The following is a 72,089-nucleotide window of genomic DNA, read 5'->3' as shown; positions in this document are numbered from 1 at the left end:
AGATTGAAAGGGTGAACCAAGTACCACAAGGTTTATAAGAAGCGACAGACAGTTAACGGGAGATCACTCCGCAATACAGCCAGAAAACTTCGAGAGCACATTGAGTACAGGCTTTCAAATCCAGAAGAGAAAACTGACTATGCCAAGTGACAACAGGACAACACCCCAACAGATCACACATACACTAGATATTTGTAACCGCCAGTTTTGTATATAATTTGTCACTGCTGTTGTTGCTTATGAAAGAAATTAAAAGATGATAACATAAATTGAGCAAAATCTGAAACAATCTGTTATTTATTATTTTTAATGAGGGGAAACCAACCTGCTCAGTCTTAAATGCAGCACGCACCTTGCATACTGCCCATGGCCGAGACAGCGCCCTACGTTGCAGCAGCGCTGCCTGTTATTGTTAACACAATGCGGTTCCAAGCTTATGTGGTCCACATTTACACAGCGTGTGTTGTGGCACACGTGTGAACAATCAAGTTTGGGATCTGAATGTGACAGCCCCTGTCTGGCCATATAAACAAGTCTACTGATGTGTTTCTTCTTCCATCGATTTGTGACGGGGTCTTTGTAGGAGGCAAGGCCATATCGACCATCCCTCGTCAATGGTCCAGTCCACACTCGACAGGCTCTGTTTTCACTATAAACACTGAAAACTTTCAATTTTTGCAGCAATTTCTGCTCTGAACGTCTCCATTTTCAAGCGTAGGAATACTAGAACGTTGCATGTTGTTCATTTCAGGATGCTTATACACATGCTAACCCTACACTGAACAGCATTGTACCGATTTTTCATCAAAATTTCAGATTTCAGATTTCTTTATTCACCATATCTATATATACATATGCATAAATCTTGCTTATCGCTTTAACTTATGGTAACTACAAATATATAGGATATATTAGGAAACACAATTTCGGCTGTTCGTGTCTGCTCTGTAATTTTCTTATCAAAGCACGGGGATCACCCGAACAGACACTCACAAAACCATGCTATAAATATTACTCGAGACACACGAATATTAGAATGCGATAAGGCTAATACAAGATTAAAGAAACATATGGCGGGAGTAAAGCTCCAAGGAGCTTGATCTATCCCGATAGAAATATACAAATACATGCTATATATGGCGGACAGAGAAAGTGAATAACATCATTAACAAAGCCGACACACAATGAAACAATACCCTAGGCACAACGTTTATTTGTTATTTGCTGCAGGAGATGTTGTTTTAGTTTAGCTTTAAATAGTGAAATAGACTCGATACAACGTAGTTTATCTGGTAGCATGTTCCATTCCCTAGGCCCCGCTGTTTTGAGCAAACGAAAAGATAAATTAGAACGATATAGTGGTCTGTAAAAATCTAGAGCATGACGTCTGGTATTTCGCTGCGTTACTAAATTTAGTTTCAGTAGATGATTATGTAGACTTCTGGGGATTCTAAAAGGCTGATAAAAAAATCTGTGGGAAAGGAGTAATATCGAGTAAGTGTTCAAGAGAGACAATGGTAATATTTGGAGACTAGCAAATATTGGTGCTGTGTGTGTCAGGCGGTCTGATAGGCTTATCGTTCGAATGGCGCGTTTTTGTAATATGACAATAGGTTGTAGATGCGTTTTATATGTGTTACCCCAGAGTGTATTTGCATAAATTAAATAGGGGTATATGAGAGCAAAATACAAAATAAAAAGAGATTTTTTGTTGACACTATGTTTGACATGGTTCATTACTCCAATATTCCGTGAGATTTTCATGCTTATATAATTAATGTGCGATTTCCAGTTAAGTTTTTCATTAAAGAATATGCCTAGAAATTTATAACTATTTTCGTTTTCTATTTCTTCCTGGAATATCATTAACTTTGGCAACCTTTTACTCTTCTTATTGTTTGGTGATATAATCATAAATTTAGTCTTTTGTATATTCAGGGATAGCCTATTGGCACATAACCACAGACGCATCTGCTCTAATTCGCGATTCGTGACGTTGATAGTGTCAACAGGGTCATGCGAGGAGTACCTACAACTGGTGTCATCAGCAAATAAAATAAGGTCAAGCAGATTTGATGCATTGGAGATATCATTGATGTATAGTAAGAAAAGTATGGGACCTAACACAGATCCTTGGGGCACACCGCATGTAACGTTTTCGGATTTTGAAAGTTGTATTGTTATAACATACATATTGGATTCTGTTGGAAAGATAATTCTTAAACCATAAGTTAGATATGCCTCGAAATCCATAGTGGTCTAATTTGTGAATTAGAATTTCATGGTTAACCGTGTCAAATGCTTTTGAAAGATCAACAAAAGTAACTACACTGTATTTATTATTCTCTTTAGCATTCACTAGTTTCTCATACAAATATTGTACCGCAAATTCGGTAGAATGGTTGGCACGAAACCCGTACTGGTTATTATTAATAATTTCATATTCATCTAGGTGTTGTGTACATTTTGAACAACTATTTTTTCAAATATTTTGCTAATCGCTGTAAAACAGAAATCGGTCGGTAATTATCTACTATGTCCTTTTGTCCAGCTTTAAACACAGGAGATACCTTGGCCACCTTAAGAGCATCGGGAAAAATTCCAGACGAAAGTGAAAGATTTACAATCTTGGATAATGGAAAGAGATATAATCTACAACAAGCTTAAGAAGCGAAGGGCGGATGTTATCAATTTCCAGCGGCAGCAGAGGACTTCAAATCTAGGATTACTGATTTAACATCTTTTGACGATACAGTAGGAAAACGAAATTGTGCTGGATAGGATGTTTTAAAAACTCTTCGAAACTTATATTTTCATCTGGTATATTTGCATCTAGTTTTGCAGCAATATTGCTAAAAGTATTTATTAAAGGCATTGGCTATAACACTCTTTATTTTCTGTGGCTTTATCGTTTATATTGAACGTCTTTGGCAAACTATGGTCATGTTTTCTATTCATAATTTCATTGAGTACTTTCCACGTTTTCTTTGTATCATGATTAAATTTATTCAGTTTACTCTCGAAATAGTTTTTTCTTGCATATCGAATGGAGCTGTTCAGTTTATTTCTGTAAGAACGGTATTGTTTACAATGTGAGGGGTCATTGGTTTTTAGTTTAAGACGGTACAATCTGTTTTTTTCATACACGGATGTTAGAATGGCTGATGTAATCCATGGTTTTATAATTGCACGTCGTTTGTTATAGTTTATAGTGGTGACTGGAAAACATTTATCATTGATCTCAGTTAACTGTCCTGAAAATAAAAGTTAGTGCAGGACTTGCATCAATATCATCAGGCAGAAGGGCTTGCCAGTCAACACTTTGAACACAGCGGAGAAATTGCTGCTTTTCATTTGAAGGTGTATTTGCGAAAGCTGATATAAACTTTTTCCTTTTCTGCTTTTGGTAATTTAAAAATATGGAAAATTGGAAATGATCTGTTATATCAGTTAATAAAATACCGGATAGTAGATTGCTATCATGAAAATTTGTAAATATGTTGTCTATAAATGTTGCTGAGGTTGAATGAGCACGTGTAGGTTTAGTTATCAAGGGGAAAAAATAGTAGGATTTCATTGTATCAAGAAATTCTTTAGATGGTGGATGTCGGTCTGTCTTAAGTAAATCTATGTTAAAGTCACCAATAATTATGCATTTTTTCTTCTCCCTACTACATTTCTGAAGAGTATAACTAAGCAGGAGTTAAAATAGTTGATATCTTTACCTGGAGGACGATACATAATTCCAACAATATATACAGCTCCATGCAGCTGTAGCTCGACAAAGAGACATTCACAGTTTCCGGAGTCATCAATAAAACTTAGATCATCTCTTAAGGAACAAGAATTTATATTATGATCGACATACATTACAAGGCCTCCCCCTCTGCGAGAAGTACGTGATAAAGTAAAAGATCTATAACCAGGTAAATCAAAGAGTGTATCTGTTGATGGTGTTAGCCAGCTTTCAGAGAAACCAATAATAGAGAAAGTGTGATTTAATGAGTAGATGAAAGCCGATATTTCAGAGAAGTGTTTACGAAGACTTCTTGCATTAAGGTGTAGTAGTGAAAGAATTGTTATTGTCAGGGCTATATTGAATGAGAGGATCTGAGATAAAAGCGGATTGTGAATAATACTTGGATTGATGGCGAGTCAATGTCAGACCAGTGACTGATTTCATACTGGTTATCATCAGTTAAAGTATTACTGTGCTCAATGTCATTGAGGTCTATTGGGTTAAAGGACATGGATTCCAAGAGATCTAAACTTATTTGATTGTTACATGATGTTGTTAAGCTTACTGGGTCAGGTAGGGCATCTTCACAGTTAAATGGTAAAAACTCGGGATCTGCGGTGTTCGGAACTGCCACATTCAATGCTATTTGTAGAAGACATTGTTATTTTCATAAAGAAACTTTACTGACCCGCAGAGAACAGAACTTAAGAGTGGCAAGAGTTCATGTGGACCGACAGTGCTGTACATAAAATGATTTTCTACATAAATGACAAATAAATAAAATGCAAACAAAGTATGCATCATAAACATTTAGCATTATCAAAAAAAAATAAATTACAAGAGAGCTACACAGGGAAGGACTCAAAATCACCTAGCGCAGGATACAAACCTTACTGTATAAATTAAACGCCCGTAGGTCTTGTTAGTCCAAGACCTGCATTATCAAAAGGATATATACCCGCACGCATATACATATCTATCCATACAAATATATATATACACACAAATATAGCTGAGTGGTAAAGTGTATATACACACATATATAAATAGATAATTTGTTACTGTTATGTTGCATATATACTCACATACATACACATACATGTATTATTATAATCATATCTGCATCCCCATACACACACACATAAATATATAATCTGTGTACATACTAAAGACATACATATGTGTATATTTGACAACTTAAATTGGGTGTAAATTTAGAAGCAAGTATATTATTCACTTATTATTATACTATAATATTATATACAGTATATGTTAAATTACAATTTATGTAGTAGTACAAGGGGTAGGTTTATGCAGGGGAGATAATAAAAAACCCTGCTCCTGAAACATGTTGATGAACATTTGTCTATTTTATTGTGACCAACACACTAGTGTCAGTTTGTGAGCAGAGCATTAAGTGTCAATTTGTGTTCTTAAAACTTGTATATAGGTACATATTATATTAGTAAACATTTGATGCATTTTGTTGTGAACTGAATCGTCTGATTCTTTTTTTAGTAGTTTTTTTCTGCTGAATAAGTAAGCGAAGTAAGTGTTTTGTGTCAATCAGCAATAACTCCGTCATAAAGTTTGATAAACAAGTGTTCTGGGTACTTAGGTGGAGGTATAGAAGAGATACGAAGTCAGAGTCTTTAAACTGTCCGTTTATGGTACAGGGGAGACAATCGTAAACATGTAGGCCATCTTAGATCACACCAGTACCATACTTGTGATACAGTAAGTGTCAAGTCATTCCTTGTAGGTTCTCCAAGGTCCGAGGCTATTTGCAGGTCTGGTTTCAAGTACAACGTCTGTATCTATCACTCGTATGCGCGTTTGAAGGTTCTGAGTTTGTCGGATTTGATAGGCTAGGCTTGCCAGCCTTCCTCGCTCGCGTTTCATGTTGGGTGGTAGATCTGTTCGTATACTGACTGACTTTCCACGTAAGTTGGGTGTTGCCTGTAGTATCTTCTCTTTGTCTTTATAGTGTGTGAGTCTCAGTATAATAGGTGGCGGAGAGTTCACATTATGCTTGTTGTTAAAGCTGGATTTAGGCAGTCGATGTACATTTACAATCGCAACAGTTTCAGCCCAGGATTTGTCTAAGCCCACGTCGTTATGTAGCACAGACCTGATCACTTCTTCTGTGTTTTCATTCACAGTGGTTGCTGGCATTTCTACACCATAGAATAGTAAGTTGTATTTTCTATCGTGAATTTCAAGCCTTGTCAGCTTTTTTTCCAAATCACTGATATACTTATTCATCTTCATTTCCATTGCTTGGGCAGTTGACTGAATTTTTTCAATTTTGTCACGAATGGATATTTTTAAAAAATCAATAGCCCCAAGAAGCTATAAAACGGCTCAATCAATGCAAAACACATCACAGAGATACCCACCAAAAATTATCAGGCTGCTGCGAAATCTAAGCGCATAGTGACATTTTTCACATTTTGGTGACTTCGTCAGTACAGGCCTCGGACCCCCATTAATTTTCCATCAGCGACAATGTTAACGTCTAACGCTGTAGCTCAGTCCCAAACATTCCGTGGCCAATAAGCTTTGGTGCATACCTGGCCCAGCCTGTGAGAAACAAGCCATAAAAATCTTGACATAGGTTGACCGTCAAAATCTGGACCATTCCATGCCGGCATGTGGGAGGCGTGCCTAGCAACGCCAAGGGGACGTCACTCCGAAAAACGGAAGTTGTAATCGGGTTATCCATACAACTTCACTTCCTGTACTGGCATTTCCTCACCGGAAATAGTTTGTTTTTGCCGCCATGTTTTCCTTGTCATTCATTTCCTGAAGGAAGGAGTTCAGCTAAGTACTGTAAGTTGCTAACAGCATATAAGCGAAATATCATAGAAACAGTAGGATATGAAAGGCATTCATTTGCTTTCGCCAATGTGGCGAAGGGACGCCAATTTTTCTAGGCGAATGGCTAGCTCAAGCCTAGCGACTAAGTAGATAGTCCTAGTCTTATGATGAACGTTTTTCTCAGCCAAATCTGTATCACCAATATTTGCAATGTTATGCCATTGTACACGGATTCCAGGTCTGACATTTTGATTTTATGCATACATGTAGCACGGTGATATTTTATGTACATTTCTTGTATAATGAGGTTTATTTTGTTTGTTCAGATATGATGGTTGTCATTTACTTTTTCTGTATTTGTGAACCTTGTCTATAATATATACAACCATTGGTCACACACATTCAAGTTGTTGATGTAGATTTACTGTGTATTTGTTAAACAAAAGTTAAATTGTTAGTAATGGTATCTAGTAGTGTTTAAGTACATATACAGGATCATGGGGCATTTAGTACTGAATGACAAAAGGTCAATAAAATACTATGTAACGAGTCAGAGGTTGCAACATTATCTTGCTTACCTGATTAATTCTTTTGTATAGAAACGGGTAAGAGTCTAGTGTAGAAAATATCTTGCGAATATCTGCCTATTTCTCTGGATATCATAGAGGAAAACTTTGTTATTCATGATGTGTATGAACACTTGACACCATATGCTTGTTCTGTATTGTTTGAGGTGCATTCGTCAACCATGCTGACTTATCTTCCTTGGAGTGCTACTCTGAGATAAGATAGTCGCCAGATTAAGTCAGTCAATCATTGTTCCTCTACTAAAAGACACTGGTGTTCAATCAGAAAATAGTGCCATCCATCGATGCAAAGCTACATTTGTATCAAGGAAAAGCACATCTTTACGCAAAAGCCGGGTCACTGAACATTAATCACTGCGGATGAATAACCAAATATCACAATATATGCTGTCTAAACAGGCGTTCGTATATCAACCGTCAACTCATAAGGACGTTCAAGGTCCATAATCACCAGATATGCCAACGTAGTGTAACTGCGTCTACTATCTAAGCATTTACGTTAACAGCCAGAATAATAATCTAATTGGGGTAAATTGACAAGAGGTCCGATTTTCGGCTTCTTTCGTGTGCCCATTTACCAAATAGCCCTCTCTCGTTGGTGATCTGATTTTACCCTGATGCTGCAGTCTTTTCATGTGTAAGACAAGATAGCAGCCTAATACACGACTGGCGAAATTTTCAGCATCTTTATAAAAATCTATGCACACACCACTAACATTAACACCCCAATAGTGTTGGGTGCCGTGACTCTGTCATTCAGTTTCAGAATACATACAATATATGAACTCGGGAGTTACTAGACTCCTCTTCGCGAATGTTCTGTCATGGTGACACACCATTTCAGTTAACTTTTTACGTGTTTCCTCATATAGATTACACCGAAGCAGAGTATATGATTTTTTGAGTGGCTGGCTGAAGATACAGTGAACACCTTACTTGTATGTTGCTCGGGTATCAGACTTTGTTGTGGTGGGAAAAAACACATCCATGCATTTTAACAACAATTTATAAAGAGTGAATGTTTGTGAGAAATGAAAATTAATATTTGACATCAAAAAAGACTAAAGCTACAAGCAATTTAACCTTTCTCATTTTAAGGACGCTTTTTTTGCCTGAAATTTAAGGAATAGAGGTGAGAATATAAATTGTAAAAACTTTCTTGTCATTAGAGACCCCAAGTAACACATCCGCACTGAATTACCTCCCTTGCATCACTACAGCACATATCATGTAAAGTGAGATCGGTTTAAGCCTACACACACATGTACTTCTTTAAGAAATATTTAGATTTCCTGAATTTGTGAGAAAATAGGCTTAAATAGGTTAAACATTTCAAAATATTAATACACTAGTGCATTAGTGAGTATTAAAAACACACCAACAGCATCTTCCTGAGAGTGACAGAAAAAACAAAAAATATGTAAAACACTTTTAATAAGCAAGAATCTATTTAAGCCACGTTTATATGCATGAAAATGCTACATATATTTAAGCACCAGTAAGTAATGTGTAAACAAATGCACATATCTGATACGAATCAAATGGTGATTTAGCATTAACATAATAACCAACAAGCATTCAAAACACCGAGAGCAGCTTCCTGAAAATGAAAATTGAAAAAAGTGGTGGAATATGTAGACAGATCCAAAAATAACAAAAAACTACTCTGGCACTAGACCGCCTTATTTCCATGCCAACAACATGGGCCTGAATTTGAGAGAAAAATAGCCTTAGATAAAACATTTCACAAGAGTGATACACTTGTGTGTGCTAGTCCATTACAATCATCACTGATCATCCTGTTAGTGAAATCACATTGCAAACTCAGTGACAGTAGAATGAGGGTATATTCCAAAAACAGCATCAGTTGAAAGCGCAAAAAACACGCACAGCACATCCCAGAATATTGATGGTAGGTATATGGCTCGTAACAATATATTCCAAATCAGTGACACGGTGAAACAACTCACAACTTTCTTAATCATCGCCGTTATAAAAATGTGTCTGAATGAAGGGGCTCCCTTCAGATAATCACAAATGGAGAACGGTGCAAGCAGAACATTGCAGAAAGACACAGAAGAGATTTTGCATAGAAGCAACACATTCGTAAACACTTTCCAACACAAACCTATTATGTCACGGCAAATGGGAAGAGTGTCATAAGAGATTTGTTGTTACCACAAGAACCAATGATAACACCGTTGAAATACAGCGTAGTCTCTATTACATTTAAGAAGAGTCTCACAGGAGATTTGTCATTGTCATGAACGTCGCTTGGCGCGTCAGCCGTGCGATTTGACAGGAGATTTGTCCTTGTCATGAACGTTGCTTGGCGCATCAGCCTTGCGATTCTTGACCTGGAACGTCCATCTTGGCTGACGGCTGGTTTACGCATATCTGTTCTGACGTTCATATTCGCAAGTAACAGATTGATCACACTGAGCACCAAATGCAGAGTACATGTAGTCAAGTCACATTTGAGAAGTTTTTTGTTGGAGATTTATACTTGCCATGACAAGTACCAGGGCCATCAGAGTGCAAATGTACCGCAGTCACAGCACATTCAAGAAATGTTTCATTTGAGAATAGTCAGCGTTGCCACACCACCAGAGGCGCGCAAATTTAGCGTACGACCGCTGTGTAGCCATGGTATACGCCAGAGCAGAAATGGCGAAGACACGCTAGGGACATGACAAACTCTGAAACAGCAAATGTTTGAAATTATTGCAGGCAAAAGAAATTTCAGACACTCACAAATGACACACACAAAATATAGAAGCTCTCGTAAAATTAATCAATCAATTAAACCACGCACTCTTGTCAATTTTCCTAAGTCAAGTCTAACTGTTCATGTAAATGCGTAAGTAGTCGCAATTAACACGCCCCTTGGCATCATGGCTTGAGCAGAATTAGGTAAGAAAATCAGTGATGTTAATTGCAACATAGAAGACGTCACATTGCAGTGACAGTAGAGTTTGCAGGAGGTATTATTGGGATTCGTCACCAACACTTCATATTCCACAACGATAACGAATCACATTCAACATCACATGCACAGCACTTTTCACAGGAGTCACGGTTCGACACAAACATTTCATATTTCTCAGAGATAACGACGATACCACGGAATATTACAAAAACAGCATCAGTTGAAATCCCCGAAACACGCACATCACATCCCAGAATAATGATGGTAGGTAAATGGCTCGTGATAATATATTCCAAACCAGTGACACAGTGAAACAACTCACACCTTTCTTAACCCGTAGAACCCGTTATCCCGATATTTCGGGGGCAAACGCTGTACTCCTATATCCCGTTACCCCGATAAACATGGACAGAATCCGTCGGGAGCCAATCAGGAGCCTTGTTACTGAAAGGCTTGGGGCTCACATTGCAAATGGCGGCTTGAAGTGAGTGGTTTTAGTGACAACAGTTTGATAGTTTTCATCGCCGTTATGGAAGTGTGTCTGAATGAAGGGGCACTCTTTAGAGAATCTAGTTGATTCTGTTAGAGTGAACAGAATGGGACTCCTTAATCTAACTTGTCTCCTTTAACTGATTCCCTAATTGGGAGGTGGCATATTTAGTAATTTCGCAAGGTGGCGTTAGTGTGAAGCAGCATCTCACTTACAGGCCAATAATCTCTGCCCCCGTGATTGCTAGGATAGTGTATGGTTAAAGGAATGCTGATGTGATATGCGTGTGTTAATCGTGAGAAGCGGGTGAAAGCTTTGTGAGCATACATTTGCCTGTGGTACAGATGTGTCTGATTGCATAACACCAAATCAACCTCCTGAACAGGTTTTGACTGTCAAAGTTTGTCAGGATAGAAGGTGTTAAAGAATTAACTGCAGATTGACCACTTCACTCTCTTTTCTTTCATATTAATTTAAATTAAAACAGAATTAACAAAGTGGTGATTAGAATTTTTTATATCTGGAAGTTTTTTTACTCAAGGTTTAACGGCACTGCCTTCCGTCAGTGTACACGAATCTCTGCACGTTGCCAATCAGGGATTGTAAGCCAGGTTGCCAATCAGCAGCCAAAACAGAAATGGAGATGCCGGATGGGTTCACAAACTCCTACCCCATTTTTGTCTATTGGATTAATAATTCAATTATCTTTGCCACTGTTTCTGTCAGACATCATCTCACAGACTTTTTTATGGTTGGTGACATTTATTTTGTCCTTTCTCTTTGTTTCTCTTTGTGAAGTACAACAACAACAGCGCATGCACCAGCCCGTGACATTTCTGCACGCGGTTTATCTAATAAGCAACACTTATCTTGTTTAGGTAATCAATATGTAATGCACACATGGTACACTAACTACCCATCATCTCCCCCCCCACCCAACACACACACACACCACCACCACACCACCACCACCAAAGCTGCTCAGTTGAGCAAAACAGAGCCGATCCTGTCAAAAACTTTGGCTTCTAATTTTTTCTTTCTGATTTCAGCAAATCACAGGTATGGATAAAACGTGGCCGACAGTCATTTTGCTCGGCTTGGTCATGATTTGTAAGTATATCTATTTTTTGTCTCAAAGATGGCTTCTCGAATGAATTGTTTATTAAATCCATCGTCTGACAGGTGACCTAAAGACTTACATAGACTGCATACATTTTCTTATGTAAAAGCATAGGTATGGTTTTTAGACTCAGGCAAATTGTCGAAGGATTATAATTCACCAGTTACTTGTGTTACTCTCATTATAGTATATCGCCCAGTGAATAGGTAGTGTGAAAAGAGACCCGTAAAACACTGATCACAGTCATCAGCGATATATTTTGTTTATTCCCAACAGTGAACAGAAAAGAAATTCCTTGAAGATGCATCGTGATCCTGGTACTGCGCGCTGCTATATAAGTTCCATCATTCTTTATATTTAAACTGTTATGTTTTCAAGTACTTTTGCAAGTTTCGCCAAATTTACAGTACTTATGCATCTTCTTTCAGTTGCAGAATGTTCGGAGTCTTCTAAGAAATTCGAAATAGGTCATTGTCTTCCGGCTGATAAGGTTATCCTTCCCATGAACTTCTCAGTGGAGAAAAAATCACCTTTATTCTCCTTAACCTTTAGGTGTGCTTGCTGTAACAATAACGATATTTATGGTAGCTGGTATTCTAGTAGCAACTACACTGGAAACAAGTCGAACAACGTCAGCATCCAGAACAACGGTTCACTGGTACTTTACCACCCTGGAACTGATTCATGTGCAACAATCAGTGTCACGCTTCATGTCCACGAGGAGAGTAAATACGCCGTAGATGACCTCACTTCAAAACTGAACAGATCCGGTAAGACTGATTTATAGTTGAACATCGTACTCGTCCTTGAGTAACAACAACAGTAATGTTACTGTCAACCACTACGTGTACAAATATGGCTACTATTACCATTAATACGGTCACAAACAAACAACACTGTATCCATTTCTCTTTTTATTTGAGTTGATTTCACCACTTTTAACTATAGTTTTCTCGTCGTCATTTTGTTCTTTGAAACAAACCCTTCTGAAAAAGCAGTCTGATAACAATTTCTGATCACGTGAGGAAAACGTCAAAAACCCTATGGACAAACCTTTGGCCAGTCAGATTTAAGGAAATGGGAGCTAATTGTACTTGCGTGCTTAAAAACTGAATAATTATATTTTTGTAACGTTCACGGTTTTAACAATCTTACCATTATGATATGTGTATTTGTGAATAAGAATTTGAACTTTTTATTATCCAGGGGAGGCTATATGTAAAAACAACACGGTGCCCAAGGATGAAGACAACAATGGTATCGGTAATGCAACTTTACCTCATGTAACTTTAGTTCTGTCGTCGTATATGTCCTCGACAGAACGTCAGGTTTAAGGAACAGGAAACTAATTGTAGTTGCGTGCTTAAAAACTGAATAAAAATATTTTTGCAACGTTCACGCTTTTAACAATCTTGCCATTATGATTATGTATTTGTGAATAAGATATTAAACTTTTATTATCTAGAAGAGCCTACACCTGGAGACGACGAGCTGCCCAAAAAAACCTCCAGGAGAAACCAACACTGGTGCCGGTAAGTTCTTCATATCTTTACTGAACTAACAATTTAGTGAACGTTCCTAACCTATACTTAAATAAACGTAGTAAGGCGGGAATTTGGCCAAATCATGGCCACTCCGGTTTGCTGATACCGCCAGGCTGTCGTATCTAACATGTTCGAATCCACGTCTCGCTGCTTTGCCTGTAACGTTTATTCATGTTTGTGATGTGTTTCGTGAGAGGTGGTGGTTTACACCATTTGCGTTGGTGTCCTCTGGCCATAAACCATTCTAAGGTCAACTACCTGACAAATTCCTGAATAACGCGTTAATCAGCAATCAAATGACTGTTAAAATTGCTGCATTATTGTTGTCTGAACCCTGGTTTAATTTGAATTTCAGGCCATAGAAGCACAACTGGCTTCAGTCTAATTGCTATAGCCGTCATGGTCTTTCTCGCCTGATGACGCCGAAACCGCATCCAGTATACTCCAGAGTCAGTCTAGACTAGTAGGCTAACCGATAAACTTAAAAAACAAAGCATTCACTGTATGAAAGATTGAAGAGTAACTACGAGAAAATATGCGTGTAATTTTGACCTTCTGCTTTCTCCCAAAATTGTTTTTAACGTGATACTAATGCGCTTCCGTACAACTGTTAACTTGTAAATGAAACCGAAGTAGCTTAGAACTGCTTACCTTATCCCAGTTCCTTATTGTAGGCGGGACTCCAGAGCAGGGTCATCGTTTACTGCTATATGTATGTTTATTTAGAAGACATTCGTTGTACTTTTGTATACATATTGTGGAGTGGTATAAGGAATTCAACCTTCGCCTATCCATCTACCTGTCTGTCACTGAGTTCGCCCGGCCGCACATTTGTTTGTCAGCTTGTCTGTTTGTCCTACACATACAACAAAAAGAATTCTAATGCATATAATGTAAATGATTCTGGTGACAAAAACACCATTTGTCCTGCTCTAGAACTATATTGTGTACCAGGAGAATTCAATATGTGACAAATATGGGGTCTTCATGTTCTCCATGACCGTTAATAAGTAACAAATCGCTAACTGCACCTGAGTATGTACCCAGCTAGCTACACACAATTTAAGCTATTGAACACACCTAGCCACCACTTACATGTAGGTGCACTTATCTGTTTGGCATTACAAAATATTCCAAAACCGATGATGTGTGTTTAGAGTTTTATTTTTGCCTGGCACCGAAGGGTGAGCGTGAGGGCGGTATAAATGTAACAGATACGATGAATGAAAAGAGTCAATAAATTCAAATGAAACCACATAAAATCATTTATGATTTTGTGGAAGCCTTCGCCGCCTGGTTATTAGTGACCTAGTAGTCTTTCACCAATGCGGTCAGCTTGACTTCAAGTCCAGCTCATGCTGCCTTCCTCTCCAGCCAGATGTGGAAAGATCTGCCAGCAACCTAGCCGTCGTATATCGGAAATTTTCTTGAGTATGGCGCAAAACACAAACAAAACAAATAACTAAATTTATGATTTTGCTGTCATTTTATGTACGTGGGTCATACATAGGCTAATGAACACAGTGGCATAGCGTCCAGGTGAAAAAACGGCAGGCGTCGGTTGAAATACCAGTGTTAATTCAATAAAAATTGTCTCTAGTGCTCTGTATAGCGATGAATTCTTTACACTAGCGTAGTGCGTGGATGTACTTTATGATGTTTTGTCCCAAAGATGAATATATCACGCTCGTCTTCCCAGAATACTGGGGAAAATAGACTGCTTTTACATTCCTTATTCCTAAGTATAAGGATATCTCTACTTTCTCCGCTCTCTTACCTACAAATCCGCACACAGATTTAATGGATAGAATTTCATCACTAATGGTATCTGTATTCAATAAAAATGGTCACTGCTACATTAACCTCACAGGTAAAAAAGTCTTCTACAGTTCTAGTAAATACAAGGGTTGACATTCATGGGTTGTTCACTAAAGAACTAGGCGCTCAAATAAACTGAATGACTGTCGTTGGTTTCCTCTCACATAATTCTGGCCACCATGGTATAAGTGAAATATTCTTGAGTAGTGCTTAAAACACAAATCAAATAAATAAATAAATAAATAAATACACACTCAAATCACAACTGTGGGATAAGGACATATCTACTTGGAATTTTTCCACTCTCAATACTACCATTCCTCACACAGATTTTAATAGATAGAATTTCATCACTAATTGTCTCGGTGTTTATTAAAACTGGTCACTACTACATTAACGTCACAGGTAGCAAAGTCTTCTACAGTTCTAGTACATACCAGGGTTGCCATTCATGGGGTGTTTCGTTGTTCATCGAGTTGCCTAAATCTCTCATTATTAACACCTATGTGAAATTCGCGGAAACCGTATATCAACAGTTTTCCGATGTGTAAAAAGTATGCCCCTTTTTTGGCTGTCCGTATGAATACGGCTATATGCAGAAACTGTTAAGGAGTAACCCCGATCTTTCTCATTCATTTAGCTGTATAGACTTTAGGACAAGAGGGATAGTTTCAATTTTGACATTGTTGATTATTCTTACACACAGCAAGTATACATATACCGAAGGGTCCTGCATATAGTGTGTATATCTTTCACCTTGTAGTTTTTGTGTGATAGCGTGTGTTGTGTGACGATTTCAATCAATATCACAAGTCATTACTGCAGAAACTGGTGTATCAAGGCTATTTCATAGAACGCCTTCATTTCAAGTTTCTTAAGTTTTACAACAAGTATAATTCTCTTGCTAGTAAATATGGACAGAGCGTTGAAAATCTTTGGCTCCCTGCTTTATGATTGTGCCTAACTCCGCTTAACCCGGGGCTAGGGGCGACATATTCATCGTGTTGAATTAGATCGGCACGTTGGATATATGAACAGTTGCGATCAAAGCACCACTCAGATATATATTTTATTATTGACTTATATTCTAGTATGACACACGATTTGAATACTGATTTAACTATGTCGCTTTGAAAAATACCTTGCGTCTTTCCGACATCGTTGAAGACTGTTGACTGCTTCTCTTAGCATGATTCCATCCTATTTTCGTACTTTAAGTACTTTTTTAGTTCTTTGGTATTGTTGGGGAATTAGGTTTGTGATTAATGACCTAGACCGTCCTTATTGGTTGACGGCTGGTATATGAATGTTTGTTTTGACGCATAGATGTCAATCCTGTGGTACGTCAAGATTCGTCCATGTTTCAGATTACCGTCTGATATTTGACCCTTACACGTCACACCCTCATTTGATTATTATTTGAGAATGAACACTATAGCGAGAAGCCCAAGCACTAGGAGTGAAGGCCACAACTTCACTAACACCAACTATAAAACAGGACACCGGGAAACCGAAGAAACCCGTGACGTCACACAGACCTATTAATAGTTTTCGTGTAACATACATCCGCGCTTCGTACAGGTTTGTTACATCTACCAACACTGATGTATAGACATTTATTTATCCTTGTGATATCCACAATGGTGCTACTATAGCAGACAACAACTGATAACATTCAGACATGATTCATCGCACAGCATAAATTTTTCCAAGAGGAGGCCATTATCAGATGATTATGATATGCAGTAACCAGGACATAACTCTGTGTGAACTAAGCAAATCAAGGAAGATTTTAATTTAATATGCTCAATACGCGTATCCATGTAATTGTGAGTTAGTGCACAGATATGCATACACACCTCTACGGTATACAACCGACACTGTGCGTTAACATGAAGTCATGAAGAAAACAGGTATACAGTTGGGTTTTATTGGTGAGTACATACATTTTCTTCTTCACATCATCGATAGTTGACATGCTAAATCGGTGCAGTCCGTTTCTGAATTTCGCTCCACTAGTTTATTGTCAAATCACGTTTCATAATGGGTATAACGATACCTCACAGCGAGACTTGGTTTCCATCGGTCAATACACGGCCACATCATGTTCCACAAAAAAACAAGATGTTCACCGATAATTCGGCTAGCAAAGCCAAGCCATGCTGACAGGGTGATACTCCACGTTCACAAGGCAATAATCAACTATAATGCGGTTACCTCCCTTTGTGTGCTCAGCCTGATCTCTAACTCCTCTGTTGATGTACAAATTTAGTACCATAAACGCTGTTTTATCGTCGGTATAACATACAGCTTATGTATACTGTTGATGAGATATGAGAAATTATCAGCTCGTGAAGCCTCTCTTTGAATATATCACTTATAGAGAGCTGACAATTACTCATATTCCAGCCCACAGCATGCACCATATCTTTTATTATACAGAAAAAAACAGTGTACCTTTTCGGGTTGTGTTTAAATCGCTGTGAACCGTTGTGTGCTCTACGAGCAAGCAGAACCTCTTGAACATGGGATTATTGCTTTGTAAGTGTGATGTCGCATCCCTTGGGCGCGCAATCTTCGTACAACATGTTTTGCAGAATATCACGTGAGCGTGTCTGGACCAATAGAAACGGAGAATAACCCTATGCGGGATAATAGTAAAAAGTATGGTTCGTGCCGGGGATGGATTGTCAGGAATTGCCCGCTAATGGACATCACTTCCCTTGAGCTGACAATTCCTCATCATGAACTACCTGTATTATCACTACATACTAGAAGGTTAATTTTACATAAACGTCAAAAACACTGGCTGTTTATTCCAATTTCCTCAAGATAACTGCTTTTTATTTATATTTCATCGACATACCTAGCTAATTGATTGTTGAAAGGCGAAATTAACTTTTAAAGAATATAGCTGTAAGTGTCCTAGCTACAACACATTTGATAGTACAGCCGAATGAGAACAACTGTAAAGCACAAAGCATAACACAAAGGTGAGTGAGTATTTATATCCTTTCTGTTATTTCTGTTATTCCTTTGATGCTTATATTTTTTTCAGCGTCTGTACTCCTCTTGAGTTGCACTAGCTCTCATTATATCGTACAGGAAGGTCACTCCATAGTCTTGCCTTGTGGCAATGGGCATAGATCTAGGGCAGCATGGTCCAAGCAACAGAAACAAGGGAATTTCCCCTTGGACATAATAAGACACTTCCGAGATAACAAGATAAATGTTTACCCGCCTTGGAGTCTAGAAGACGTTGAACTGGTGAGCGGGATCTCACTTAAAATCAAGTCGGCGTCCTATCCACGGGATGACGGTACTTTTGAGTGTATCCCCGATGGCGTGGGGAAAACTGAGCTCGTTGTCTTAGGTAAGGACATAATGTTATAACGGTTCACATCTTTTCTACCAATTAAACAAACTGTGGAACCACCCATTGCCTCTTTCCATAGCTTTTGTAATACAACTGTGGCTACAACGTATGATTCACATGATATGGAAACTTGACTTGATTGCTTAATATGCATGTCTTTTAATTGTTTGGTGGAGATGTTGATTTAATCTTATTCAGTATGGAAACATTTGGATTCCCATGCTTTCATTATCCTCTAGACATTTCATTCCTGTGTTTCGTTTCTCCAAATTACTTGTAAAATTTTAATCCAGACGCCGAGGTTATAGTAAATGCGATCAATAACAGATGTCTAACATTTTGACAGGTCACATGATATAGGGTAATAGAGTAGAATAATTTGCTGCCCACAGAGTAATAATTATTACATTACTGAATTTTGTTACACTACACGGCAGTTACATAGCCTATGCCGGGCAGTTCCTGTAATCCATTTTTGCAAACCTGAGTTTGTATTACACACAGTCGAACATGCATATCTACATTTTGGGTGCTTGATGTTGTGATAGATGACACTATCAAATACATAAGGCCTAGATGCCATAAGGGGCCAACATGGCCGAGGTGGTTCGCCCGCCAACGCGGCGAAATGACATGTGAGTCTCTCAGCAATGAGGTTGCTGTGAGTTCAAGTACAGCTCAAGATGGCTTCCTCTCCAGCCGTATGTAGGAAAGTCTGCCTGGAACCTACGGATCGTCGTGGGTTTGCCCGTGGCTCGGGCCGGTTACCTTCCACCAAACTGCTAGACACACGCCGGTGTTTCACAGTTACATATCGGCCTACATATGCGCCTCATAAAGCACAGCCAGGAAATCAATAAAGCATAAAAGAAACTATAAGTACACTATGTAACAGTATATTACACTGCTTAACCTTTATAATCTTTATCATCCCAGACGTTTTAGCGGATGTTAAGACCGTCACTCTCTCTAGCCCCGAGTTTCCTGTCCCTGAGAACACGGAGGTGACATTCACCTGTGAGGCAGAAGGCGGGAATCCCGCCCCGAACATTACCTGGGAGATTCCAGAGACGTTAACTCAGCCGGAACCAACCGTGTCTGATTTCAGAAGCCAGATAACACTGACTCTGACCAAGGACATGAACGAACAGGATCTGGGCTGCAGAGCGGAGCAAGGGGAGAGAACTTTGACGGACAGCATTCGACTCTACGTTACTTGTAAGCTGGTTCGAAAGTTTGTCTACAAGCAAATATATTGATGCGAATTTAAGGGACATAAATATTTCGTAGAATCCATCAAACTTAATATCAAATGTAAGATATTTTCCTGCCACCATACAATGCATGTCTGGGCAGAAAGTGAAATTATACTGTGATCTTCTGTGAACGGTATATAGTCTTGTCATTAAAGAATTATGTCGGCAAGTTATTTTTAACACTGAATTTTTATAAAAAGAATGCCCACCGAACAAGAAATCTTTAAAGAAGACTAGACATGCTGTAGTGCTCTTCGTTAGCCAGGTGCTTGCAACAACAATAGATTGAGTGGTTTATTCATTCACCTACACATTAATTTATCGTCACATTTAGTGGACCTACAGCGTCTTTGCAACGACCTACGTGTAAGTTCAGTTGGCTGAACATATGGCGTGTACATATCTCACCTCGTAGCATTTGTTAGATCCTGCGTGTTGTGTGACGACTTCAATCAACGTCACAAGTTATTATTGCAGAAACTAGTGTGTCTAAGCTATTCCATCATACACCTTCATTCCAAATTTCTTAAGTTTTACGATGAGTCTCCAGAATCCAGAACCTCTGGCGTTATGCTTCATGATTGTGTTTAACTCCTCTTAACCCGAAACAAAGGGATGTATATTCAATCGCGTTGTGTTGGATTGCTACTTTGGATATATGAACAGCTGCAATCAAAGCGCAGCTAAGACGCGTATTTGATTATCGACAACTTATATTCTAGCATGGTGCACGATTTGAATACGGATTTCACTCAGTCGCCTAGAACATGCCACGTGTCTTTCCTACATCACTGAAAACTGATGACCGCTTCTTTTTGTATGATTTTCGTAGTTAATACACTTTCTTAGTTTTTGGTAGCATGCGTTATGTGTCGCTTTGGGAACTGGCCTTTTCGATTATTGACCCGGAACGTCCTCACTTTTTGACAGCTGGTCATACGAATGTCTATTTCGACGCATAGTTTCGACGCATATAAATAAGCTACATGTATAAGGCTTAGAGTAATATAAATGAACAAAAAAAAACTAAACGATGAAATGAACCAGCAATTCGAAATTACCAGTCATTTATAAAATAATTCACTGAACACCAGTTTATCACAATAACAAGATCTGGGAGCGACGTTATCAGTCATGAAATTAAACTATAAAAGCATTTATCTTTTTGGGAAAATTGTAGATAAACCGACCACTGAGATCCGAATTGTCCCTGTCGAGTATTCTCTGGGCCACACGGTTACCCTGACATGTTTGGCTGATGGCAATCCGGATCCAGTCATTACCTGGAGATTTGGTGGCAACTGTGTGGATGACAATATGCCCATCGAAAACACCAGGGATAGGAACATTGCTACTGAGGTGAACAACGGGGAGATAACTCGTGATGAAGAACAAATTCCAGGTTGTATGAAATACAACATCATGACAGTCGGTAGCAACATTGACCATACTCATGTCGAAAGTGAAACCGGTGAAAACAGCAATGGAAAAGCCAATAGAGAGACTGACGCAGAGGCCATCATCCGCAATGCTTCAGTGGGACAAGCAAATTTGTCCAGCATGACATACCAAATTGCCAGACTGAATCAATCCCAGACAGGAACTTATATCTGTCTGGCTGTCAACTCTGAAGGAAATGACACAGCGTTCACGAATCTGACACTGAACGCCACAAACGGTGAGTATAATGATGTCACGAAAACGTGGGTGTGTGAACTGCTACTAATTACGCATTTATGTCAGTCAACATTTAGAATAAAACCCAAACTGAGGTAATCTGACAAATTTGCCTTTGCTGTTCTGATATACTACCTACGGCGTAGTCTTTTATATTGAGATTGTAGGCATTTTTAAACGGTTCATGATAGGAGCCCTGAGGAAACAATTTGCGCTTGCCTACCCAACTACAAATCAGGCTTATGTAAGCCATATTAACACTCTTTCCAAATCTAGATCAACGTAATAAAAGATATTTAGTAAATGACATTTCCTTTAAAACACTTCTATTATTTCTGTGATTTTACAGTTGAAGAACTCTCCACTCCTCATGAGTCACCCTCATGGTTAACCATCGGCGTGATGCTGGCTTCCTTCATTCTATCGCTACTTATCATCGGATGTTGCATATATTATCTGTCGTCCTAGGAAACTCCTGTTTTCATGGAATTAAGAATATTAATTTAATGAACAGTATATGATTCAATAACAAATCATACCTTGGTGGGCATCCCCTAATATGATAAATACACAGTGAATAAGCTTGGACCAAGAATGTGGACCAAGCTAAGTAGAACTATGTATTGTGTTTTCTATAATCACAAAAGCACGAGGCGTGGGTTCAACCCCCTTCTTGGACACGGATTTTGTGGATTCTCCCGTTTCCACTGCCAGTGGAGCTTTGGTCACAATAAGAGGTCGGTGACACGAGACAGGCCGTTATCCCAGTCTAACATTTCTTAAGACCACTTGTCTTCCAACAATAATGTATGCATACCTGTACGTCACACCTGGGAAAGTTCATCAATAATTTTCCAACAGGCGATCTTTTTACTTCGCTGGTTTCATCTACTAATAAAAGGGACCGCCATCGTTAAAGTAAAAACATTCTTGAGTATGGCGTTATTTATTTATTTATTTGATTGGGGTTTTACTCAGGAATATTTCAATTATACGACGGCTGCCAGCATTATGGTGAGAGGAAACCAGACAGAGCCCTGGGGAAATCCACAACCATCCGCAAGTTGTTGCCAGACCTTCCTTGAGTGAACCAAACAATCAAATAAGGCAATGTGCTTCTCAAATTCTTCAATGTGATTTTCTCTACGGCGTTCGCTAGCTAAATTAACATAAGGGTAAATCTGTCCCTGACCAATGAAGGTCAGAAGACCGCCACCAGTTCTGGATCACCAGAGGGAGAATGGGATCTTGCCAGAAGGTTTATCAGGCATCAGGCATTCGTGGTAGACGGGTGGTAATCATATGGGGCGTCACAGTTCCCTACACCCAAATAAACTTGCTCGCCGTTATAAAAATTGCGAATATATCTCGAGATAGCCGATAAATTAACACATGAATAAAACACATGCTAATAGGATATGCTAGAGACTGCCATGATGAATTATTGACTAATGGCTATTTCTAACTAGCTTTGTAACAACAATTATTATTTGAATTACTAAAAATTTTGATAACAATATTCATTACCGTTCAACATGATTTTCATTGCATGTACAGAAAGCATAACGAACCATGTCCATTTTATTGGTATGTTTCAATTACACGGATAAAGACACATAATTTTCATTGCAAGCAGTTAGACAGCACAAAGAGTTATTTCACTTCTATTGATGACAAAATTTCCGCGATACAATCTAAAGCAGTAATCTGTTAATTTTAACAGATAGTTTGTTATCAGCTAAGACAGGCATTAAATAGAGATGGCACAATTATACCAACTGTATAATTATTTCGATTTAAGATAATATCGATAAACTGTGATTCGTAATCACCATTAGTCTCAATATAAGAAAAGTCGTCCGTAATTGTACAGTTAGTGATGGTGTTATTTATGTACAAAACTAGACCACTGCCTATTCTTACTGACCTGGAAAGAGAGATAGGATAATACCCCGGGGTATGACATAAGTACAGTGTTCGGTGTATGGAACAAGTCAGCTTTCAGAGATTCCGATAACTGAAAAATTAAAAGGCACGTTGGAACATGTTCACAGAATTTCTGCGAAACCGCATACAAAGAAAAACAGGATAAATAAGACGTTTAACATTATAGTTTCTGCCAAGTTCCACCGTCAGATATCAGACAATGAATGTGTAAGTGTTCTTGTGACATAGTCCATTCACTGTTAGACTGACAATCTGCTGTACGGTAGAATGATAATTAGCCCCTGTGTTTTGTGTCAAAATCGGGCGTGTTTGTGGTTTCCTCACTCGTAACGGTTATGAACGTTTTATGTAGTGATGTCACCTTTACATTTATCAAAGTTGACCAAAAGCTGACCAGTGAAGTTTAAAGAGCAAACCAGTGTATTATGTGAGTGTTAGGTTACGGTGTGTGGTAAATCACGCTCGCTGTAGGTACGCAGAGGCGTACAATGTGGAACAGTTGAGTATGATGTTCTGTATTAACGTTATTTTCAACTCAACTGTTCAGAAAGTTTGATAGATTCCGTTACTATTAGTGATAAAAAGATTCTCGAAACAGGATAGTTTTCTTAAAGTAGATGACAGACAAAACTGTAATGTATATATAGTTCACAATTTAGTAAGGCCGGCTGAAATTTAGCTATTCTGATTTGCCAGTGTTGGTCAATCGTAGCATGAAATGTATCTCGGCGTCAAAAACAGACATTCGCATGCCAGCCGTCAACCAAAACTGACGTTTCAGGTCAATAATAGCAAGGCCAATTTCAAAAAAAAAAAAAAATTCTACACAAAAAACAAATGATTAATAATTAGGACGGACAGATTGAGAAGGGATTGTTTCAGGATTAGCTGAAAAACGAAGTGAATGTTCAAATTAAATCTTGTTCAGTGTTGTGTGATATACTGGGCACAGTGTTCGCTCTGATGATGTTGTCTGTATATAGAAAGTATCGCACTCAGCGAACGATACCGCCTCGTTGGCCTAATGTTTAGAGCGTCCGCCTCGAAGTCTGGAGACTCAGCACTAAGGGGTTAAAGTAAACCATGACTGGTAGGCCCGGTGTGACTGGGTGGGGTGTCATTTCTGGTGTCAGCGGAAGATAAAACAGGTTACACGTCGAATGGGGGGGGGGGGATGGGGTGACACCAAGCGTCATTCGGAAATTGCGAGCAAAGTTTCTTGCATCAGGAGGTGTCAAGGAACTGCCAAGAAGTGGAAGGCCCAGGACAACCACACAAAGACAAGATCGGCGAAGACACAAAGACAAGATCGCACTAAGGAACAGAACGACATCAGGTATAAGGGTCTGAGTTTACCACACAGAAAAAAAAACCAATGCCATTTTCGACTCCAAAGCGGATTCAACTGGCTTGTCTTGTCACTTAACATCTATTTTGAATTTCAGCACCAGAGGTTCGAGATCATGCTGGCGAGACGGTTGAGTGCCCAAACAATTAGGAGACTTTTAAAAGCCATCGGATTACGTCCCAGGCGGCTGGTGAAGAAAGCCTTGTTGCTCTGCGCGTCTGCAGTGGGCGACAAATCACGTTCGATGGACTAGACGGCAATGGGGCAACGTTCTTTTCACCGACGAAATGCGTGTGTGTGTCCGTCACGTTGACTCTAGGAGACGTGTGTGGAGTCGGCAGGGTGAACAGCATTGAGAGTGCTGCGTATATAGAAAGTATCGCACTCGGCGAACGAGACCGCCTCATTGGCCTAATGTTTAGAGCGTCCGCCTCGAAGTCTGGAGACTCAGCACTAAGAGGTTAAAGCAAGTAAACCATGACTGATAGGCCCGGTGTGACTGGGTGGGGTGTCATGTCTGGTGTCTTCGACATAATACTTCAGTGGCGGCAGCCCCTTGGTGGTATGGACTCGCCCTCCCACAAAAACACACAGCATACTTGCACACACCTAATGATTCCTCGTCACCATATTAATGAAATACTGTTAAGTAAGACGTTAAACCTAAAGCATACACATATATTCAATGATCAACTTTTAGAATGGTAGTGTATATATGTAGCATAGTGTAGTTGTCTGTCAGATATCCCCTCATTGGCGCACAGATAAAGCCAGTTTAGGCTTGATATTTGTTCTTGGGTCTATTTAACGTTATCTGATGGTGTATTCCCAGAACTATGTCTTCGCCGTGCCGTTGTAACAAAATATACCAAATAGATGAAAAACTTAGTCCAAACTACAGTAGTCTTACATGCCCGTACATATGTTGACATTAGACACCACTTGTGAGTTCAGAACAGGTCTTGAAAGAAAAAACAGGCATGTCTTGCCTTTTCAATCTCGTTCTATTTAGGGAAAGGGACTAGAAAGTTTTAAAGAACTTGTTCCCAATTCCATTGTGTATAATGCAATAAAATATGTTTCAACATGCATGCGTTTTCGTGTTTAAAAGTTTAGTAATAACTCCACGCGTTGCGTGTTGATTCTCCCTAGAAATGTTTTTCACTGATGTATGAAAATGATCTAAACACTAAGTGTATATTCAGACTGTGTTATGGCAGTGGTTTCCTCCCTTTGATTATAACTCTTCCTTAGTAAACCTCCTTCAAATGAACCTATGGCCTGCGTTGAGAACGCGCATGCTCCGTCGGCTGTGTTTCGCTGGCTTCAGTAGAGCACATACACGTGGAAGCTAGTCAACCTTCTACTGGAAGTTACAGTACACGGAATTTCCACAAGACTGTGCACAGTTTATACAGTAGAAATAAGTAAGTAATCATCGAGATCTTACGGCTGAGCAACACGCCAGGTAATTTTTTTGTAAGACAATTCTGTTGCCGGCCACGTTTATGGTGCTCCCCTGGGGTCACTTGCACGAAGCCCTCGTAATGACGTAATGCCTACAAGGCTGGCTGTCGTGGCAGTTACGTGCTCTTAACATTAAGAGGATTTCGGGCGTGTGAGCCCTGGGCTATGGTGTGGTAGAAATTGCCGTGCTAACTGACACGCTTCCGTTTGATTTGGCTACTTGCCAAGAAGCTATGAACGACAACAAATTAGCCGGTTTACCATGACAAGATTTTCTGACACAGGCCCGCGACTCAGTATGTCCACTATGTCCACAGTACATAGTCCACAGTCCACAGTAAGAGACGCTCTAGCTCACTTTGATTCAGCGAGGGGGTCGCAATAGGGCAACCCCTCTCTTAGTCACGAGCTGATTTGTGTATATGGGGTTACATGCCATAGTAATCTCTTTTCCAAACAAAGGGTGTATGGTAACGCACCTGCCTAGTAGAGTGGAAGAGGTTAAAATCCGAGACAACGTTAATTATGGTCCATTTGTATTTGCATTGTGATGTGATGACAACACAGCCTTTTGAATCGTTATAGATCAATGATAAACTGAAAATAACACCGCTACATGTGACCTAATACTGCTTAGGTCAAGGTACAGTGAGGCGTGTAATTTGTTACATGTACAAATCTATCATGGACATGCACAGTTTAGAATAATACCTGAAGTAAACTGACAGAAAGTTTTTAAAACTGACTGCTATAGTACTGATAAAAGATTTTTGCGTCAACGAGCAATCATATATACCATGATGTTAACCGGACTTCGCTTTCCACATGTCTGCAGTCCTCCTTACTTAACATCCCGTTCTACAATGTTCCTGACTTAAAGTCTTCTGCACTGGCTCTGACTGAACGTCGCTATCCACATTACCTCTAACTAAATGTCGCTCTACGTACTTTGCTTTTGTCTTCACGTCAGTGTCTACATTGCTTCTCATTTAACGTCGCTCGCTTCATTGCTTCTCAATTAACGTCGCTATCGACATTACTGCCACGTTAACATAGCTACTTAACGCAAGCCCTATCAAACTGCAGTGTTCTGGCTTCCTCTCCAGCCGTGAGAAGGTCTGCCAGCAACCTGCGGATGGTCGTGGGTTTCCCGAGGGCTGTGTCCGGTTTCCACCCACCAGAATGCTGGCCGCCGTCGTATAAGTGAAATATTCTTGAGTACGGCGTAAAACACCAATCAAATAAATAAATAAATAAATCAACCTGTATTGCGTCTCACTTAGCATGCTGTCGAATTAACGTCTCCTGGCTTAAAGTCACCCTCTACATTGCTTCAGACAATGATCCTGACCTAAAGTTGCTTTGTACATCTTCTAACTACATTGCCTCTTAAGTTAAGTAGCTTAACGTCGCTTCCTACGCTAATTTTATCTTACCGGCACACTTTACATAGCTGTCTTAGTGTCCCTCTCTACATTCGCTACTCGCCTACATTGCTTCTGCCTTAGTGTCGCTCTCGAGACTGTTTCAGTTTTAGACTCACTTTCCACATTAGTTTCACACTGATCCTGACTTAACGTCGCTTTCTCAGTTTCGTCAGACATAACGCCGCTATTCACATTTTGGACAGTGCTTCTAACTTAAAATATATCTACACATATCTTCTGACTAAATGTGGCTCTCTATATAACGTCTGATTTAACATCATTTTCAACTGTGACATTTTCTTTGACCGAAAATCGCATGGCAAATACTTGTCATATCATCTTTAGACAAAAGGTTGTAAACAAAACTTGACATATGTGGACCATTTTATGGGGAAATAGGTTACCGTGGAAGAAAAGGACTGGTTCTCTAATGTAATCTACATGTGTGTTTGACACCATATAGTACTGACAGAGAATAGTTATTCATTTATTTTCTTTGACCGAAAGTCGCATGGCAAATACTTGTCATATCATCTTTAGACAATTTATTTATTTATTTGATGTTTTACGCCGTACTCAAGAATATTTCACTTATACGACAACGGCCAACATTATAGTGGGAGGAAACCGGGCAGTGTCCGAGGAAAACCCACGACCATCCGCAGGTTGCTGCCAGACCTTCCCACTTATGGATGGAGAGGAAGCCAGCATGAGCAACCACGACGTGTCCCTTCCAGTTACGCTTGTGTTGTGTTCGCTATGGTGACCTAATCTCCAATCAGCGTCTGAGTGGACATGGTAACCATAGGACTACTGATTGTTAGACAAAACTCAAATTAAGGCGAAGCCTGCAGTTTGCACTGGTTTCCACAATGTACCTAATAAATCTTACGCATCTAGCATGACAAGTAATACACACTTATTCCTACATCTTTGTTAAAAATAAGACCATATTAGTATATAAAAATACAAAATTAACTCGTATGTGTATACCCACATATGAACATACAATAATTCTTTACCTTAATACAATATAAAATACATAGTAGACACCCATATGAAATCTAATAACCTAACTGGTAACATATGTACATGCATAATTCATTCACATATGGATATAAACATAAAGCCATACAATAATTCTTTACATTAATACAAATATAAAATGCATAATTGACACCATATGAAAATCTAGTAACAATAGTTTTTAATATCAATTAGACAATCTTTTTAGTTTACGTATACTTCATGTGTACAATACAACATCCCGACAGAGAAGAACAATATTTATAACCTCTTTCGTGTTACTGGCCACAGTGGCACACGAGACGTTAATTCGACAGCATTACCGAAATAAACATGTATTTGATGAGGAAATTATACCAGTAAATAATGTTATCTAAACTCTGTGTGTGTCATTGCTAAAAGCGAAAGAAGCACCTGACTAATGTTTATATCAACAAAAAGACTACCATTTGACCTACATGTCCACATTCAAAAAGAGAGTCCTCTTTATGGAAGCTTGTGGGAGTTTGGTGATTATTGTGGTGTGTGGCGTTTTAGGTGTTCGGGTGGATTGTTAGTTAATTTTGGTGCGGATGACGCTATGATAAAGACTGTTGACCAGTTGTACATTGTAATAACTTTTAAGGTTGTTCCAGCTTCCTGTTCCAGCCTGATCTTTTTTCTTTAAACTTTGACGTAAGATTGAATTCGCCCTCTACTCAAATCTGCCCAACTGCCAGTCACTGGTAGTTTATACGATGTGATAAAGTAACACAATGAACAATTTTGAAAAGTCATAATCTTGTCCAAATTAATCGTAAGACTTGGAACCTCGAAACTAATCTATAATTTGTTAAGAACAAGTACCAAGTTCCAATCCATTATCATCCGCTTTGAAAAATGTCTAGAAAACTGTTTGAACATAATAGACGTAACTGGGCTTGGAGTCACATTTAGTGTCTTATGAGCCAGCACTAAAAAAATACATCAATCACATTTGGGTGTGGCATTTCACCAGGAGATTCTTCCATGATATGACCGAAATAGTACGGAAAAGGTCAAATCTCAACAAAAGAAACCGTGTCATTAAGGTTTGCCCCTGTATACTATAAAGACATGACCCCTATTCCACTTTAAGTAACGTTCTATTGTAAGTCGAGTAAAATGGTTCGCTGTTCTGCACTCTACCAACAAACCTGAGAGATCGGGTGTTCAAATCCCGCCCGTGCTAATCGGTCAAAGGGGGTGTTTTTCTCGGGTGTATCTTTTTCCGCCAAGGTTTCTTCACCCACAGGTTTTAATTGTCAAAATGCTCATGAAAATTAAGGTGAACATAAAGCAAAATAGAAATGGATTCAGTCGGAATAACTAAGTGCACACTAAACTTGAAAAGAAAATCCGCGCACCCCATTGCTGCATTTGGTTTTCCCCTTCATTTCTTGATGAAGAAATATATGTATGTATATACTTTACATGGTACTGAACAACGTTTCAGTTACATTTTCATTGTTAAAATACCCATGAATACTCAGTTGAACGTATAAAAAATGGAAATGGTTCTAATAAAAAAAATGTTGCTTAATCTTTCCTGTCGGCACGGAAAAGAAAAACATGTATACTTACCTTATGATGCCGTTAAACAGCAAATTACCCCTATGAACAGTAATCGCCGCTTATGAGTTTAAAGTGCACCTTCTTTCTGTCAGTACAGCTGTGTACACTTTTGCCTGTCACCTGAAAAGGGTATTATATATACAGGTTGTCAAATTGAGTCACATACTGGAACATGTGTGCATCTTTGTACTGCCTGTGACATTAGCTTTCCTTAGAAACTGAAGAAGAGGCAAAGGAATTCTAAAGTCGACATAAATGTTTACACGGTGCATGGTAGGTGACACACCTACATTGCATTGTAAACATTGTATACGTTATCTGGATATATCTATATAAGTATGTTTGCTTATTTTCCAGCCCCCATAACGCTGGCCGCCGTCGTATAAGTGAAATATTCTTGAGTACGTCGTTAAACACCAATCAAGTAAATAAATAAAATAACATATAAAATATTCCTAGTACGTTGGCGCCGTCACTTAGCACTAACACATTAGCACCGTCACTTTGTCCTCGCACAGCAACATTGACGCCGTCTCTTAATCCCATTACGTTGGCGCCGTTACATTGTCACATTACATTGCCGCCGTTGCTTTGTCACAGCACATGGGCCAAGTTACTTTGTCTTAGCACATGGGCGCCGTTACTTTGTCACAGAACATGGTCGCCGTTACTTTGTCACAGCACATTGCCGCCGTTGCTTTGTCACAGCACATGGGCGCCGTTACTTTGTCACAGCACATTGCCGCCGCTGCTTTGTCACAGCACGTGGGCACCGTTGCTTTTTCACAGCACATGGGCGCCGTTGCTTTGTCACAGCACATGAGCGCCGTTGCTTTGTCACATCACATGGGCGCCGTTACTTTGTCACAGCACATTGCCACGGCTGCTTTGTCACAGCACATGGGCGCCGTTGCTTTTCCACAGCACATGGGCGCCGTTGCTTTGTCACAGCACATGGGCCAAGTTACTTTGTCTTAGCACATGGGCGCCGTTACTTTGTTGCAGCACATGGGCGCCGTTGCTTTGTCACAGCACATTGCCGCCGTTGCTTTGCCACAGCACATGGGCGCCGTTGCTTTGTCACAGCACATGAGCGCCGCTGCTTTGTCACAGCACATGGGCGCCGTTACTTTTTCTTAGCACATGGGCGCCGTCATTTAATCACAAAACACGGGCGCTGTCACTTGGTGGCCCTACGCTCACACCATCACTTGATTGCCTTACACACTGACACCATCGCCGTCACTTTATTACAGCACATGGGCGCCGTCATCTACTCACAGCACACAGGTGCCGTCATTTACTCGCACCACATGGTCGCCGTCACTAGATCGCAGCAAATGGGTGCCGTCACAGTCTCAGAACACGGACACCGTCACATGGTCGCAACACGCGGACACTGTCACTTAGTCACTATACACGGACACTGTCATTGAATCACCTTATGCTGACACCGTCACACTCTTAGTCACACTACACTGTCAATTAGTCACAGCACACGGACACAATCACTTAGTCATAGCACACTGACATCGTCATTTTGTCACGTAGTCATAAGACACTGACGCTGTCAGTCAGCGCTTTGATTTATTTATTTATTTTATACCCTGTTTGATGCCGTACTCAAGAATATTTCACTTATGCAACGGCGACCAGCATTATGGTTGGAGGAAACCGGGCAGATCCTGCGGGAAACCCACGATCATCTGCAGGTTGCTGGTAGGCCTTCTAACGTTCGGCTGGAGAGGAAGCCAGCTAGAGCTGGACTTTATCTTATATTGACCTCATTGGTGAGAGGCGCCTTGATCACTGGTGAGAGGCGCCGGGGTCATTGGTGAGAGGCGCCGGGGTCATTGCACGGCGCTGTCCTGCTGATCACCTCGATTCCCCTCAGCACTTTGAAACCGTAACTTTGTGAGAGCGCAGTTGACACCAACCCTGGTCCGCCTTTCACTGTTAAGAAATTCACTACTTTACCATTGGAAACATGCGGCTTGGGATACAGTGTTAGATATTTTGTATAATATAAACGACAATGTACATACGTTGAGTTTCGATCATGTGGGAAAGTCTTCCAGCAACCTGCCAATGGTCGTGCGTTTCCCCCGGACTGTGTCCTGTTTCCTCCCACCATAATGCTGCCAGGCGTCGTATAAGTGAAATATTCTTGAGTATGGCGTAAAACGCCAATTAAATAAATAAATAGTTTCGGCTATGTTGTGCTGAAGCCGTACTTGACAGAGCGGTAAATATACTACCTGGGCCTCAACCCCTTGTGTAAGGAAAAATTTTTAAGAGGAAGACCCAAAGGAAAGATATACCTGTGCATTTTTTTGGCCCTTTATAAAATATGCCATAATTAGATTTCACTTGAACTTACATGTGGCCAGATACCTACATGTAGGCAGACATGTCCTACTATGTTCTAACATGTATTTAATTCTATTCACCTGTCTTACGTGATACAGCTAGTGAATTAGGGGAGTTTAGGACTTCGAATCATTTTATCGCTGAAGGTATAAAGGTCCTACTGTATCATTTGACCTGTCAAATAGTTATAAAAGAAAGAAAGGGTAGTTGAATGGTAGCAAATGCAAATGTTGTGTAACATCTTTCAGAAGTCATACACGACTTTCTTTATCTCTAGTAACAAAAGAGTTCCAACACGAAAGTCCTTTATTTCCATGGGGCCTGCAGAGTGCAAAGAATCAGAATGGCAGCAAGGAAGTGAGGTTTAACTTGCTACTACATGTATTTGCCCATTTTCACGAACAGTTACAATAAAGCCCTGAAATGTTATCGTGTGGCAATTTATCAACTATCAAACTGTCACTTCGGCTGCTTCACTTTCTATTTGTGTAGTCTTTGATATCAATAATTTAGTTTTATGGGCGTTTCATACCTAAATGGAGGCAATAAGAGCATAAAAGACATATGTATACGTACATGTATAGATATGCATCGAGCATATGCTGTCTGTATGTGACACTGAAAGGTTCAGGATGTCCGACATAAAATGAATAAGATGTGTCTTATTGAATACAGTTGTTTACCCATATCTGATATTTGACAGAGCGGTAACTATACTACTCAGGCATTAACCACTTATGTAAGATCGTAACCAGGAACGACATAGGAAGATATTTTTCAATTTTATTAAAGACAGAGGACGGTAAAAAGAAAAGATATAGGTGTGCATTTCTAAGGCCTTTTATAAAATATGCCAGGATGGGCTTTCATTTGAACTTACCTGTAGGCAGATATCCATGTAGGCAGATATTCATTTAGGCGGATATTTATGTAAGCTGATATTCATGTAAGCTGATATTCACGTAAGCAGATATTCATTTAGGCAGATATTCACGTAGGCAGATATTCATGTAAGCTGACGCTCAGATTCCTTATTTTTAATAAAGGAGTTATCCAACCGGTCATTTCTGTTTTCATGTAATAGATTTCTATGTACAATCTCACAGTTTAGTCATAAGTTACCAGCCCAGTTTTCAAGACTATTTTTATATGCTTAATGGATCCTTATTTGCACTGACAGTTGGCACGAAAACTCTTTGTGATTATACATGTTTTATGTGTTGGTGGGTAAAATATTGAATAGAGTTCAAACTGAATTGAACTGAATTGTTGAAGAAATAATTCTACAGAAGATCATCAGACAAAAATACCCATTCTGTAAGATTCACTGCATGACATGACAAAGTGAGCTGTACATGTAGTCCGAATTTGTATTGGGCATCCAAAGATGCGCCTTAAACTTTTTCTAATCTTATAGTACGAGTTTAACCTGTTTTTAAACTGAAAACACAACCTCTTCAATTCTGGAAGTCAGGACGAAATCTCACTTAAATGACAGGGCGAAGGGAATGTTTCCTAACATGTATTTATTTCTATTCTCCTTTATTACGTGAAACTTGCACGTGTCTGTATGTGTATTGTACAACCCGTGTATAGGGGAGTTTCGGACTTCGAACTCTTATCGCTAAAGGTATAAAGATCCTACTGTATTATTTGACCTGTTAAAGAGTGATATATTTATTTGATTGGTGTCTTACTCCAGAATAATGATAATATGTCCAAAGAACAGGAGAGCCTGGGGGAATCCCGTGTCATCCGCAGTTTATGGCAGACCTTCCCTCGTACACTGTCAAACATCTTAGGCCACTAGGTTTGACCGCATTTACTATAACAGGGTTATCTTCCATGGGAGTCTTAAAAAAGTTTCATAAAAAGTCATTTAGAGTAGAGGAAGGATAGAGAAATCTGCGAAGCGGAACGTAATATATATTTTTCAGAAGTCATACATGACTGTCTTTATCTCTAGTAACAAAAGAGTTCCAGCACGAATCTCCCTTATTCCTATTGGATCTGCAGAGTGAAAAAAAACAGTTACAACAGTTACAATAAAGCCCTAAAATGTTAACGTGTGGCAATTTGCCAACTATCAAACTATATGGGACAGTGAAAGGTTTAGACTGTCCGATATAAAATGAATAACATGTGATTTATAGAATATAGTTGTTTACCCATATCTGAGCACATTGTTGTTCAGAACGCATGTTCACACGTGCTTCTTTCACCGAACCCTGTCATTCTTGTGCGAACAATGCCAATGGTGTAAAACGGGTGACGCATAATTCCCGTTCAAACAGGTTTTCTGCTCTACATAAGTATCACTTTCGTTACAAAATAGTACTGTAAATATGGTGTACTCAGGTTTATAGAGAGTCTTAAGTGAACACCATTCATTTTCGAAAACCGTTCTGTATATAATTTTACTTTTTACATGTGAAAATCAGCTTATGGAGAATTTCTGTACATTTTTTTTCGAATGAGATACAAAGTGATTCGCACCCGTTCCCCTCCTAGATAACCACCTCCCTGCCGGCCCGCCCTTCTCTCTTACAGTTGGAAATAGCTAGGACAAATTATGCTACATATACTGATTAGTAGATTCCACAACAAATTGAATCGGTTAGAATTTAAATCAATAGTGTAATATTTAAAAATACATACCAAGAGAATGCGAAATTTAAAATGATTTTACACGTCTTTAATAAACAAAACGAACAACTTTTATGGACATTTTTGATTTGACACATTTTTAAGCGAAACTATCTTCAAATGGTAAAGATAATTTTAAAAGTAAAACCCAATGAAAAAAGCGGTTTAACCGTATAACCTCTCTTAAAGCAGGCCTACAGTATATTGACCTCACAACCTACAGTATATCGACCTCACCAATTACAGTATATCGACCTCACAACCTACAGTATATCGACCTCACAACCTACAGTACATCAATCTCACAACCTACAGTGTATCGACCACACATTCTACACTATATCAATCTCACAACCTACTGTATATCGACCTCACAACCTACAGTATATCGACCTCACCAATTACAGTGTATCGACCTCACAACCTACAGTATATCGATCTCACAACCTACAGTATATCGACCCCCCAATCTGCAGTATATCGGCCCAACAACCTACAGTGTATCGATCTCACAACCTACAGTATATCGACCCCCCTCCCCCCAATCTGCAGTATATCGACCTCACAACCTACAGTATATCGATCTCACAACCTACAGTATACTGACCTCACAACCTACAGTATATCGACCTCACAATCTACAGTATATCAACTTTACAACCTACAGTGTATAAACTTCAGAACGTACAGTATATCGGACTCACAACTTACAGTGTATTGGCCTCAAAACCTACATTATATTGGCCTTACAACCTACAGTATATCCACCTCACAATTTACAGTATATCTATCTCACAACCTACAGTACATCGACCTCACCAATTACAGTATATCGATCTCACAACCTACACAATATCGACCTCACAACCTCCAATATAACAACCAATGTATCGACCACACATTCTACACTATATCAATCTCACAACCTACTGTATATCGACCTCACCAATTACAGTGTATCGACCTCACAACCTACAGTATATCGATCTCACAACCTACAGTATATCGACCCCCCAATCTGCAGTATATCGGCCTCACAACCTACACTGTATCGATCTCACAACCTACAGTATATCGACCTCACAATCTACAGTATATCGACCTCACAACCTACAGTATATCGACCTCACAATCTACAGTATATCAACTTCACAACGTACAGTGTATCGACTTCACAACGTACAGTATATCGGACTCACAACTTACAGTGTATTGGCCTCACAACCTACAGTATATTGGCCTTACAACCTACAGTATATTGGCCTTACAACCTACAGTATATCGACCTCACAATCTACAGTATATTGATCTCACAACCTACAGTATATCGACCTCACCAATTACAGTATATCGATCTCACAACCTACACAATATCGACCTCAGAACCTCCAATATATCAACCTCACAACCTACAGTATATCGACCTGTAATCGACCTCGCCACCTACAGTACATCGACCTCTAATAGACCTCACAACCCACAGTATATCAACCTCAAAACCCACCGTATATCGACCTCAAAAAGTGCAGTATATCGACCTCGCAACACATAATGCAGGAGTCATCGGAGATAATGTTGCCTCCTAGTCGGGAGACGTGGGAGAAGCCGGGGTTAGGTCATGTCAAGCGCTTATACAATGGAGCTTGTTGTTGTTCGCTTGGCGTTCAGCGTTAAGAGGCCAGAGCAAAGAACCAGGACTGACTGGCCTGGTGTCAGTGTAAAGTGACTGGGTAAGGTGTCATGCCTGGTGTCTTTGGCATGATACTATAGCAGCGGCAACACTTTGGCGACATGGACCACCCTGCCTCAAGAAGATGCAGTATACACACACCGTATGACTCTTAAGTAAGACGTAAAACCTAAGCACACATACATACCAGTCGTAATGACTGAATGAGTTATTTATTCATTTCATTGTACACCAGGATATTTCACTTGTACGACGGCGGCCAGCGTTATGGTGGGAGGAAACACGGCAGAGCCTGGTGAAACCAACAACCTCCCGCAGGTTTCTCGCAGACCTACCCACGTACGACCGGGGAGAAAGTCAGCATGAGCTGGACTTGAACTCTCGGCGACCACATTGGAAAGAGGCTTCTGATTGTGCCTCGTTGGCAGGTGAACCAATGTGTCACTCCTAATCTAACTAGCTAGCTCAGTAGAGCGTCCTCGTCGGGAGCGGTACATGCAGGGTCAGTCCTGGGTCGGGTCACACCTAAGACCTCAAAACTGGAAGTTGTAAATTTTTATCGTGGCGTTCAACATTAAGGGGATAGTGCAACGACTGGTTGACCCGTATCAGTATAATGGATCTATTGATGCGGCTTTCTTGCCTTCGGTTAGTCGTCCCAGTAAAGCAGTACTAGACAAAAGAGATGTGGGAATCGTCGTGCAACAAAAAAGCACATTACATGCACTCTAAGGACTCCATATGTGTGAAAAATTAAGCATGACGTTAAACCACAAACACTCACTCACTCTGAATCAGTGACATTCGGCCAGGCACTACTGTCTTAACATTATTTGGTGCTGCTCCTATGAGAAATTAGTGCATCGCATCACATAGAGGTTACATCAGTACTAAAGTTTCGTCGTGACCGGAGAGATCCAGCTGGGTAAACAAAAGCAGGGTCTGGAAGTGTTACATAGCAATAAACTGTTACATAGCAACGAACTGTTACATAGTAGCGAACTGTTACATAGCAACGAACTGTTTCATAGCCAGTCTTTGGTAATATCCCTTTTCGACTTCGTGCCAAGATTGACAGAGTATTGTCTGCGCTTGGAGCACGCATGACAGAGAAGCTTTATCAGTCATTGACGGGGACGACATGTGACTAATTTTCAGTACAATATGATAATATGCAAAATATGTGGAAAGCCATCTAAAACGCACGTAAATTACACATACAAATCGGACCTAGGCTGCATGAATACTTGATTTTTGTCAGAGTCGACTAATGTTGCATACGGTTGAATTTATCTCACGCTTTTATTTATCACACGTATGACTCGTTTTGTTCATGATCATTGATGCACAAATTGAAACTGCTATCTGGCTTATATGTTCGGCACGAAATAAAGTTTTGGATTTAACATACGAAACTGTTAATCGCGTGATACTTCTGTTATTAGAAGTTTGTTAATTGATTATACAAAGAAGAGCAGCGTTATCAGTGTAAATTAAAATACATATACATGTTCGCCAAACTTCGGTGCGTGTAGACCACGAGCCAGTGCGACTTGGCAAAGTTCCAGAAACGTTACGTTTTGCTGTTCCCAATCGGGGAGTTTTAAAATTCGAACCCGAAGAGTTAAACTGCATTTAACATTAACAACAAAAAGTTCGAACTCAAATCTCCAATACTGCTATTGCCCATCCCGTAGAACCACTGTGTTCGTGACACATTACAATAATCTAAGCCTAATTCGTCTGTGCAAAAGTCCAACTGATAAACCACTGTATAAATTCTGATGGCAGCAAAACATAAGTCTTGCAGAAAGTCTCTTCATACACATAAATTTTCGTTATTACACCAATGGTTTCCCAGATGTATTAACTCTGGTTCGACACCTCAAGAATCAATTCAATAAGGCGACTCAGAAACCCTTTATTAACTCTGGTTCGACACCTCAAGAGTCAATTCAATAAGGTGACTCAGAAACCCTTTATTAACTCTGGTTCGACACCTCAAGAATCAATTCAATAAGGCGACTCAGAAACCCTTTATTAACTCTGGTTCGACACCTCAAGAGTCAATTCAATAAGGTGACTCAGAAACCCTTTATTAACTCTGGTTCGACACCTCAAGAGTCAATTCAATAAGACGACTCAGAATCCCTTTGTTCAGAGTAGTCAACAGTCCACATTTATTAAGTGTATCAAGGATTGTAGTTTTGTCAAAGCGATTTCCCTTTTGTCACTGTCAATGCACCCGAGCAAACAACGATCCATACTAACTTCACCAAGTAAGTTTTAGTAAATTATACTCATCTATTTCAATCATTTGATTGGTGTTTTACGCTGTACTCAAGAATATGTTACTTATACGACGGTGGCTAACATTATGGTGGGAGGAAACCGGACAGAGGCCTGAGGAAACCCACGACCATCTGCAGTTTGCTGGAAAAGCCTTCCCATGTGCGACCGGAGAATAAAAAAGCATGAGCAGGACTTGAACTCACAGTGACTGCAATTAGAAGGCTCCTGGGTCATTACGCTGCGCTAAGCGCTAGCCAACTGACCCACGGAGTCCCCCGGTAAATCATACGGCTAAAGATTTACTGCACTTAGCCTGAATAAAGATTGGATATCAGTCTTAGCCAATGACATTTAGGATCATGCTACCTAAAAATATCCCAGATATAGCCAATAGATGCCTCGACGAACTCATTAATACCGAACTGTAGCGGAATTCTCTGGGATCACATCATTAGTTGATGTTACGTTAGGATAGCGTATTCAGGGATATCGTGCATAAGCGATGGTGCTACGCGGCGTGTAAATTGTTACTATTTATGCATTTACAGGGGCCTCCGTGGCTCAGTCGGTTAAAGCGCTAGCGCAGCGTAATGACCCAGGAGTCTCTCACCAATGCGGTCGCTGTGAGTTCAAGTCCAGCTCATGCTGGCGGCCGTACGTGAGAAGGTCTGCCAGCAACCTGCGGATGGTCGTGGGTTTCCCCCGGGCTCTGCCCGGTTTCCACCCACCATAATGCTGGCCGCCGTCGTATAAGTGAAATATTCTTGAGTACGGCGTAAAACACCAATCAAAAAAAAAAAAAATGCATTTACATGAACAGTTAGAATAAAACCCTGACCTACGTATACTGACAAGAGGCCGTATTTCATCAGTTATGTGTGACCTTTCTATACTGCACGGCTTTAATTATAATTAATTCTATAGATCTACTGAAAATAGGGACAACAAATTTTTGAGCCAGACAATTTCATCAAAACATGCTGATAAACCAATTACCACAATGTATTGTCTCATAGATTACTTTATCTGCTGACTGCTGCCCGAAGGGCTAAAACGACGCTCTCATCATTCAAACGTTTTTAACATTGACAGGCGAAGCATGCGGAATTATCGCCCCTTCCCCCACGTGACTTTAAACTTCAAACTCTAACAGTGACAGGCGAAGCAGATGGACTTATCAGTTCCCACGTGAGCCTCAATGTGACACACGCCGGTTGGACAGAGGTTGTCTTTGGGAGTGCAAGGGTCTTTGAGCATGGTGTATTCCGTTCCGGCAATCATCACGGTCTGAAGGGCACTCAGAGTTGTGGTGGAAGCTGGAATAGCCAAAGTTATAGGTACACATCATTGCTAGCATGGCTACGAGCAAATAAAATCGTGGGACTGCAAGACTGCTTTACCGGTATTCAATTTTTTTTTATCCCCCCCCCCCCTCTTTTTGAATGAATGTTTATGGCTTAATGCCACATCGACAATTCTCCAGCCATATCTTGGCGACAACCATTTTTTTGAAACGTAATTGCTCCACAGATATCAAATTTCAATATTCTTTACAATGTGGATAGTTCTGATTCTATTTACTATTTAGACGCTGTACACGTACTACAATACTGATGTTATGTATTTATTTATTTGTTTATTTATTTATTTATTTATTTGATTGGTGTTCTACGGTGTCAGCAATATGGTGGGAGGAAACCGGGCTCTGGAGAAACACACGCATAGACCATACGCAGGTTGCTGCCAGACCTTGCCACTGGTATGTTTAATAAATGTCATCCTACCAATATTGTGATACATTGAACAATGTCGATCCGCTAAATAATGGTCCTGCTACCAAAACTGCAACACATTATTATGGCTACCGTGATACGTTTAAAGGGCTGGAATACGATCAACAAGTCTTATGCTACAAACAGTTAGATATATAGATCGAGCGTTCTTGAACAAATAATGGTATACGAATTTATCTGGTAATTAAGAGAAATAAATTGGAAATAACTTACGCGCCGTTGTTGTCGGTAGTCCGGTAGTTGCTACAAAATATACGAAAGAAAAAGGAAGTGACGTGGATAATACACTTCTGTCTATCAATTATTCTACTATTGTATTTTACGAAGCAAAGGTATAAGCTTTTGAAATAATTCACTTTTTCATTTTTTGCAGCAAGGAAATGCGCTTTCTTTATGACTTATTATTAAAGGATAGGTAGAAAGGCTCCGTGGCGGAGGTCATGTATGTAGTGCAAAGCGGTGCAAAGACCCAGAAGTCTCTTACCATTGTCAGCTCAAGCCCAGCTCATTCCGGATTCCTCTCTGGTCGTATGTGGTAAGTAGGCCTACCATGCGGATGATCGTGGGTTTTCCCCGGGCCTTGCCCGCTTTCCTCTTACCATAAAGCTGGTCGTGTAAGTGAAATATGCTTGTACGTCGTAAAACACCAATTCAGTAAAAATAAATAAATAAATAAATAAATAAATCTAAGATCAGCAACGCACTTGGGGTTTAACGTCGTTGTTACTGTAGTCAATACAGATAGGGAGTTGTCGCCCTTTGAGACTTCCTCGATCTGTGACGTAAGTGCCATGGAAACGACATCGACTGCCTTTCGGTTGGCACGGCAGCTCAGAACATGCGTTGTTGCGAGGTTTTGAGGATCTATGGTGGTATTTATTTCTCTGAATTAGCTCAGATAATGTTTTTACGATGTAAACATGATCATTTTATGTTACCTAAGTGTACAGTGAGTGTGAATCTGTGTAGGAGTTAAAGCTATCGACAACAGACAGGAGATGTCACAGTTTGTCCACTTTTTGTGACTTTAACGACGTAAATTCAGATATACGATTGTACGCTAAATATAATATCGTTCTTTGTTGTTAGTTTCACGTGTAAGAAGCTTTGTGAACTGGGCTGATGTATGGTTCTTGCAGGACGGATTTTCACCGCTCTTTTATCTAGTGCTGCTTCAATGAGACGCCTTACCGAAGGCGAGTAAGTGGCCCCGCCCGAGTCATTATAGTAATACTGGCCAACCAGTCGTTGCACTATCCCCTTCATGCTGAACGCAAAGCGAGGAAGTTACAACTTCTACTTTTAAGGTCTTAGGTGTGATTCGACCTAAGATTGACCCTGGATCTACCGCTCCGGAAGCGGACGCTCTTCCAACTGTGCTATAGGGGCCGGTCGACTGGTATTGAATTAACACATTGGGCACCCCAGGGTAGATCCAGGGTCAATGCTGGGTCGGGTCACACGTAGGACCTTAAAACAGGAAGTTCCTTGCTTGGCGTTCAACATCAAAGAGATAGTGTCAGTATACTCGGGTGGGGCCGCTTACTTGCGTTCAATAAGTCGTCTCATTGAAGCACCACTAGAGAAAAGAGCGGTGGAAATCCGTTCTGCAACAAGGAGGCAGGTTTACACATACATGCACCCTCCTTCGTCGTCATATCACTGAAAATTGTTGAGACCCGTTTCTCGGAGTTGTAATGGAGACAGGGAGGCAAAACAAAATTGTACACGATGGGAGATGACGCGATAGGCTTTTTGGCTGATCAAAAAAATAGACGGGATTTTTTTTTTAAGATCTGGCTAAATTCTGGAAGACAAACCGTGAGAAACGAGCGCCTAAGATTGCATGAACGAATGACTGACATACCGCCACCTTTGAAAATTGAATGATCTTATCAGAAATTAGAGAACTGTGGATGATATAATTTACTGAATTCTGAAGGTCAATGCGACAAATCGCAGTTTGCGAGAAGGATGTTTTACCTGTTGTTGTTGTACAGGTGCACTGGAAGCAGACCCGGGTTCCCCTAGTCTTGAGGTCCACGCTACACCCTTCTACTGGGCAGAGATTATCCTTGGATTGACACGGCTTACTCACGATGAAGTGTAAGACACCATTCACGTCAAGCGTATCACTTGTCGATGAGGCTGAAATAAAACCATATTCTCGAAGCTTGACAATATCCAGAATTTTTTTGTTCGCTTGTTTCTTTTTTCCCCTTTAATGATCACAAAAGAAGAATAATACGGCTGGATCTACAATATCTTTTGGTAATACATTATTATTCGTGTTTTAGGTATTCACAGCATTATTAGGTAGATTTTAAAAGGGTAACCTTTCACTACTTTCCCTGATCTGCTTATGAGTTTCGGACATTTTATGAAAATAATGTATATATTTACGGCTTCGACAGGAATCGCTTGTGAATGCAATCATGTGTAGCCATTATATTGACAGATATACTTATTAGACTATCATGGCTATTGTTTAACGAGAGCTGTGGAGGAAACCGGGGTGCCTGGGGTAAACCACCAACATTTGGCACCTTACTGACGATCTTCCTAGCTAGTGACTTACAGACTTGACGCCACATTGGTGAAAGACAATCGGTCTTCATTGAGTGTTACAGTGAACAGTCATAGAAGCGTCGAAGATCGCTTACTGTTACCTATTCCACACGAGCAGTGATAGTGAGCAAATCTTCAGTGTTCGTACCCAATGCTGGCGTAAGACGCAAACTGTACTATATTTATATTAAACCGTACCTAACGGCAGTCAGGATCATAAAGCCGCAAGCAAAAAGGCAATGGCTGGATTCAAGCATGATCAAGGGCCTGAGGTTTTCACAGAGCTATTAGTAACGTGGTCCAGGAATGAAGCAGTTAGCCAGTTTTTGTGCACGCAGGGTTGAAGGAGACAACCGTATCGAAATACAAAAGCCAGTATGGTCCCCTATAAACTTATAGAGGGTTTGGAAATGGAAATTTGGAACAAACCACGAAAAAACAGCATGTGAGTGCTGGATTTGAACATTGACCTCATGCTTGAGGGATCAATCCATCGTCTTTTAAACAATCAACAAGTTAAAGTTCTTACTTATGCATGCTCTTATGACATGTACGCTTCAGATGGACATCAAAGGCTGATTTACCTGAACTTCCTTTCCCAGGACTGGTAACGGATGTCACGGTAGATGACATCCCTGTAATGTAAATATGTTTTATACTGAGATTTGAGGAATAAATGAAGGTTAGGTTTACGTGGGAAATAGAGACAATCCGGTATCGTTTCAGTAACCTATATTCGTGCTATGCCCTGACTAAAGCTTAGATGGAACAAATCCCTAACTGAGGTAAATTGACAAATAGCCGGATTTCACCGGTAATACGAGTGACCATTTGCCAACTATCACACTGTCTTCACCACATATTTTATGAAAATTAGCTGTAGCCATTGTGTTAGGGGGAGGGAGGGGGGAGGGTACGTTGCTACATTTTGATCCTATGCATGAACAGTTCCAGTAGAACCTTACTGAGGTACAAGTTGCCGGATTCCATCGGTAATGTGTGTGATATTTGTGAGCTATCACACTGACGTCACTGCTTTGGTTTACTCTCTACGCTGTAATCTTTTATACTGTATTTCTGGATAAACCAGGATTGTGCTGGTGGCCTAAGCATCCTTTTGCATTGTTTAAGTGTCATTACATGTTACATGTGATGACAGCACAGCATTTTGGGTAATTCTGGACCAGTGAAGTCTTCTAACTGTAATTAACGTAAGTTCATTTTGAACCTAATTCTGTTTTAGCCACTGTGTTAGAAAGCGGGTACATTGTTAATTTTTAAGCATATAAATGAACAGTTGGAATAAAACCCTGAGGTAATTCGACAACTAGTAGTACGTGAGGTCATTTCCCAAATGTCAGACTGTCGTCACTGTTCTGGTTTTACTATCCACGCTGTTCTTAGTGTTTTATAGGCTACACCACGCTGACCGCGAAGGCCTATGGTTCATAACTATAACACTTAGTAAACAACGGACTAGCCAAATGGTTGGCCCAATGTCTGGTGTCTTCGGTATAATACTAGTACTTTGTCACTTTGGTGGTATGGACTTACCCTGCCACAAGAAGACACAGTATACGCACACACTCCTCGTCGTCATATGACTGACAAAATTGTTCAACACGACATTAAACCCCAAGCATTCATCCATTCATCATGCATTAGTCAAGTGTGACGTAACTGCAGAAACGTAGCTAAGGTCTGTTGTTATTCGAGGCAAGAATACGAGTTTGTCAACCTCTGTAATGGTTCCAAACAAACGCAAAACTGGTAGGCAAGTATCTAATAAATAAGTATATAGTCTCCCATGGACGAAGGGGATGAAATTTGTCTCTGATTCCAACGGGCAAATGCCAAATAACAAAGTTTAAACTGAAATGAGTGTGTAAAACTGAAAGTTTGGCGCAGCTCACCAGTGGTTGTCATTGCTACCACTGTTGCCTGCATACATTCACATTTGAAGCAGAGTTCTGTCCCCACGGGCACCCCGTCGATGACACACCCGTCTACCGGGCAAATGTTGTCCCCGGCGGTACACGGGAAATCCACCAACAGGTGCGCGACCCCTCCAATGATCACAACCTCTCGGTTTGTCGTAGTTGTTGGAATTTGTGCTAAAACGAAAATTGCGCCTTTTCCATTTGTCAACTTTTAATTTGCATTTTTTTGGTAACTTAAAATCAATAGCATCAGTAACATATTGCTATCAACATCACGGTACTGTTTTTACCTAAGACTGCTTAAAGAAGGATGCTATGGGGCGTCTGAAGTGTTAGAATAAAACCTTATCTGAGGCCATAGCTGTGACTATGTGCCAGCTACCAAATCGTCCACGATGCTCTGCATTTACTCTCTCTGCTGTATTTTTTTTTGACATTCTGACAACACCCCAAACGCACTCGAAGTGGTTGGATTCGAACCTGTTACTTCATTCAATACGGGCCAATTGGGAGTAGTGACAAAAACCCTTTTCTGGCTGAACCAGCGTTGCATTTGCCTATTTGCTATTATTGTTATAATTCTAAATTATTATTTGATTTTTTGATTACAGCATCATATCAGAAAGATTTAACTACTATTTCGTATCAAGTGTTCAATTTGCATTCTTTGCGTTGGACAATACAAATAAAACCTGGAATTTTAAGCATTACCTGTTGTTGATAAATCCGCAGGTGCTGTAATATGGGTCAGTGTTGCTAAAACGGAACCGAAATTGTGTACAGTTATTACTAACTGCGAGTACTGGCACACTTTAAGAAAAGATTTAACAATTCTGTTTTAACAAAATGGTATAAATGTATCCGTCATAATAGAGATTCGTATATCAGCTGTACGACAAAATACACCTTCCGGGTAAATAATCGCAAGGCCAATTCTCAAGACGACGTAAAACACAAACCACCAAAGAACTAAGACAGTACTAGTGTATAAAGTAAGAAATTCTGACTGAATCATGCAAAGAGAAGCCGTCAACAGTTTTCATTGATTATAGAAAGATACCTTTAGGTACACTTTACCAAACTTTAACAAAATTAATAAATTCGTCTTTTCTTTTCAGACAATAAGACTAATGCGAGGAGTCATCAAAGATATCATTTTGAAGATATGGTCCAGCACAGCATTAACATTTATTGGTTTTCTGTTTTCCTACATCTGGATTTTCTGGGGGGGGGGGGGGGTTCTACATCTGGATTTTCTGTTTTTTCTACCTCTGAATTTTCTGCCCCCTATTGGTCGTCATTTTGCAAGGCAGAATTTGAAGTTTACTTCCACCAGTGTTTTTCGTATGGCTTCGACGGATGCACATACAGACGTGGTGAAATTGCTGTCAAACTGAGACACAGAGATACCCGATCTATTGGAAAGGATGTATCACAAAATTTCATCTTCATCAAAACAACAACAAGCTTTTTAGAGAGGTTTAGGGCTTACAGATTTAAAGGCGCGTAACGGTTTAAAGCCCACATTGCTAGTTGTCATAGTAGTTCCGTGCACGTAACCTTAAGATGGCGCCGTGCATGAGGGCTGCGAACGTTAAGGTGTAAGTAGTACATGGAAAATTAATTGTAGTCTGAGGTACGCATGTCCATCAAGATGAGAATTGTAAAAGCACAAGTATACTCACAATGCAGTTTGGTGATAAATCCCTCCACCTACCTGGTGTGGTCACGTCTGAGCAGTTGCAAATGTTGCACTCCCAAGCCACCGTGTTAGATTTCTGCGAATCCACAAAGCACTCGACTGGACACAGAGTCTGACTGACATCACACGGGTCGGAGACCTTGAGGTAAATCTTCCCGTGCTCAATAACTATTTCAAAATGTGCCGTTGTTGCCACGGATGACGTCGTTGTTGTTGTGCTTGTTGCTGTCATATCAGCCCTTTGGTGGAATGTGGAATTTCCCAGTCCACCCTCTGCAAATAATTCGAAAAATACACCAGGAAACGTCCAAACTTTTGAACATTCGCAAATTAAGTGTGGTTGAAACTAAATTGGTTAAAATCTAAGCATTTAGACCGACATTCGCATTCCATTCGTGAACTATAAAAGGAGCGTTCGACGTCGGTAGACGCAAGACCCATTTCCAAGACAACCTATAAGGTGAGTTCCAAAAGAAATGTCTAAAAAAGTAACAGTGAAAACTTTTAACTCCCACCTTGAACATTTTACCTTTAAAATGTTATCCTGTTGACTGTACAGTGAGTATGTTATATCAAGAATGTATTAGCCAGTTCCGTACCAGAAACAACTTTTACACTTAGTTTACGAGATGACTTTTATATGCTCTCTGGCTCCGTTTCGTCTTGTGCTAACGCCTTTATTTCCTGACTCCTCATTGGTTATAATTTCAAGTATTTAAACAATCAGTCCTTCAACTGATCCAGCGGTCAGTCAAAAAACATACTGACCAATGCAAGTCCTCATGTGAAACCAGAGCTGAACCGGCAGCATGCCTGCACTGGATCATGCGTTTAAGGTTATGCATGCGCAGTTGGGGCAACTGGGTCCAAGATTTGCCTCCAAACTCAAAAGTGAATGAAGACTAATTGGATGCTAGTGCCACAAGGGAATTATAGGTTATTCATACTATAAATTTGTGCAGTGTCATTTTGCAGCTCAACAATGAGAGCTAGATATCCTGCAAGAAATTCCCTGTAACATTCCACCTATAATATGCATCGTGGTTGCCCATCGTGGTTACCCAAGTGTAATGCATTACCCAAGTGATTACCCAAGTGTAATGCATTACCCAAGTGATTACCCAAGTGTAATGTATTACCCAAGTGATTACCCAAATGTAATGCATTACCCAAGTGATTACCCAAGTGTAATGTATTACCCAAGTGATTACCCAAATGTAATGCATTACCCAAGTGATTACCCAAATGTAATCCATTACCCAAGTGATTACTCAAGTGTAATGCATTACCCAAGTGATTACCCAAGTGTAATGCATCACCCTAGTATAATGCATGTCAAGATACCGCCGAAATTACAATATTACCGATTACCTGATAAGAATTTATATAAGCACATTTCATGTTAACCATAAACTTATCGATACAAGGAGGGTTTGAGGTAAATACGACTCACCCGCATAACAGATACAAGACAATATAAACAAGAAGTAGGTAATGGCCATTGTTTATCCCTCTGTCGTGACACGTAACCATTATTTACAAAAATCACCCCACTACAATTGCTGTGTGATTCAAAAACCTCTGTTTTAAATATCAGACATCTTAAGCAAAGACCCGCTCAGATATGACATATGAACTATATTGGCATTCAGGTCATAGCGCTTAGTATTTGGAGAAATGGCTACTGATTATTTCAGCGATTGTACTTGTTGTAAGTAAATCTTTGAGGAATCGAATAACTCCCCACGTGTGTATTACCAGAAGACACACAGCGTGTCAAAACATGGATGAGAAAAAGTGTAAGGTCACAGATGTTAATTTTGTCACGTAGCCTGTCATTTTATCTCAGGTTATCAGCTGGTTTTTCTTTCCTAGAGTGAGTGAGTGTGTGCTTGGGGTTTAACGTCGTGCTCAACAATTTTTCAGTCATACGACGACGAAGGAATCCGTAGGGTTTGTAATGGACCTCCTTGTTGCAGGACGGATTTCCACCACTCTCTTATCTGATGCTGCTTCACTGAGACGACTTACCGAAGGCAAGTAAGTAGCCCCGCCCGAGGCGTTATACTGATATTGGTCATCCAGTATCTAACCGGACATGTACTTCACACTTCTATGGTGGAGCGAAGTCAACATTTACTGTTGAAACACTGTGTTTTACCACTGTTGGTGACAGGATATAGCAGTTTTATTGTAGTCTGTACTTCTGTTGTTTCTCACAATAACATAATAAAACACTGGAAGCTGGAAAACGTGGACCTTAATTCATATCCATTTTAATCTAAGTAGGACATGTTCGTGTTACTCATCACTATCAGTAATTTGGTTTGATATTTGTCATATCTCAAAAAATTCAACAGATAGAGATGTTCCAGAGGTTTAGCCTAATTTCACACATGGGGTCAAGTCTACTTCATAGCCACTGTTGTCCAGATGCTCGGCCAAATTATCATACTGAGTCAAGTCCCGACATTGCTGCTGAAGGTGCTTTCCTACTCCGTGTATGTAAATCTATTTTTAAATAGAGAGAGTCTGGTTTTTGTACACAGATTTGCTAATTATGGATGCGAGCTATATATATGTCGAAAATCATAATCAAACACATCTGGCCAAATTAACTTCACCAGACGTTTGTCAAAAGAAAAGGTTGCTCGAGTGTGATAGAAGGAAGAATCGCCAAATTTTCAACTGAGCAGAATAGATTCCTTCTTGGGAAAGCGAATTACATATACCCTAATCGTATAGGTACTGCAATGCTTCTTAGAGGGAAATTGAGCAATAGCATTAAAAAGTACTGTACCCCATATGTTACTCGAACACAGGGACTGATGAACAGAGTGTACAGTCTTGAAAGTTGATATTTTTGTAAATAGGAACGCCCTCATAGGTGTCAGTCTGATCAATTTGCCGTTTTTAATAGTTGAAAGCAAGCAAAATCGTGAAGAGGTTCTCACACGTCCGATATGTGTGGAAACATTCCAGAAACCAGTAATGTTTGCTTTTCAGCACAGTTTTTAGGAGATGAATTAGTTTGTATGCTGACAAGATTAAACCTGGACAGACAGATGAGACCTCCGGCAGCACGGGGAGTGAGGACGCTCATCAGCTGATCTTTAGCCCTGTGTGTCGAGCACCGACCAGTCTGGGGAGAGAAGGTGTGGCTGGTCTGCCTCCCAACTTTCATCTGGCAGAAACTCTGAAGAGGTTTTCTTCTGCTGTAACGGTTGAGGATGACATCCCATATTGTTCTCTGTGTGAGAAGGATATCAGATTACCTCATAACACTCAGTACAAAATCATATTTACTGATGGAAGCCTGTACTCAAGGAAACTGAGTATATGAACACGTAAAGCCCTTAGGTTGTTACAGATATTACATGATCACTTCACAGAAATGACTGTGACTTTTTCGTTTGTTACAATATTTATAAGCTGTGAAACCACAAACAGTAGTATTCATCTTGTAATCCTTGGGTGGGTTTTTTTGTACATGTATGTTCGATGTGTTTGTGTTCACTATGGGTTTGTTGTACATACTTCTAATATAAATAAAGACGTACAGCATTGAGAGTAAGACCAGAACGACAGTATGACAGCTGGCAAATGGTCACATGTAACCGGTGAAATGCGGCCTCTTGTCAATTTACCTAAGTCAGGGTTTGATTCTGTTTTAATTGCTGTTACGCTTACCACATCGACCACGGAGGCCCCGCGATGTTCAATGTTAAAAAAACTTAGCTCTGGTGATGCCTTCACTGAGGGTAAGGGGAAACAGCAGTCTATCAACCTGCTGGCATTTCGATAGTCGTGTCATCCCACAACTCACTAAACAGCTGCCAAGGGGTGATAAGAGACATATATGATTTACCTGAGGAGGAAATTCACACCAGGTTTCTGATTGCCTGAGTGGGTCGGCCTGAAGGGCCACTGGGTTTGACTTATCTTGATTAGATCCTTATTGTACAGTTTTAGATATATGTTTGCCGATAGGAGCAGAGATGCTATTCTCGTTCTGTTTCAGTAACAGTTTAAACTCTCTGCCTGGAAAGCAAGACGTTGTTTTGTTGACAGGTTTAACTTATTCTAGCAGAGATACTGTTTTAGATTTACAGTCATCAGTCACCAGCAATGACGATACTCTCTTGATCACATTGGCGAATAAAGTGTTCAAGAGAGTGCTCGAGAAAAGAGATAAGGCAACGTGCTTCTTGAAAAGTTATATTTTGAACATTTAAGGTAGAGCAATGTTTCTGTTTTATAAAGAAAGAAAAGTCCCTAGAAGAAGCCATATGGGCTAATGTAAACATTTTATTGCCTAAGTACTTTCAAACCCTCATGGCCTTCTCCTGCACACCAGAAGCAGGCCACATTTTTTGTACATTTGTCATTACCATGCCCAAGTTTTTGTCATGTAAAGCATCTAGTCGGACTAGGTATGTACAGGTCTCCTTGGGCACCTGCGAGCAAATTTAGACCAAATGAGGAGTAGAAACGTTATTTAATGTTGATAAGTACGTATTCAGTTTGGTATTACTATCATTATTACTTTTATTACCCATTATTACTTTTTTGTTGTGAATCGTTTAACCAATTGTGATTTTAGTTCGGAGCCAATTGACCGAACTGGGTCCATCCATCCTCTAGTCTCTAACTAAGTAAGAGCCGAAATGGGGTATTGGGATTGAGAATTCCGCAAGACCAGCCTGCCATCAGTCACCGGAATCCCGGTCTCTTCGGTTAAGGCTCACAACTCAGGGTAGACAGGCACTCCTCTACGGCCTCTCACACACACCGAGATCTGGGTCTATTAAATTTATCGGGGCCACATGAGAAAGCTTTAGGGTAGTCACCTATAACGACAAGGTTGTCTAGAAGCTATGTTTTTATACTTTTCACCCTGGAGACCCCACTGCGTAATGCCGTTTGAACTGGACTTCAAAGTGTTGTAGCTATAGCCTAATCTCATTATACTGGTTTCAGAAAATCCATCCTCTATTTCTCATTTAGATTTCCAAGGTGTTCTGTTTGGAACTAAACGTGATAACAAATCTAAATGACCTACCCATTTGCTGAAGTCATTTTGTGGGAAACTGATTGTTTGTTGAAATGTGAAATTCACATATAGGCCTAAGTTTAATGACGAGTTGTGGAAACCATTGTTGAGATGTCACAGAGTATACCTGTGTAGGCTTACGAACATACTGACAGATTTACCTCCCCTGCAAGTTGTGAAGAACGGCAGTATTTCTGTCGACAGGTAAGTTCTGGAAGAAGGGGTACGTGTATTTTGAGTGGAAGTGTTTCTGTCCCTTTACCGCCTTAAACCCTGAAGCCACTAACCCTGAAGTTATTATCTATGTTACATTGTTGACTGTTTTTGACACCACTCACTCTCTTACTGTATATATGTTGTCTTGTATCTCTGTATGTTCATACTTGTCGCACCTGTTACAAGCACAGGTTTCCAGTACGCTGGTTTTTCTTGGACGGCGTCCGGTATAAGTGGCGGGAGCTCCTGAACTCCACGTCACAGAGGAGGAAGCAAGAGAACAAAACTGTTAGCCAATAAATAAAAGCACTACTGTTGTTTCCTCTCTGTGTAAATTTCTGTATAGGCAACTCATTGTAATTCTTTAATGTAGATCTATGTATTTCTAATGTAAAGATAACGTTAATCTCTGTAAATAGCTTACTATTTATCCCCTTTCTGTTAAATGACCATGGCAGCATTTGAACCTATACAATAAGCTATACACATGCTACCACAAAGAGGTTTAATCCCACTAATTGACTCATGTACATATGTAAATAGTATACCAACGCACTGCTATTATGTAACCAAAATATTCATGTGTTAAAAAAAATTAAATAAAACACTGATTTGATGGGCCACGATATCCGCCAGGAAAGTGACCCTACAACCAGTATTTAAACACTGTATGTTCATATGGTTTGATAACGATGTAAGAACTTACATCGAAACGTCACCAACACAATAAATCCAGGAGTTGTTCTCCATAAGTAATGCCTCTGTCAATCTTATCCATAAGTAATGCCTCGGACAGTATTTAACGGGTCTGGTCGTCCTCAAATACACACGAAGAAGACGTCCGACTTGGGGGGTGTCTATATGGACTCTACTCTCAGCCTGTCTGTGCACCTCTGACACTGTCAATAGATAGTCAGAATAGTTTCTTCTCAGGGAAAACGACTAACTTGGGTTCAGGTTCATACTGTTTGATTATGTCGATCTTGTCACTATATATGCACGGCGACAGTAAGTTATTAACATATTTTTCTGAAGCTGTGACATTGACAGGCATTATATAGGGTTGTGGTGAAGGTCGTTGATTGTCGGTGACATGTTGTCTTGAGTCCGACCTACATACATGTAAATAGCCAGAGCAGCCGGCACGTATGGATCGCTGTTCGTTTACTTACAACGTTCGCCTCTCTGCTCCAAATATAAAAACTGCAATAGTATAGTGTATAAGTAAATCGCATCTTACAATTATGTGCTGAATTGCTCACAGGATTTTCAGCGTTACAGAACTAAAGGGCTACGTGTAGGCCTATTATTGACTTCCCGCTCAGCAAGAATTAAAACCTCACCCACTGATCACCAACAATGGGGTGTGTAACTGACATAGCTGAGCCAGTCGGGACAACCGTATACTGCATGTAGGTCTACTTATATATTAGCTCGAGCTGTGTGAAGATAGAAATGACGCTGACCTACTTCTACAGTCTACTTGAGCTCGAGCTGTGTGAAGATAGAAATGACGTTGACCTACTTCTACAGTCTACTTGAGATTACATTCCTCAAATCCAGGCTTTTGTGTTGTCTTTAAACTGTCTCTGTCATAACACTGTATCTAATGGGACATGTATTGCGCACTTCTACGTTGGAGCAAAGTCAATGTTTACGGTTTACAGATTTTGTTTGATCAGTGTTGATCATTGGGTATAGAAACTATGTCGAAGTCTGTACTGATCTGTGTTGATCAGGGGGTATAGCAACTATGTCGAAGTCTGTACTTCTGTGCTTCCTGACAATATCATAATAAAACACTGGAAGCTGAAACACTAAATTTGACGTTAGTTCATAACCTTTTAATCTAAGTAAGAAATGTACTTGTTACTCGTCACTATTATTATTGTGGTATTTATTATATCTCTAAAATTCTGTAGATAAAGATATTCCAGAAGTTTGGTCAAATTACCATGCAGTACATAGACTCAAGTTACCTGCATAACCACTGCAGTCCACAGGCTTAGCCAAATTGTCATACTGAGTCAAGTCCCGACACTGCTGCTGAAGGTGTTTTTGTACATCTGCTTTTTAAATCGCGACAGCCTTGTTTTGCACACAAATCTGCAGACCCAAACTGGCTAGATCAGACCTTTGCCCAAAAATCTCTCGTGCGCAATAGAAGGAAGAATCGCTAAATTTCTAACTGGGCAGAATTCCTTCTCAGAAAAGGGAGGTGTGCATACTCTCCTCGTAAGTGTGTAGGTTCTCTAATGCTTCTTCAGTGAGAATTCGAAAATAGAGACAAAAAGTACTGTACCCAATGTCTTGAACGTTGATATTTTTGTAAATAGGAACACCTTTACAGGTGCCAGTCTGAGCAATTTGCCGTTTTTATTTCAGGAAAAAAAACCGAGCGAATAATGGCCGAAAGCAAGCAGAATCGGAATGATGTCCTCACATGTTCTATATGTATGGAAACATTCCGGAAACCAGTAATTCTACCCTGTCAGCACACTTTTTGTAGGGAATGCATTGGTTTGTATGCTGACAAGTCTAAACCTCTACAGACAGATAAGGCCTCCGACAATACGGGGAGTAAGGAGGCTTATCAGCTGATCTCATGCCCTGTGTGTCGGGCACCGACCAGTTTGGGGAGAGAAGGTGTGGCTGGTCTGCCTCCCAACTTTCATCTGACTGAAATTGTGGGGAGGTTCTCAACTGCTGTGAAGGTTGAGGATGAAATCCCATATTGTTCTCTGTGTGAGGATGATAATCACGCTGAAGCTGTTAAGTTTTACACTATCTGTGGTGTGTTCTACTGTGAGGAATGTCTTGCAATTTACCATCCAATGAGGGGGCCTCTAAAAAGACATCGTCTGATTTCCTCTCTGGAGTACCTCTCCCAGGAAATCTCACAGGGTCAAGCCAGCAGAGACCACCAATCGACTAAGCAAGCTACATGTACTAAACACGGTCAGCCATTCAGCTTGTACTGTGTACCGTGCCACATGGTGGTCTGTGTAGGGTGTGTGATTGACCATCCAAAACACGCTATGCAAGATATAAAATCTGCATCTGAGAATGACAAGGTAAGGCGAAAAAGACATTCGTATATCAGTCATCAACCAAAGTGGATGTTTTAAGTCATTAATCGCAAGTCCAATTCCCAGAACAACGAACACCACTAACCACGAAAAAACTAAGAAATTGTATAAGTACAAAATTACTTTGGAATCATGCAAATTAGTAAACAGAGTTCGATGATGTTACAAAGAGCCAAGGAATGTTTTAGTTATAACTTAAATAACTATCTAAATCGTATAACATGCTAGTCAATAAATCGATAATCAAAATAAAAAGGTCATGATCTGAAACTATACATTGACCCAATGTTTGTGATCTATAGTGAAGTAGGCGACATTTTGTCCTGTACTGTGGTCAGTCGTTTGAAAACCTGGTTTTTAAATGCAACGTTTTCTTACATTACAGTCAGATGTTTTGACCAAGACTAGTGAACTGGAGAAAGTCCTACAAGAAACTAAACAATCACTGTCAGGAGTTATGAGGCTGCACAATAAGATACAGGTTGGTATTTTCCATGACACCTGTTCAGCCTGTTTTGTACTGCATACCCTGGTGACTCATTTTGAGTACGTAAAATATTGCTATCATTCACAAATCCAGGTAACATACAGCTGTAAATCATCTAGTCTTGATAAAGCTTTTTCTGTCTCATATTATATATGTGTAGATTACAATTAAATAGTTAAACCCGAAGAGCGACGACTTTTTATAAGAACTGAAACAGTGTAATGTACGGGTTGATGCCGGGATTCATTGGCATGAAGGAAGAGTCGATTTACCTATTTCTGGTTTATCTGATCAGACAATCGCACCATTAATATGACTTTCTTCTCTGTGACACACATGAGATATGCCCAACTCAGACAACGCCAGTTCATACACCATCGCCGATCATACGCTGTCATAATAATATCTATAAGGCTATATACATGTAAGTACACCATATGATCTGATGGGGTGACAATGTTCTGGTTTGAACCAGTCCCAGGAGTCTGAGGTACTGTCCGAAGCATCTAAGGCCTGCTCGGAGCATCATTTGTGATGGCACTAGCCTTTTGGAGGTTGGAACACCTACCACTGGACTAAAGTGAAATCCCCTCCTGCCCGGAGGTACATGGTAGATACAGCTGTGTAGCCCTTACATTTTACACTTGTACAAATACATTTACAATTTCTTGAACACACAGCTCTAAAGGTGTGGATGAGGTAATAAACGATTTTTCTGTTTGGCAGTAAAAACCAGGAACTTCACACTCAGGAGGTAGAAAAGGCTTATTGTGCAGCCTTGGAAGCTTGACAAGCCTGGAGGCTACACTCTTTAGAGGGTATAAAAACCCGTTATTCACCGTGGAGCGTGGAGTGTAGCGCCATAGTCAAAAATTTCCAACTACAGGCCCAGGAAATGGAGAGGATGGTACAGGCTTCCAAAGATTTATTAGCGTCAATGGACGTCGAGTTTTTACAGGTAAGTCAGATATGCACAATCCAGGTTCAGTTGCCTCAACTCCAGTTAAATACCTCTGTAAACCTTATCACACGGTACGTTGTATACAACCATTAACTTTAAGTTGGTTACTGTTTTACGTTTACTCTGTGGAACAAATCATTCTCAACTAAGATTGTGTGATATGGAAATCTTTTAGGGAAAAATTACACTGCATCAAGTTCCATAGAATTGATCACACCGGAATTTAGAACTGATTTTGACTATGTGATTGAATAGGGAGTGGCCTAATTTTTTAAGGGAAAGCCAAGGGCCCCTGTGTACTGTAGGGGAGATAAGACATTTTACTTATGACTGTGTTCTTGTTACATTTTGTGGTAAAAGTATACCCTAATTTTTCTAAAATTTGGGACGGATATTAGTAAAAATGTTTAAAGTAAAATATTACATTTCTTTACCAGCCTTTTGGAAACGTAAAGATATGAATATATTGTTCATTAAATGGTCTAGCCGTGTGAAAAAAACCCAATATTTCTGCTAGAACTAGATATATAGTGGCTAAAATGAGCAGACCGTGCGTGCCAACTTTTAGAAGAAACAGGGTATGTACAGAATCTTAGTTTCGGTTATCATCTTTACATGAATTTATATGTGTTTCCAATTCTGTTTGTTGACAGGGTTCCACGGGTTCACCAAAACGTATGTATAAATGTGTTATACCTCTCTAGGTTTGTTATACATGTGCACGTGCGGATGACTATTGTCAGCAGATGTGTTTCTGTCACAGCACTGTATCAGCACTGTGGTTGTCCAAAACATGACCCAAGTCTAAAATATATTTAGTGTTCAAACATAAATTTGTTCAAACAAATCAGAGCTAACCTGCTAGGAATAGTAGACTGTGCATCGTGACGTTCTCATAACTGCGTGGTACATAGGATTATTACACGACTTTGTCTCTTTCTTTTCTCCCCCTTTCTCACAGAATTGATGAACAATTGAAGGAGATAAGAGCAGATTTGGAGAAACATGAGGTCAGCAGACAGAAGCTTCTAGATTCTGTACAACATGACCGTGTTGTCCCCAGACATGTGACTGTAAAGGAAACAGTGCAAGAAAGTCAGGACTTAGAAACAGCAGTCGGAGGACATAATGTCACCCCTACGTGTTACAAGTAGGTTCTTATATGTATAAATGGTGTATAGTTAGGTGTACACGACTGTGGGGTTTACACTAGTGTGTGCATGAAAGGCACAAACATAAAATGAAGGCGCACAGTTGTGTGTGTGGAAAACACACGGAAGACGATGTTAAGAAGGAAACGATATGAGCTGTAATACATCAGAGCGCGCGCAGCAAATGGACAGTATTCCAGGAGAAACGAAGGTGAGAAGAACGTACAAAAAGCACAAATGGTATGAGGTGTACGCAAGGGTGTGAACAAAACACAAACTGATGTCAGGTTTACAGTAGGGTGTGGGCAAAAGACACAAAGTAATGCCAGGTGTGTAGTAGTGTGTGCACAGAAGACACATACAAATGCAAGGCATGCATTAGGGTGTGCACAAAACATAAACTTATGACAGCCACCCATTGAGATGTCCACAACAGATACAAACTAAGGTGAGGCTTGCATTAGGGTTTTCAAAAAACTGACAAACTAATGTGAAGCATGCCATAGGGTGGGCAAAACAGATACAAACTAATATCAGGTACACGGAAGAGAAAACAACAATGTGGGATTGTGCACAGAAGCCACAGACTTATGTAAGCCATGCATTAGGGTGTGCACAGAAGCCACAGACTTATGTAAGCCATGCATTAGGGTGTGCACAGAAGATATAGACTTATGTAAGCCATGCATTAGGGTGTGCACAGAAGCCACAGACTTATGTAAGCCATGCATTAGGGTGTGCACAGAAGCCACAGACTTATGTAAGCCATGCATTAGGGTGTGCACATAAGATATAGACTAATGTGAGCCATACATTAGGGTGTGCACAGAAGCCACAGACTTATGTAAGCCATGCATTAGGGTGTGCACAGAAGCCACAGACTTATGTAAGCCATGCATTAGGGTGTGCACATAAGATATAGACTAATGTGAGCCATGCATTAGGGTGTGCACAGAAGCCACAGACTTATGTAAGCCATGCATTAGAGTGTGCACAGAAGCCACAGACTTATGTAAGCCATGCATTAGGGTGTGTACAAAAGCCACAGACTTATGTAAGCCATGCATTAGGGTGTGCACAGAAGCCACAGACTTATGTAAGCCATGCATTAGGGTGTGCACATAAGATATAGACTAATGTGAGCCATGCATTAGGGTGTGCACAGAAGCCACAGACTTATGTAAGCCATGCATTAGGGTGTGCACAGAAGCCACAGACTTATGTAAGCCATGCATTAGGGTGTGCACATAAGATATAGACTAATGTGAGCCATGCATTAGGGTGTGCACAGAAGCCACAGACTTATGTAAGCCATGCATTAGAGTGTGCACAGAAGCCACAGACTTATGTAAGCCATGCATTAGGGTGTGCACAGAAGATATAGACTAATGTGAGCCATGCATTAGAGTGTGCACAGAAGCCACAGACTTATGTAAGCCATGCATTAGGGTGTGCACAGAAGATATAGACTAATGTAAGCCATGCACTAGAGTGTGCACAGAAGCCACAGACTTATGTAAGCCATGCATTAGGGTGTGTACAAAACATATAAGCTTATGTCAGACATCCATTAAAGTTTTCACAAGAGTTTCCACAACCCCCAAACTAAGGTGAGGCATGCAATAGGGAAGGCACAAAAGATACAAACTCATGTGAGGCATGCAATAGGTAAGGCACAAAAGATACAAACTCGTGAGGCATGCAGTAGGGTAGGCACAAAAGATACAAACTCATGTGAGGCATGCAATAGGGCACAAAAGATACAAACTAATAATACATATTACATCAGGTATACAGCAGGGTCCAGACAAAGGCCATAAACTAATGTGAGATATATGGTAGGAAGTGCGCAAAACACACAGAGTAATATGATGTCTACAGTAGGGTTTGAGGTATACACTAGGGTCTGCATGGAAGCCACAGACTGATGTGAGGTATACTATAGGGTGTACATAGAAGACACAAACTAATGTGAGGTATACAGTAGAGTGTGCCAAGAAAAAACAAACTAAAGTGAGGCGTACAAAAGGGTCTGCACAGTGGACACAGGCTAATGTAAGGTATACAGAAGGGTGTGTAAGTAGGATATAAACTGATGTGAGGTATACAGTTGGATGTGTACAAAAGACACAGACTACTGTAAGGTGTACAGTAGGGTGTACACAGAAGACACAAACTAATGTGACATATCCAGTAGAGTGTGCCCTGATAAAACAAATTAATATGTGAGGTATACAATAGGGTCTGCACAGAAGACACAGACTAATGTGAGGTATACACTAGGGTATGTACAGAAGAAACAAACTAAAGGGAGGTATACAATAGAGTGTGTACAGAAGACACAAACTAATATGATGTATACCGTGTGGTGTGTACAGAGGACACAACCTAATGTGTGACATAAAATAGTGTATGGTTCTTGTAAATTATACAGTGGGCTGAGAAGTCAAAAGGAATTCAGTAGGATATTTTAAGAAATTTAAAGCCAATGTAAGCTATATAGAGCATGGTTTGCTAAAGTATAAATAAAAATGTAGTGTATACAACAGTATGTTTTGTTTTGTTTTTTTTAAGAGAAAGTACATTGCAGAGTTACATACCAGCATGTGTACATGCAGTTAGAACAGGACACATGGTAGTGTACCCTTTGGTGTCTGCCTGATATTTACCCGAAGTGTATAAATCAGCAGGTGTAATGTTAGATCAGGGCTAGTGTGTGTGTGTGTATTCTTTAGTGTCTGGGTGATGTTTATCCCATGTATAAAAATCAGCAGGAGTACTGTGAGAACAGGACACATGGTAGTGTACCTTTTAGTGCCTGGGTGATGTTTATCCCATGTATAAAAATCAGCAGGAGTACTGTGAGAACAGGACACATGGTAGTGTACCCTTTAGTGTCTGGGTGATGTTTATCTCATGTATAAAAATCAGCTGGAGTACTGTGAGAACAGGACACATGGTAGTGTACCCTTTAATGTCTGGGTGATGTTTATCCCATGTATAAAAATCAGCAGGAGTACTGTGAGAACAGGACACATGGTAGTGTACCTTTTAGTGCCTGGGTGATGTTTATCCCATGTATAAAAATCAGCAGGAGTACTGTGAGAACAGGACACATGGTAGTGTACCCTTTAGTGTCTGGGTGATGTTTATCTCATGTATAAAAATCAGCAGGAGTACTGTGAGAACAGGACACATGGTAGTGTACCCTTTAATGTCTGGGTGATGTTTATCCCATGTATAAAAATCAGCAGGAGTACTGTGAGAACAGGACACATGGTAGTGTACCCTTTAATGTCTGGGTGATGTTTATCCCATGTATAAAAATCAACAGGAGTACTGTGAGAACAGGACACATGGTAGTGAAGAGAACCTGATCCCTGGTTTACTTTAAGAAGAGGCGTCATCACTAGTGCTGTAGCTATGACAACCTGTGGTCACGATTATGAGGTCATGTATTAGTGCATCTGCAAAACTAGCGCATTGCATCTGCTTTCTGTTATTTTGGTGTCAGTTGTATTTGTATTCATCTACATGTAATATTCAGTTCTATTTTGCCATTTTTTTCTTCTTTGTGTTCCAACTTCTGAGAAATATGCTAAATAAAAATGAATGATTGTGTATTATGTAATTCTCCACAGAATGGTTGAGTTAGTGTCAGCGAAATGTGATACTACACACTGAAAATCATGAACCGTATGTAATATCGTTACACAATTTTTTTACGTATACCATTTTTATATTCAACTTATTTAAGTTATCTGATGGGTATCTTATCAGTAGGGCTGGGTTTCCTCTCTTTTCAATAGCGAGTCCTCACATTACCTGATTTGTATCTTCTCGGGAGAGCGGGTTTTCCGCTCTTTCTAATGTCTTCTCAGGTGTCGTGGATTTCGTCTCCGATACCTTGTCCGTAAATGTACCCATCTTCTCTGCTGTGGGGCGTTCCCACTGCCTGACACCTGATCCAGATGTTAGGCTACCTGATTTGTGTTTCCTCAGGTGTGGACAATTTCGTTTTTTTCTGATTCCGGGCCCACATGTTACATGAGTTGTTTATTCTCGGGTGTACTTTGTTTCCTCTTCATCTAATTCCTGGTCCTCCTGTCTGCTTTCTTGGGTTTACATGGTTCAAATTTTAACTAAGGTTGTGAAAGAAGCCAGAGAGGAGACTCTGGAAAAGAGATGTGATCTCGTATAGCTTGTTGGCCTCCACAACATGGTCGTGGATATGGTATGCGGATGGTCGTGGGTTTCTCTTGGACCCTGCCCTGTTTCCTCCCACCATAATGCTGACCGCCCTCGTATAAGTGAAACATTCTTGAGTGCGGCGTAAATCACCAACCAAATATATATGTATGAAGAAGACTCATTAACTCTGCATCGGTGAGGTTTAGTCGTGACTGATAAACCATAGTGCATGTACTGCCTAACTGCCTATGTGCAGGGAAGCGCTGAGTTTAGTTAATCCGCCTCTCGTGCCTTGTGAATGATGATATGATTTACTGCTGGAATGAAGCTGTGAAGTCACTCGATGAGCGCGAAGTGTGGACGTAACAGCTGCAAAATTAGCAAAAAGAAATTTCGATATAATAATTCGATATAATTGCGATTATACAGAAGGCATGCATCAAGATATTAAGAGATAAAGCATGGCAAATCAAATAAATATATCGCGCTTGTGGGAAGATGCATGTATATCAAAACACATTAAAATGGCTCGTAGAAATCATGACATTTGAACTTTGATCAATTCTAATAGCGTAAAGAATTATCAAAATTATCTTTGACTTGAAATGACGGACAACTTTATGTTCTTCAGTCTTAAAACATACATGTAGCCGTCTGCTAACAATGGCTGGACAGTAGTGTATTACCGCGTGCCGGCGGAGATATTAATTAAGGAAGGTGGGAGACGACACACGAGTTTCTAGAACTCGTGTCATTTTTACCTAACTTAGCAAAATACCATGATATACCATGATCAGATGTTTATAGATTACAATTGCACACCTTAAAACGTTGCTTAAGTAGACTGGTGCATAATACGGAAAAACTAATGGGAAAACAGTTGTAGATTTTATCCAAGAAAATGATGTAGTTATTTCAAATGGTGGTACAGGAACACATATAGACCCTTGTACAGGCAATGCGTCAGCATTAGACCTTGAAATATGTACATCTGATATTAGTCTTAATTATAACTGGTCTTTGTATAGGACCTCTCCTTTTGACAGTGACCATTACCCAATTTATTCTATGTACATGTTTTTCTCCACATCTTTCGAGCGTCCGCTTCGGGAGTGGTAGATCCAGAGTCAATCCTGGGTCGAGTCACACCTAAGCCTTTCAAAGAGGAAGTTGTAACTTCCTCGCTTGGCAGTCAGCATGAAGAGTGCAACGACTGGTTGACGCGTATCAGTATAATGGCTCGGGCGGGGCTGTTTACTTGCCTTCGGTGAGGCGTCTCAATGAAGCAGCACCAGATAAAAGAGCAGTGGAAATCTGTCCTGCAACAAGGAGGCACATGACTCAAAAATCGTTAAGCACGACGTTAAACCCCAAGCACTCACTCACTCTCCTCATGTTAATAGCCTGGGTCAACCCTCAAGATGGAAAGTACATAAAGCCGATCGGGATCTTTATAGATCTTTATTATAATGAAGATATTTATATATTTACTAACATTATACTTAAAGCTATGTCCACTGCGGCCAATAATTTTATTTCAAAATCATCCGGAGTAGTCCACCCCAAGATGCCGGTGCCGTGGTGGATGGATGAGTGAGTGTTCAGCAGCTATCAAAAAGCGCCAGCGCCGGAAGAACCGAACGCGACGTACATTAAATATATTATACAAGAAATCTAAAGCTATAGCACTGCACCATCAAGCGAACGCAGGAAGAATACTGGCGAAAGTTTTGTTCTAGTCTTAATGTCAATGCTGCCATCAAATCTGTGTGGAATAAAGTTAAGAACTAAACGTAATATTCTCACAATTATACCTGATGGGGCAGAAAATGTGTCCAATGAGGACAAAGCTAATATACTGGTTGATACGTTCTCTTTTGTATCCAGTTCGGACAACTATAATCTAGATTTTGTCCCACAAAAAATGATGATGAAGACTTGCACCCTTTCAATAATATAGCCTTTGATGTCATGCCTATTAATGACGACTTTAGAAATTATTACAAAACTGAAACAGGCTTTAACTTCGCATGCGGGTTCTTCCCCTGGAGAAGATGGCATTATGTATGCAATGATTGGAAACTTACCTGACCGCTACTTTAACACTTACTGTTGTTGTATAATACTATATGCTCAAGTATAAAGTTACGCATGGAAGAGCTGTAGTCATTCCCGGTCCCTAACCTGGAAAAGATGATTCTCTCCCATCTTCACATCGGCCCATAGCTCTAACGTCATGCATCTGTAGAACTATGGAAAGAATCATTAATCCCTTCTAATATATTTCTTAACTAAAAATAATGCTATGGCCTCTGTACAGAGTGGATTCCGGTTTGACAGGTGTGCAGCTCATCATGTGATAACACTCGAAACTGTTTTTCAGCTAAAGAGTATTTATTTGCTGAGGGGGGGGGGGATTTTTTTTTTTTTTTTTTTTTTTTACAATGAAAAGGCATATGATATGGTCTAGGGGACAGGTGTGTTGATGAAACTGAAGAATATTGGTATAAGTGGAAAAATGTGAAGATGGATAAGAGATTTTTTATCTGATCGTTTTATTCAAGTTGTGTCGGTCGGCTTTTCTCTCACCTTCGTCCTGTAGAGAATGGGGTGCCGCTGGGGAGTGTTTTGTCACCTCCTCTTTTTAATATAGCTATTAATGATCTCCCGGAATCTATCCCTCCTGGCCTTAAATGTTCACTGTTTGCTGATGATAAAGCTGTATGGATTCGTTCTCGAAATATCAATGTTTGCAGGAGATATATTTAGCAAGGAATAGATGCCATCATGGAATGGCGTAACAAATAGGGGTTTAAATGACTGAAGGCGTCATTTTAAGAAGCCTGTTAAGGATGTGGTTGTCAAACTTGACAATTTGCCCATGAAAATATCAAATTCTTTCCGGTATCTTGGGGTAATACTCGATAAGCATTTAACTTGGAATGCCCACATAGAACAAATAATTAATACTTCATAGCATAGTGACATAGCATAACATAGGAAGTGAAATCGTACCCTCCAGAGAGATGGGTAATAACGCTGGGCAAAAAGTTTTCATTTCTATCCAAAACAATCAACAGTCTGATATATTTTAACTGGATGCAAAATAGAAATTTATAGTACGTATCAACAACCTAAATGCCTCTGTGGCAGTATTATACTGCCACAGTGTTATACTGAATATTAAAATATTCCATGGCTCATGGCAAAAGTAAAAATTTCAGGGCTGTCTGCACTAGCCCTTCTAAGTTAATACTCTATGCATCTGGGATATTACATTTTGTTCATTTGCCATGGTTTTTCCTTAAAATGCAACACCTTTTGTTATTAGAAGCTAAAATTAGGCTACGTCTCTTCACCTGTACCGAAGATGTGTATGACTTGTTAACCCTAACCCCATGTACACTTGTAGATGTGAATTGTTCCGAAAATTGACATTTTTTATTATTATTGTTGTAAAGAACTACAATACTTAGGGGAATATGTCAGGTGTATGTCAGGTGTGTCTGAGGTACTGTGGTTGGTAAAAAGATGATGTCTGAGGTGTATCTGAGGTATAGCTGGGGGTATAACTCAGGTAGGCCTATATGCTATCCGCAAGTTGAATGTACCTGAGCGTATCCTGAGTGTAACATTTAGAGCACTGTTTCACTTTCATTTTGACAAAACAATCCCAACACACTTAGCTAAAGGCTGTATAAATTATAGATAAATTTAAGTTGTAAGTTAGTATGTTTACAGTATCTGTAAATTGCAGTTGATGCAGTTGATTTACAACAACAACGGTGATGTAGCCTACATGCTTTCCAGGTGCTTGAGCAAAATTTAGTGCTACTCCTTTTCTATGTACTTTAGATGTTTGTATGTGCTCTCACTTTACAAATTCAGGCCCAGGATGTATCAGTCAGGGCACAACAGGGTTCTTTTCCCACAGCCTGGGATATGCACATTGTTAAGGGCAGCCATCTTTGAATTATGACGGACAAATATACGTGTATCGGTGCTCCGTGGTTGGTCAGTATTTGCACACTGAATGGCAAGTGTGTATTGGTTGAGACGAAGGCTTATATTTATTTTGTAAACATTTTTTTTATTTTTGGACAAAAAAACTTTGGTAATTTTGTGGTCACCATTTTGTTTGAAGTAACATGGCTGAATCTTATCTCTTATGTTAAAATTTATAAAAAGTGACTGAGATGTACCCAGGTACACGATCACTTAATTATTTTCAAAAACTTTCAAAGTTTCTGAGATGAACCTAGGTACATCGTCTTACATGTCTAAGTGTTGATATTTTTCAAAGTTGCTATGGTGTATTTGAGGTATATCATCTCAAATTCAAATACTGTTTTATGTTCTTTAGGTATATCTTAGGTATAGACATAAGGCTGATGTGAACTTGAGATACTGTACACCTCAGATAATATAGATGCTGTCTACATCTCCTCTATACCTCACACTGAGGGGTACGCGAGACGCATACCCCAAATGCACATCATTTATACCTTACACCGATGTGTCCACCTCATGCCTGTAAAGGATGTCACATCAGTTAAAGTTATCTACTACTATTTAATTTACTACTATTTACACATTTAAATGTACACGCAGTTATAATAAAACCCTACCTGAAGTAAATTAAGCGGCCGTATTTTACCTGTTACCTGTTAACATTTGCCAGCTATCACTCTGTCGTCGCTGCTCTGGTCTTTCTCTCTGTACTGTAGGTCTATAATTATATTACTGCTTTTCGATTCACCCATTCCAGGATTCACTGGGTTCCACTATACCAAATAACAGGCTGATATCATCATAAAATTGTCCAAGGTGGGAAAAAAACACAAAGACTCAAATACGCATGAAATATAAAATTATTATGCATAACCAAAATATACAAAATTAGATAAATCGTGAAATTTACAATCTGGTGATAAATTTATACAGCCAGTGCAAACAATGATATGCAACGTATGTGCGAGAGGATAGATTCAGGTGCATCTAGATTACATGTGCACAACTACAGCAGACTGGTATAGACAAAATATACATACTATATCCACAATATGCTTGGTACAGTGTGAAAACAACAAATATACACTCTGCATACTATCCAACGAGAGAAGACAAACGGCCTGAGATGGTTCAAAAGTGTAATAAAAGTTAAGCCAGGCTTAAAACTTTAGACCAGCCTTATCCAATACAAAGCTAATAGGACTTCAGTCCAGACTGTAGTTAATACTGAGTTTCTCCACTACCAAGCTTTTAGAACAAGACGGCCAAGAGCGCTGTAGACTAGTCCGTTGTGGAACCAGTCTAAACCTGGTATCACAATGATATTTTGGTTACTTAGTCGATGGGCACACGTTACCCAGCTAATGAAAAAATCGAAAAATTACAGCAAAGTATGGAGTTATAAACTGTAAACCTGGGGCTGGTTTCACAAAGCGCATGCAGCGCTGCGTGCATGTAGCTAGCATGGCGATATAATACCTACGGTACTGGCTGCATGCACGCAGCGCCGAGGGCGTTTTGTGAAATGGACCCCTCTATCGATATTGGTACCAGAGCCCAGCTTCACAGAGCGGCGTGCGACATTTTTTTATCGTACAATTCTCATACGATTTATTGTACGACGTTATTACCGTACCATTGTCCTTATGTGCGATTATCGAACATGTACGACATCCTTGTGAAACTGAACCCAGTATCGCTACTAATCGACCAAGTCATGTGGTATATCTTGTTAAGACTTCACAATGCGAAAAAAAAAATTGCAATTACTCCTGCAAAAATATGAAGACAAAATTATCAACGTTGGAGGTGGCGTCCCGCGCCATTTGTACCGGGTAGCCTGTGACAATACAAACCTAACAGTAGAACACACAAAAAATTAATGTTAAATTATGTTAACAGTCTGTTGTCTAAGTGACGCTAGAATGTATTCTGATATTATAGCATAATACTGTGTCATATTCAACATAATATTGTGTTACTCTAATAGAATCTTCATGTTGAATTAATGGAATATGCGTGTAATATTTAACAGAATAATCTTCTCCGATAGCAAAAAATATTTTAGCATCGATCAGATAACAGACTTAAAATTAATAAATTTAATTGTTTGAGTGAAGGTCCTCAACGATGGCTCGATGTCTCCATCACATTGAAATCTACAGGAACGGCTGTGCTAATGTGGTAAATGTGTGAAAATGAATTACGATCTTTTTTCTCGGTTAATGAACCGTAGCACCAAACTGTCACAATGTCGCGACCGCATTGCAGGATATGTATTTTTTTAATGGGCATTTGGAGAGAAATCTGCGGAAGATATAATCTGGTCTTAAAATCAATTTCTACTGTTGTACAGTTCGTTTGTATCCTGCAAGGTAAAAGGCCCAAAACCTGGCAAATGCCTTACGTAACCAATGATACGTAATTTAGCTTTAAACATCCATTTCTACACTTCATTTAGCTTGTTCTCTTGCTGTAGTGGTCCATGCAAGGTCGCGTTTGGCATCATTTCATACAAATCCCGAAACTGTTACATGTACTTGTTCTATTCTCCCTGACACTGCCTCTCTGAGGGGAAAAATTATGTGACGTTCACCTTCGTTTATAGAGTAAAATCTTTTCAATCGAATCCGCTGTCTTAATGGATTATTAATGGAATATTCCCTAAAGCGACAAGAGAGTACAGCGTATGGAAAATAAATAAAGTTATTTATTTGTTAATTTCTTGTTTTTTATGATGTGCACGATATTTTTCTTCATAACTTATTCACAAGTTCAAGTGTTATGACTTCTGTGGACCAGATAGAGCGGACTTTGCGTCCTGAACTCTTCTACCCATCACAGGTACCGGTCTCCGAACAGCTTCACCCAGCCCTTGGCCTCCCAATCGCGGGGGTTCCATGTTCGGGATAAACGACTGTCCCAATTGCTCACGTGCTCCGTGTACACTCGAGTCAAAAGTACTCGACAATCGTAGATTATAGGAAACGTCGGTGGCGTCTGATACATTGGATTCCCTCCCTTGATTGTAGCTCTCCTTAATGGCGGGGGAATTGAAGTTGGAAAAAGTTGAGGATGACTTCGCAGTAGATGCGTCAGCACTAGAGGCTGAATTCTCAACGCGATTTATCCGGGTGTTTACGCAATTCGTTTCGCGATAAGCCTCCATGGATCGTCTCCAAGAGTACTCCTTGCTGTCGTTTGTTGACGGAAGACGTCTTCTTGGCACATCTTTTTCAGGAACCGGGTTGTACTTTCGCGGCGACCGTTGTCCCAAGCCAAGAGAAGTTAAAGTTCCTTCCGTGTCGAAATCTAAAGGCCCAAAGTCCTCCACCGTGGATCTGTAGGTGCTGGGACCGCTCGAGTCATCTTCGTACTGAGTGAGAATAGACGAAGATAAGCTGTTTTCAGAGCTCTGTCTGAAGAGCATGGGTCTACGGTCATCAGATCTTGAAGCGACCCGGTTCATGTCTCCGCCTACTCCAGGCGCAGAAAGTGTATTAGCCCTACGTCCTGCCATACCCGACCCAGAGCGTCTTTCACGACCCAGTGTGCCTATTCCACTGTCACATGGGGCACCAGATGAGCCAACAGACTTGTGCCCCGCCTGAGCAAGTGTTACCTCTGATATCCTCGAAGTCAAATCAACCGTTCTGTCTTCGATGAAGCCGGAAACCGGTGTGTTCTTCACGGATCTCGCATACCCCGCCTCTCTTGAAGCGGACTGGTATTGTCGTTCTTCTCTCTGTCTGGGACGGGGACTACTTGATCGAGTTCTATAAACGTCACCAGCAGGTGAGCGATTCCGCCGTCTGTAATCTTGTCCAGTGCCATTTGCCTTTTGTAACGCTCCAGACATTATCACATCTCTGTTACCAGTCACGCTGGGTTTAGAATACTGCAAATCGTCGGGATTCGCAGGCAAACTGTGGAATCTGAACTGGTCTTCCTCGGTTTGGAAAAGAGTAGTATTTTTGGTAATATCAGCGACCAAAGGTAGATACACAGAGTCAGAAATGTTCAGAGATTCTCCACTTGAAGGAAGTCGAGCTTCACTACTGACTGTTTGACATGAAGTATCACAGCCCTGAACCGGGTTGGCTAGCAGTTTGTCATCGGCGTAGCCTACGGTAAACTTCAAACTTTTCTGCTGATCTACGTCCTTGTCAGCATTTTTTTCGTATGAATGACCATTCTGAAGATTCCCTTTAACATCACATTCTGTTCTGTCTATGTCTTTTCTGGACCTTCCATTTACACTTGATTTTGAGGCGCTTCTCTTTTCCTTCGGCACTCTTCCATTTGATACTGCTCTTTCATCTGTTGCACAGTTACTTCTTTCATTAGACTTATGCGACAACTGACGTGAAAGAGTCCGTCTGTCTTTTGCACTCTGTGCCACATTGCTGTCAGTCTCTTTAACAGCATCAGACGAGGAGCTTTGTTCCTCGGGCTTCTTCTTCCCTCTGGCAATCTGAGTTGAACAGTCCTCCAGTTGTCTCTCTATGGCATTTGTAATGGCAGCTGTGTTTGTCCTGTTGGAAATAAACATCAAAGCAAGTGTAAACAAAGATACTTAATGTATGTAAACTGGTCACACAAAAGCCGTGATAAATAATGAATTTGCCTAATTATAAATAAAACACCATTTTTAGGAAATTTTCACTTATATCAGAGCAATCAGTTTCAGGGATGGAGGAAACCGGAGTGCCCAAGGCAAAACCACTGGCAAGTCACTGACAAACTTTTTTACATGTGACGTAGATATATACATACCATATTAGTGGAAGACAAGTTGTCTCCAGTGAACATGGGACTGAAAATGGTTGTACTCGTTGACCTCTTAATGTTATCAAGGCCCCACAAGCAGTGGGAGAGAGCGTGGGAAGATACAAAATTCCCTGCCTGTGACACATTGGGAGATAGAAAATAATAAATAAAAAGGAATTCCTTATTGGTATGTTTTTTTTTCCCTTTTTTTTTCAGGTAGTAATTTTTTCAAAAGTTCCCCGAGAATAAAGCCAATATGAAACAAATCAGTTTTTACTTGGACACTGACCCTGAGATATGTAATACTAAAACCTAGAACAAAAAACACTGGATGCCATGTGTAGGACCAATTCAGTTATGATCTCTCTTTTCCCAATGTTCAACTTTCAAGAGACCTAGTAAATAAAATAGTTGCCACCTCCTCCTCCCTCCCTATTCAGTTCCTTGTCCCTAAGTTGCAACACGACTCACAAAACATCAGATATTTCAACGCAAAACATCCGATATTTCAACACAAAACATCAGATATTTCAACACAGAAGCAAGGCCAAGTTTTACCATTATCAAAATACTGTTTTGGTGTTTTGTGGTTCTTCATGGCAAAGCAAAGTATAACTTATTCTGAAGACTGAAATTTGATTCCAAAAGCTGATATTACAGAAACCCTTCATACAGACATCTAAAACAAAAGTTGCCATGTCACATGTTTTTCTTATTAATGAAAACATGAGCACAGGATGTTATCAAATGGAATTCTACCAAAAATATAAAAAAATCCTGAAATGAACTCAGTTTTAGCAGTCTGAGGACTTCAGTGCAAAACCTGGATGCCTTTTAAATTATTAATAACTGTAAGAAAGATGTCAGTCTTTCAGTCTTCAGTCTTGGAGGCTTACATGCCTATAACAGGCAAGCACTCACCCCAATCTATTTTGGCCCAGTACATTGCGAATAACTTGAAGGCATGTCGTTTTCACCTCCAACACCAGAGAGCT

General features: G+C 40.0%; 2 protein-coding genes and 1 long non-coding RNA gene across 3 annotated transcripts in view; 1 reads left to right on the top strand and 2 right to left on the bottom strand.

The window, feature by feature from the left end:
- Nucleotides 1–40,025: 40,025 nt before the first annotated feature.
- Nucleotides 40,026–48,666, bottom strand: LOC135462895 (uncharacterized). Its single transcript, XM_064740194.1, has 8 exons — nucleotides 48,619–48,666; nucleotides 47,181–47,438; nucleotides 46,175–46,219; nucleotides 45,437–45,637; nucleotides 44,108–44,158; nucleotides 42,939–43,103; nucleotides 41,169–41,198; nucleotides 40,026–40,478 (listed from the first exon to the last, which is right to left on the bottom strand). Exons 2-8 carry the CDS (start codon nucleotides 47,395–47,397, stop codon nucleotides 40,309–40,311), a joined length of 879 nt encoding a protein of 292 aa, XP_064596264.1. The 5' UTR covers nucleotides 47,398–47,438; nucleotides 48,619–48,666; the 3' UTR covers nucleotides 40,026–40,308.
- Nucleotides 48,667–55,115: 6,449 nt separating this feature from the next.
- Nucleotides 55,116–58,826, top strand: LOC135463125 (uncharacterized). The gene is made up of 5 exons (XR_010443522.1): nucleotides 55,116–55,508; nucleotides 55,909–56,004; nucleotides 56,737–56,968; nucleotides 57,625–57,646; nucleotides 57,933–58,826. It is a non-coding gene; the product is annotated as an uncharacterized LOC135463125 (long non-coding RNA).
- A 10,274-nt stretch (nucleotides 58,827–69,100) lies between these two features.
- The window catches only part of LOC135462584 (centrosomal protein of 152 kDa-like), a 25,210-nt gene continuing 22,221 nt past the window's right edge, over nucleotides 69,101–72,089 (bottom strand). Inside the window, exons 19-20 of the mRNA XM_064739807.1 lie at nucleotides 72,016–72,089; nucleotides 69,101–70,859 (exon numbers count right to left, since the gene is read on the bottom strand). The exon at nucleotides 72,016–72,089 is cut by the window's right edge and continues 77 nt beyond it. Coding sequence (XP_064595877.1) covers nucleotides 69,107–70,859; nucleotides 72,016–72,089 — 1,827 coding nt within the window. The 3' untranslated portion in view covers nucleotides 69,101–69,106. The remainder of the gene's footprint in view (nucleotides 70,860–72,015) is intronic.

Source organism: Liolophura sinensis, chromosome 2, assembly GCF_032854445.1.
Source record: "Liolophura sinensis isolate JHLJ2023 chromosome 2, CUHK_Ljap_v2, whole genome shotgun sequence".
NCBI lineage: Eukaryota > Metazoa > Mollusca > Polyplacophora > Chitonida > Chitonidae > Liolophura > Liolophura sinensis.
Note: the sequence above shows the minus strand (reverse complement) of the source record. Positions and strands in the feature narration are given on the sequence as shown.

Bases quoted from the DNA above. Each gene is read 5' to 3' on its own strand.
- LOC135462895 (XM_064740194.1), bottom strand. From the start codon at position 47,397: ATGACAGCAACAAGCACAACAACAACGACGTCATCCGTGGCAACAACG. The intron at 45,638-46,174 runs GTAATGCTTAAA...TTTTCGTTTTAG, and splicing joins TGCGGATTTATCAACAACAG to CACAAATTCCAACAACTACG. The intron at 41,199-42,938 runs GTAAAACATCCT...TATATTTTGTAG, and splicing joins CACCTGTACAACAACAACAG to CAACTACCGGACTACCGACA.